The sequence below is a fragment of the Quercus suber genome, unplaced genomic scaffold (assembly GCF_002906115.3).
Source record: "Quercus suber isolate HL8 unplaced genomic scaffold, Cork oak 2.0 scaffold_129, whole genome shotgun sequence".
Lineage (NCBI taxonomy): Eukaryota > Viridiplantae > Streptophyta > Magnoliopsida > Fagales > Fagaceae > Quercus > Quercus suber.
The window spans coordinates 856,879-924,757 of record NW_027069592.1 but is presented as its reverse complement, the minus strand read 5'-3'; the positions used below and the strand labels follow the sequence as shown (position 1 = coordinate 924,757).

Sequence of the window (67,879 nt, the reverse complement as noted above, 5' to 3'; positions counted from 1 at the left end):
CAACTTCTCTTCGGACAGAGTACTCATATTAGTCCGAGAGCACATTAATTCAACTTCTCTCATTGGTGTTGCTGTTTAACACTGTAATTTTCATTATTTGCCTAGCCCTTTCGCCCACTCTCTACAAAATTTATTGTTTTGGGCTCAGAGGGTTCCAAATCCATACCTCCTTGGGCTTGGGCCGCAAAAACTGTCCCTACAATATATATATATATATAGATATATATATTTTCTTGTTATTTTGAAACTTTTGGACTTATTTTTAGAGATTTTATGTATGTTCTTCATTTGAATGTTTTAAGGGTATTTTGTCATTTGTAGGTTTTAAAAGGTTCTATTCTATTATCTTAAGAGAGAAAAGGCAATTATGGGTTCAATGGATAGAGTTGAGAAGATTCTATGCTCGAGGTTAAAAATATTTTACATCACTCAAGAGTCTATAACATTTTATATCCCAAAAAATTAAAATAAAATAAAGTTAATAATTTTAACTATATCAAGATTGTCAGCTCAAATGTTCAAAAATGAGAAAAGAAAATGTTTCAGACCCAAAACAAACATCAGCTAAAAGGCAAATTATTTTTCTTGATAAAGAGGACTTTACATTTTTTTTTCTTTGGATAAATTATCATTTTGATCTCTAATGCTTACACTGTTGTAGACACCCTATTTTGTTTTTCAATTATGATGCATACATTTTCGTGCATGCATCCTCCTAACGATGAACTAATTTAACTATCGCATAAATTATCTAATCTCTCTCTCATTTGTTGCATGTGAACTTTATTTTTAACTCTACTTTTATTCATTTTTTAACCAATAAGCTTTTTTTAAAAATACATTTGAAGCAACAATTGTTAATCCATGCGTGTTTGTCATTTTTCACCTATTCAAAAATATCCACTTCTCTCAAACTCCTATTAATTTAACTTAAAACAATTGCATTTTTCTATATTTCGATATGGAGACCAAATAAGGATTAGTTATCTCTTAAAATCTTCACTAGATTTCTTTGATTTCTAATTTTGCAAAGCCATCAAAAACACTGAGAGAGAGAGATTGAAATATATCCCAGTCCTGAGGGAAGACAAGCAAAACCCCAAATCCTAACCAAACCCAAAATCCCCATTCATACCCAAACTCAAACACCTTTCCTGCATAAGCCACATACCCAAAATACCCATCCAAACCCAAACTCAAACACCTTTCCTTCATAAGTAACAAACCCCAAATCTCCAAACACAAAATACCAACCAGCAAACGCCACCGTTCGGATCAATCAGAATTCCAAGCCGCCGCCGCAAATGACCAGCCATACCATCCATGGATGCCGCTCGACCCATTGCCAGATGCTTAGCGGAAAATGCTGTGTATATATCTCTCACCTCTCATTTATTTTGCTTGATTTTTTGCATGAATTTTGGCTTCTGAATGCCTGTAAGCTAGGACCATAAACATTGCCATAATGGACTTAAGCACTAACTTTCTAGACTATGGGCTCATTGTTGGGTTATACTACTTTCTTTGGTCCAGTTGTTTAGGTGATAGGTTAGTTAAAATAAATGGTCCACCATTTAGTTAATATGCCCACAGATTAGGTTCACCCATATATTAAACCATTCGTTCTAACTTCGTAATAATTAACTAGTGTATAACTCGGGAATATGTACAGGTACAATTAAAAAAGGCCGTAAAAAACTTAAGCACTAACTTTCTAGGTTGTGGGCTCATTGTTGGGTTATACTTTCTTTGGGCAAGCTGTTTAGGTGATAGGTTAGTTAAAATAAATGGTCTACCATTTAGTTAATAGGTTCACAGATTAGGCTCACCCATATATTAAACCATACTCTCTAGCTTCATAATAATTAATAGTGTAAGAGTTACACCTTACACTTTTTTTAAGCTATAAGTTTCTAAAATATGTTATAATTTAGGGCAATTGAGCATATAAAACTTCATATTTTGATGTATTTTGGATTTTAGAGTTAGAATTGACTCCAAAATGTTAATAACTTAATTTTTGAATGAAGTTAGTTAATAAATTGAAAAAACTAGATTGACCCAAGTTATCGAATTAATGAATAGTTGTTGTTTTTTTTTGGATAAGTAATAATTAATGAATAGTTGTTACAATCGGTTTATGCTTATAATAAATTAATAATTTTATAGATTAGACAGAATTGTAACTCCAGTGAACAACTTATTAGACTTATTTTGAGGGGACATATTTTGAGGGGACAAATTCAAATTAGATGGAATTCACATAAATTTAGTTAATTAGTAACGTTTAGAGTTAGTAAATTAATTTTTCTATTTCATTGTATTTTGTTGATCTTGAGGTGTCCTAACTTTGAAAGTGTGGTAAATTTGATAAAGCTATTGGAAGTAAGAGTTTTATTTTTATTTTTTTATTTTTTTTCTTTAACTAGTAATATTTTTACTTAAAACATATTGTTTAATTTAATGAAATAATTATTTGTTTCTCTATATAAAATTTAGGACAACGTTTGGTTACAAAATTAGTTGTAATCCAAGGCTACAACTTCAATCAATATCTTTTTATTGTATATGAATTTTGACAAATTCACTATTAAATTACAATTACTTCTTATATTCTCCATACTTGCAAAATTTTTTAAATATTAAAAATCAATACCTATATTATCAATCAATTGTTTAATTGCAAGTTTTTATAATCTAAAATTATGCATAAAAAATAAGTTTATGGATATAGCAAATAACATCCGATTGACACAAATTTTGACTTTTGTGTTAAGGACATACAGAATATACAATCTAACAGTTATATTTTCATAATATATAGTCATGTTAGTTATTTTAATGGAAATTGTAGTCTTAGGCTACAACTAAGTTTGTAGCCAAATTTTTCCAAAATGGACAAAGTTTAGCTACAAAATTGGTTGTAGTCTAAGGTTACAAACTTCCTCAATATCTTTTTATTGAAAGTGAATTTTGAGAAATCCACCATTGGATTACATCTTTTTCTTATATCCTTTATGCTTGCAAAATTTCTAAAAAATTAAAGATTAATAGTTATATCATCAATAAATTGTTTAAATTGCAAGTTTTTGTAGTTTAAAATTATGCATAATATATAAGCTTATAGATCATATAGTAAATAATATCGTATTAACACAAAATTTGGCATGTGCAATAAGAGCATGTAGAACTATTGTTTTTAAACCTGGATCGGACCGACCAGTCTAGTGGGGTTAATTGGGAACTGGTCCTTGGACCAGTTTTGTAAGACACGGTTCAGCCATGTCATTATATTGGTAAAAATTGATGAACATATGCTACTGGCAGGACTTGAACCTACTCTCAACAAGTGAAATAACATCTCTAGCATGCAAACCATTGGGCCACGCACATCTTGCTGGTCAGAAATGAAAAATTAATAAATATAAACCAATTTATGTATCAAATATATTAAAAAATTAAATGACACATCATGGGTTGAACTTGGTTGAACCTCGGTCTGACCTCAAAAATCTTAAATCTCTCCCTTTCCTAATTCATTAAATGGTCCAGGTTTCAAAACCATGTGTAGAACATACAATTCAATGGCTAGATTTTCAAAATATGTAGTAACATTAAGTATAGTTGTAGTTTTAGGCTACAACAAGTTTTGTTGCTAAACTTTATCCTTTAGATAATGTTTCACAATCAATCACAAACTTAGAATATTTTTCGTTGACCATAGTAAATATTTGAAAACAATGGCATCACTTTCCACGGTGAGATAATTAGAGAAAAAAAAAGTGATTACATTCTCAAACTGCATCATGAGTTGAGATTATTACATCTAAAAAATAATAGTCTTTTAAATTAGGAGTTTACGAATTTGGAGACAAATTCATCAATATTCTTGTCTGAATTGCCACCCTCATTAACAGCCTTTATAGCCAATTCCCTCCATTTCTTAGCATTCTTTTGGAAATCTTTCCCTCTCTCGCTCTCCATTACTTCCTGTGAGAGTGCTTTTTTTTTTAGCACACAGGCCCAAGTAGAGATAAGGATCCCGGGCCCAAATACTTGTTATTTTTGGTGGACTGGGCTTGATTCACCGCAGCTAAATGGGGCTGATTACGAACCAAGTTGTGCGCAAGTCATATAAAGCTCCTCAAGATGAAAAATGCAATTCCTCTTAGTACCCTGGGGCGTACTGTCGTGGGATCCCAGGCACTGTCGTGGGATCCCGGGGCGTACTAGGCCTGTAACAACCCAGTAGCTCTGGTTCTCTGAGCTATATGATCTTTTCCATGTTTATTATGTAATAGAGCTTTGTCCTTTCCTTTTATCTCTATGGGTGCTACATAAAAAAAACACACTATACAATACACATATCTCTAAATAATTGTTAGTTTCTTAGATTAGGATATACATTTTATACATATACATATATGTAAATGAGTTTCATGAGGATGATTCTGCCACGAGGATCCTGGCCCCAATTCTCACAGACTTGGTGCTTTTGCACAAGACTTGTGGGATTTGGAACTCAAGTCCGAATGGCTTTACTTGAGCTTTGCCTTCCAAGATAGTTAGATGAGAAGGATTTTAGCAAGAAACAGTAAAGGAAGACAATGCAATAAAGAAATGCACGAAATAATTGTTAGAGATCCTCAAATCAATATGGGGGGAATGCCCCCCCGATGCCCCAAAAATTCTCAAGTAATATATAGTACAAGGTCTTATTTGCATACACAAGGACAATCAGCTTTTTTACATACATATTGTACTTATACTGTGTATTAGTTCACTATAGGAAAACAATTTCACGTTGGGGCCACTGCAACTCTTTTCAAAAAAGTAATGGATCCCACCTTATAATAATATTACAATAAAATAAAACCACTTGTACAGCCTACTTCTTCACCACTATTTTGTTGAATAGAATTATGAAGAAGAACAAAAAAAAAAACTTACTCTCACTCACTAGTCATTATAGCACCTCAAAAAAAATGAAGGACCACAAAATTTTTCACAACTTTTTTATTACAACTGTTGGGTGGCATAGTGTGATTGTTGAAAAAAAAATTGTGAGTTTATGTGTTAGTATTTGTTAATCACTCATAGTTTGCCATATCAAAGTTTTGGCAAAAACATTGTGAAATAATTTATGGTTTAGAACTACTCATAACACCTCTGTTACATATAGCAATTTTTTCTTTCCTCACCAGCATTTTTCAGTCTCAAACCCAAGTTTTTTTTATAAACCCAAATTTAAATTGTATATGACAATTACATTTGCATATAGTTATTTTTTTATTAATATCAATTAATATTTTTTCGAATTAATTTTACTCTCTTTTGATCTTGCCCCCCCAACCTAAAATCCTGGCTCCACCACTGGGTTCAATGGATAGAGTTGAGAAGATTCTATGCTCGAGGTTAAAAATATTTTACATCACTCAAGGGTCTATAACATTTTATATCCCAAAAAATTAAAATAAAATAAAGTTAATAATTTTAACTATACCAAGATTGTCAGCCCAAATGTTCAAAAATGAGGAAAGAAAATGTTTCAGACCCAAAACAAACATCAGCTAAAAGGCAAATTATTTTTCTTGATAAAGAGGACTTTACATTTTTTTTTCTTTGGATAAATTATCATTTTGATCTCCAACGTTTACACTGTTGTAGACACCCTATTTTGTTTTTCAATTATGATGCATACATTTTCGTGCATGCATCCTCCTAATGATGAACTAATTTAACTATCGCATAAATTCTCTAATCTCTCTTTCATTTGTTGCATGTGAACTTTATTTTTAACTCTACTTTTATTCATTTTTTATCCATTAATCTTTTTTTAAAAATACATTTGAAGCAACAATTTTTAATCCATGCGTGCTTGTCATTTTTCACCTATTCAAAAATATCCACTTCTCTCAAACTCCTATTAATTTAACTTAAAACAATTGCATTTTTCTATATTTCGATATGGAGACCAAATAAGGATTAGTTATCTCTTAAAATCTTTACTAGATTTCTTTAATTTCTAATTTTGCAAAGCCATCAAAAACACTGAGAGAGAGAGATTGAAATATATCCCAGTCCTGAGGGAAGACAAGCAAAACCCCAAATCCTAACCAAACCCAAAATCCCCATTCAAACCCAAACTCAAACACCTTTCCTGCATAAGCCACATCCCCAAAATCCCCATCCAAACCCAAACCCAAACACCTTTCCTTCATAAGCAACAAACCCCAAATCTCCAAACACAAAATACCAACCAGCAAACGCCACCGTTCGGATCAATCAGAATTCCAAGCCGCCGCCGCAAATGACCAGCCATACCATCCATGGATGCCGCTCGACCCATTGCCAGATGCTTAGCGGAAAATGCTGTGTATATATATCTCTCACCTCTCATTTATTTTGCTTGATTTTTTGCATGAATTTTTGGCTTCTGAATGCCTGTAAGCTAGGACCATAAACATTGCCATAATGGACTTAAGCACTAACTTTCTAGACTATGGGCTCATTGTTGGGTTATACTACTTTCTTTGGTCCAGTTGTTTAGGTGATAGGTTAGTTAAAATAAATGGTCCACCATTTAGTTAATATGCCCACAGATTAGGTTCACCCATATATTAAACCATTCGTTCTAACTTCGTAATAATTAACTAGTGTATAACTCGGGAATATGTACAGGTACAATTAAAAAAAGGCCGTAAAAAACTTAAGCACTAACTTTCTAGGTTGTGGGCTCATTGTTGGGTTATACTTTCTTTGGGCAAGCTGTTTAGGTGATAGGTTAGTTAAAATAAATGGTCTACCATTTAGTTAATAGGTTCACAGATTAGGCTCACCCATATATTAAACCATACTCTCTAGCTTCATAATAATTAATAGTGTAAGAGTTACACCTTACACTTTTTTTAAGCTATAAGTTTCTAAAATATGTTATAATTTAGGGCAATTGAGCATATAAAACTTCATATTTTGATGTATTTTGGATTTTAGAGTTAGAATTGACTCCAAAATGTTAATAACTTAATTTTTGAATGAAGTTAGTTAATAAATTGAAAAAACTAGATTGACCCAAGTTATCGAATTAATGAATAGTTGTTGTTTTTTTTTGGATAAGTAATAATTAATGAATAGTTGTTACAATCGGTTTATGCTTATAATAAATTAATAATTTTATAGATTAGACAGAATTGTAACTCCAGTGAACAACTTATTAGACTTATTTTGAGGGGACATATTTTGAGGGGACAAATTCAAATTAGATGGAATTCACATAAATTTAGTTAATTAGTAACGTTTAGAGTTAGTAAATTAATTTTTCTATTTCATTGTATTTTGTTGATCTTGAGGTGTCCTAACTTTGAAAGTGTGGTAAATTTGATAAAGCTATTGGAAGTAAGAGTTTTATTTTTTATTTTTTTATTTTTTTTCTTTAACTAGTAATATTTTTACTTAAAACATATTGTTTAATTTAATGAAATAATTATTTGTTTCTCTATATAAAATTTAGGACAACGTTTGGTTACAAAATTAGTTGTAATCCAAGGCTACAACTTCAATCAATATCTTTTTGTTGTATATGAATTTTGACAAATTTACTATTAAATTACAATTACTTCTTATATTCTCCATACTTGCAAAATTTTTTAAATATTAAAAATCAATACCTATATTATCAATCAATTGTTTAATTGCAAGTTTTATAATCTAAAATTATGCATAAAAAATAAGTTTATGAATATAGCAAATAACATCCGATTGACACAAATTTTGACTTTTGTGTTAAGAGCATACTGAATATACAATCTAACAGTTATATTTTCATAATATATAGTCATTTTAGTTATTTTAATGGAAATTGTAGTCTTAGGCTACAACTAAGTTTGTAGCCAAATTTTTTTCAAAATGGACAAAGTTTAGCTACAAAATTAGTTGTAGTCTAAGGTTACAAACTTACTCAATATCTTTTTATTGAAAGTGAATTTTGAGAAATCCACTATTGGATTACATCTTCTTCTTATATCCTTTATACTTGCAAAATTTCTAAAAAATTAAAGATTAATAGTTATATCATCAATAAATTGTTTAAATTGCAAGTTTTTGTAGTTTAAAATTATGCATAATATATAAGCTTATAGATCATATAGTAAATAATATCGTATTAACACAAAATTTAGCATGTGCAATAAGAGCATGTAGAACTATTGTTTTTAAACCTGGATCGGACCGACCAGTCTAGTGGGGTTAATTGGGAACTGGTCCTTGGACCAGTTTTGTAAGACACGGTTCAGCCATGTCATTATATTGGTAAAAATTGATGAAAATATGCTACTGGCAGGACTTGAACCTACTCTCAACAAGTGAAATAACATCTCTAGCATGCAAACCATTGGGCCACACACATCTTGCTGGTCAGAAATGAAAAATTAATAAATATAAACCAATTTATGTATCAAATATATTAAAAAATTAAATGACACATCATGGGTTGAACTTGGTTGAACCTCGGTCTGACCTCAAAAATCTTAAATCTCTCCCTTTCCTAATTCATTAAATGGTCCAGGTTTCAAAACCATGTGTAGAACATACAATTCAATGGCTAGATTTTCAAAATATGTAGTAACATTAAGTACAGTTGTAGTTTTAGGCTACAACAAGTTTTGTAGCTAAACTTTATCCTTTAGATAATGTTTCACAACCAATCACAAACTTAGAATTTTTTCGTTGACCATAGTAAATATTTGAAAACAATGGCATCACTTTCCACGGTGAGATAATTAGAGAAAAAAAAGTGATTACATTCTCAAACTGCATCATGAGTTGAGATTATTACATCTAAAAAACAATAGTCTTTTAAATTAGGAGTTTACGAATTTGGAGACAAATTCATCAATATTCTTGTCTGAATTGCCACCCTCACTAACAGCCTTTATAGCCAATTCCCTCCATTTCTTAGCATTCTTTTGGAAATCTTTCCCTCTCTCGCTCTCCATTACTTCCTTAATGCAAAACTCAATCTCTTCTCTTTCAACAATGCCATTCTCACAAACCTTAGCCCTCACTCCCACCTTCCACACATCCTGAACATACTTGGCAGTTGTCGTTTGATCGGTCCATTGTGGCACCCCCACCATTGGCACTCCCAAGCTCAATGCCTCCAAGGTTGAATTCCAACCACAATGTGTTAAAAAGCATCCAATTGCCTTATTTGATAGCACTTCTAGTTGGGAGCACCATTGCACTACCAACCCTTTATTTCCTATCTCTTCCACAAACTTTTTAGGGAGCTTTGCTTCCTCAGAAGCCATAACAACCCACAAGAAATGGAATTTACTTCCTTTTAAAGCAAATGCCAATTCCTCCATTTGCTTGTTGCTTAAACTAGCCATGCTACCAAAGGACAAATAAATAACAGATCCTTCTGGCTTAGTGTTGAGCCAATTATTGCAAACAAATGAGTCTGATAACAAAAGGTTAAGCCCATAATCATTGTCATTTTCTAGACGTTTGTCTAAATAGAAAGATGGAATTGTTGGTCCAATTGGCAGTACTTGACATACTTTTGACATGGAGTCCACTGCCTGTTATGAAAAAGGACAATAATCAAATTACGATCGACACGAAAGGTTACAACCGCAACAATTATATAATTGAAAACCTGTTGATAATTACAACCTTAACAATAATGCTAGTATCATTGTCACACACTCCGTTAGATTTGTTCTAGTGTGGTAAATTATGATTGCTTGTTTGTTACTATCCCAAAAGTTCACTATTTTTTATTCATCACTCACAATATGTTGGGCAGTTGTAGCAAAATGTATGATACTAGTATTATTGCAATCTTAATTCTAACATGATCTTTATGGAAGTTTCAAGTTAATTATGTTAGGATGAGTATTCACATCCAATTATGCATAATAAATTGATCAAGTATTAGATGGAATCATTTATAGCAAAAGTGCATTGATTAGTATAACATTAATAGCCAAGAGTCTTGTAATTTAATAGACACTTCTTAATATTTTCAACCGAGACATCCATGATTCTTAAAAAAAAAATGTGCAACATTAATAATCTCAAACTCATTGTTTATGCTTTTGAGATAAAAGATATCTCAACATGCTGTTAGGAACCTATGGTTAGAATTCACCCTTTAAAACTAGTTTGCAAGGGAATGGTGCTCAAAAGCTTATAAAAATATGGTTAAACTTACACTTAATCCATGTGGAATACTATGATTATAACACATGCTATGTTAGTGGACTCGCAAAAAACAATTTGGAATTAAATTTATAACAAAGTGTGGTTGTATAAGAGCTCCTTAAGTGAGAATCAAATTTCTAAGTGATAAATATGAGAATTCCAATATGAGCAGTGTGTAAAAAAGGGGCTAGGGTTGAAATCAAAATAATAATAAATAATAAAGTTTTTTTTTATACAATATAGAAATTATAATCTAACTTAATTTTAGTGTATATGTGTGTGAAGTTTCCTTCTGGAGACTTAATCTCCAATCCTTGCCTTTACCCTACAAAAATTTTATACTTATAAAGTAACCATCACTCTAATAATACACAGTAATAATAATAAAGTTTTAAAAGAAAGAAAAAAAAATAATGAACTTATTTACTGGTTTAAAAAATGGCTACATATTTCATTAATGGAGTCACATAAAACAATATGGAGATTAAATTTCTAACAAATTTGAAATAAGAACTTCTAAGCGACCATCAATTTAACTAGTGAATCAAGTGATATTAGAGCTTCCCCTGTGAGCAAGATAATAATAATAATAATAATAATAATAATAAAAAAGGAAAAAGTGTTTGAAAAATCCAAATTAATAATTTAATAATTTAAAAAAATTGAAAAGAAAATAATGCATTTATTCGTCGGCTTAAAAAATGGTGTCCAAACATGTTCTATTAATGGGTAATTATGTCTGATTGAGATAGGTTGGTGTGAACATGCAACGTATTCAATTTGGATGGTTGTGCCCCCAACTAATTCCGGCGTACAACATATGGTCAATTTTTTTTAATAATAAATTACTAAAATATTTATTATGTGACTTAGATGAAAAATGTTGGTCAATTGGAAATTTTTATATAAAAGAAAAAGTTTAAACTATTTATGTACTTGAAAATCATATCAAGCTTTAAACTATTTATGTATCAAGCTATAATACTCAAAGTAAAATAATAATCAATAATAATAATAAAATAATGGCTCATTTACAGCCCTTTAACCAGGTGCCCGAACAGGTTGCTTTTTTTATTTATTTTTTTAACAAAGGAAATTCTGCATATTCTTCACTTCCACCAATTACTGTTTATTTCCATATTTTCTTTAGACATTCCACGTGCTCCCTGTACAAAAGAAACGGGATGCTTTATTATTTTCAGCTTGATATTATTTATAATGCATAGCAGTACAGTGATGTCCTGACTTTGCATTATAATATGAAAAATTTAGTTACAAATTAGTTGTAGCCTAAAGTTACAAACTTACTTAATAAAATAAATATTACTACATATTTTGAAAATCTAACCTTTGAATTATATGTTTTTTACATTTTATACACATGTCAAATTTACGTCAATCGAATTATTTACTATTTAATTTATAAGCTTATATTTTATGCATAATTTTAAACTACAAAACTTGTAATTTAAAAATTTTTTGATAACATAGTTATTGATCTTTAATTTTCTATAATTTTGCAAGTATAAAGAGGATATATAGAAAAAGATGTAATCCAACGGTGAATTTATTAAAATTCACTTCCAATAAAAAGATATTGGATAAGTTTGTAACCTTAAGCTACAATGAATTTTGTAACTAAACTTTGTCCTTATAAATATATATATATATATATATTATTATTAAGCTAAGAAATAATCAAACATCCCATTTCTTNCAATGGATTTATGTGGCCTTGGCTTGGATATGGTAAAGCTAAGACATGGCCTCTATATGCTTTGTTTTCCATCTCTCTCACTCGGGAGCTAGCTCAACAACTATTTAGTAGCTTTCTAACTTAGGGCTATCTTAGGAAGAGAACAATGTCTTGCTATTTGGTGAACCCTATTTGTAGGAGGAAGTATGTGATTCGACATTTCCAGATTCCAAAGTTCAAAAAGACTGGTAGGTTGTACGTGCCATCTTTTCAATTTCAGAAGTTATGGCATATTTCATTATCAATAATGTCTTTTTTTTTTTTTTTTCATTGTCAATAATGTTAGTACAGCACATAAACGTTCACACTTTGCCTCAATTATTTTGTCCGGCAAACTGTAATGGTTTGTCATCACTGTAATATGGACTTCGTATTTTTTTCCCTGTCACTTAATTTGTCATATAAGATAGTTGCAATAAAATGTATATTTATGTGTTACTAGCATTATTGTTTTACAGTGCCATATATATATATATATATATTTTTTTTTTACCTTACGCCAGGTGGCACATGTACGAAAGGTGAAAAATACTTGACAAATTTTAGAAATAAATGGCTTCTTTCCAAAAATAAATGCTTACTGTTTTAATGAAAAAAAAAATGCATTTTATTGACTGCATTTCTTTTTGGGGTTAAATTACCAAGTTATTTTCTTTTTATTTAAGGTTGTGTTTGGTTCAATAGAAATTGATTTAAAAAAAATATTTTTCATATTTAATTATAAGTGTTAGAGGTGATGAAAAATGTTGGTCAATTGGAAATTTTTATATAAAAGAACCAAGCTTAAACTATTTATGTACTTAAAATCAAATAACACTGGTATTAAGAATAATTGTTTATATGATCCAAGCTTAAACTTTTTATGTACAAGTAAGATATCTCAAAATAATAATAATAATAATAATAATAATAATTCGCTCATTTACAGCCCTTTAACCAGGTGCCCGAACAGGTTGCATGCTCTTCATTTTTTATTTATTTTTTTAACAAAGGAAATTCTGCATATTCTTACACTTCCACCAATTACTGTTTATTTCCATATTTTCTTTAGACATTCCACGTGCTCCCTGTACAAAAAGAAACGGGATGCTTGATTATTTCTCAGCTTGATATATATTTATAATGCATAGCAGTACAGTGATGTCCTGACTTTGCATTATAAATATGACAAAATTTAGTTACAAAATTAGTTGTAGCCTAAAGTTACAAACTTACTTAATAAAATAAATATTACTACATATTTTGAAAATCTAACCTTTGAATTATATGTTTTTTACATTTTTAATACACATGTCAAATTTTACGTCAATCGAATATTATTTACTATTTAATTTATAAGCTTATATTTTATGCATAATTTTAAACTACAAAAACTTGTAATTTAAAAAATTTATTGATAACATAGTTATTGATCTTTAATTTTCTATAAATTTTGCAAGTATAGAGGATATATGAAAAAGATGTAATCCAACGGTGAATTTATTAAAATTCACTTCCAATAAAAAGATATTGGATAAGTTTGTAACCTTAAGCTACAATGAATTTTGTAACTAAACTTTGTCCTTATAAATATATATATATATATATATATATTATTAAGCTAAGAAATAATCAAACATCCCATTTCTTTTTGTACAGGGAGCACGTGGAATGTCTAAAGAAAATTTGGAAATAAACAGTAATTGATGGATCTGCAAGAATGTGCAGAATTTCCTTTGTAAAAGAAAAAAAGGGAGCAACCTGTTTGGGCACCTCTAAATGAACCAATTATCTTTTTTTGAGATATCTTACTTGTACATAAATAGTTTAAGCTTGGATTGATATAAGCAATTATTCTTAATTACTTGTACATAAATTGTTTATATACTTGTTCATTCATTTAGTATTTAATTACAAGTGTTATTAGAGGTGACGGAAAATCTTGTTTGTATATATAAAAATTATTCTTAATTTGATACAGATATATAATATATCATATAAATTAAATAATGTTATTTGATTATATTTTTTATACATTTAATGATTTTTTGTTTAAATTCTGCAATCTTTAACCTTTTAGTTATTTTTTAATCTTAATTATTTTACTTAATAGGTTTTTGATAATTAGATAGTTACAACAAATAATAAGAGATTTGAACACTAGATGTCCACGTTGTAAACATCGAGAGAGATTGTAATTTATCTTCTAAAAAAAAGTAGTAATTTAATTTGAAAATCTAGGTACACAAGCAAATTAAAAACTATTGAGTTATAAAATAGTATTAAACTTAAAACCTGTATTGCATATTGAATTGTGCTTATTAAGACTAGTCTACGTAGTATATATGGATAAAGTGCATAGTATATTCGGCCCTCCTAAAAACAAATTCTTGGCTCAGTTACTGTCACCACCCCCACTAACATTCTCAGCCTTCAATGGCCAAACACTGCCATCAGTGGTCAGTACCGGCCCCTAATCATGATTTTTTTGTGTGTGTGTGTGTTTGGGAGATGAGTAATCATGAGAAAGTTATAGAAAATTTTTTTTCTGTAGTATTTTAAAAAATGTAACCAAATATTTAAAAATAGTTTTTTTTTTTTCAAATAAGAAATATTTTTCATCAAACCAAACAAAGGTGTAAGTAATATATAGAATATATAGCAAACAAAGCGTTGATGCATTGGCACCTCACGTGTTTGTCGCTTTGTGCACGGTTGCAGTCAGCGCTAAGTAGTGTCCGCAAACTCATCAGTCTGGAGCATTGAATAAAGTGATAACTGATAATGTCTTTTTTTTTTTTTTTTCGTCAAGTTAACGCCAGCCTGACTTTGATTAGGAAACTTTTCTTTTTGACTTTGGATTAAAGACTCGTCCGTTTGGATTGTTGGGATGAAAAATTTTTGTATTTGCTAAAAAAGTGGTGGGTCTCACGGTTTTATGCACTTTTTAGTATTATTTATAGGTTTTATTACAATTTTTTATATTATTTATGGTCCTTATTATGCTATTTCAACTAACTTTCACATACTTTTTTATCCACACATATTTCTACAAAAACTTAAATAATATTATTAGAAATCTTTTATCAAATGGGCCATAAGTTTTGCTAGATAATGCTACTTTTTAATTATCTTTTTTGAAATAGAGCTACTTTTTAATTAAATGGTAACAATGGTTTACCTTCCCTAAAAAAATTAAAAAAAAAAAAAAAAAAAGTGTTTCACGTTCCCTAAAAACAATACAATTGAATGGTTCACGTCCCCTANATACAATTGAATGGTTCACGTCCCCTAAAAGAAAAAATTGAATGGTTCATATTTTTTGTTTAAACTGATCGATTTAATAGTTTTTTTTTTTTTTGATAGGGATCGATTAATAGTTAAATACTTTGCATTGCAACACCTTTGTAGTTCAGACTATGTATCTATCAAATGGTTGGTAAAGAATAAAAGTTCCAATCCTGTCAAGAAATGATAATCTCAGATTCTCATGTGCCAAAGCCAGCCCTCAAAGACAAAGTCTAAACATCAAAATAAATGTTGACAGAGAAGAAAAATCTGTGTGGCATGTCATTTTCTACAATCTAATCATCCTTCCAATGACCATATCACCAATACAAAATGCAAATTAAAAAAGCCCAATCTTTGTCGCAAATTTGATGCATATATAAGATTTATGCACTTATTTTTATTAATGAACAAAAAGAATGGATAGAGGGGTGATTTGAGTTGGATGGCTCTTTTCTAATGATTTTTTTTTTTTTTGGAGAAAAACTCTTTCTAATGATCATAATTTTAAAAATCGAACCGGCTGGTCAAATCAGGTTAATCAAAAACCGGTTACCAGTTCAGTTTTTTAAACTCAAAAACTGGAAATTTATTTTTGTTGTGACTTGTCCAAACTGCCGACGTCAATCTCGTTTATCATCACCATAAGTTCCATCATCACTGGATCTCATCATTTAATTTATGTTGGAAGGGTATGATCAGTTGTTTGGGGATGAAAGACTGAGAGAGGGGAGGGAGAGAAAGAGAAGTGAGAGTGAGACGGAGAGCAACACAGTGAACAAAGTAACAGGTGGAGCGAACGAAAAAGACTAGCACTTGCACTAGACAATGAAAAATAAAAAAAAAATAAAAAAGCGAAAAGTCACTTTTAGTCCCTATATTTTCAAGTGATTCCTATTTTAATTCCTACATTTTATTTTACCACTTTTAGTCCCTATCTTGAAAAACGCTTCCCATTTTAGTCCCTGCTGTTCATCAGAAATGGAGAAAGCTAACGTGACAAATGACAGAATAAATAATACTAATTTAATGTCCACGTGACCTAAATTAATAATAATATAATATTTTTTGGCATTAAAAAATGCCACGTCAACATATAAATTAAAAAAATTAATTAATTTATTTTAACTAAATAAAAAAATTAAAAATAGAATTAAAAACTAAAAGTCATATGAATTGAGATCTAAGTGTGTCTTGACAAGAACAACAAGAATACAAACTCAAATTCAAGTACACAAAAAAAAAAAAAAAAAAAAAAAAAAAAAAAAAACCCTGAGATCAAAGTATATCTTGAAGAAGACCAAAAAGAGCAGAATTCCAGATCCAAGAACAAAGAAAGAAAAAACACCCAACACACACACACACTCTTATTGACCATTTAAGGACTAGATTTTAGTCATTTTACTGCACTTCTTATTGACCATACTACCAACTCTTATTGTGGGTTGAGGCCAAGTAAAGCTGAAATGAGTTACAAGGCTTTGTGAAGCCCAACGCATCTCATGAAGCTTTTGTTGCTCAAAATGTGGCAATGGGTCAACATGCTGAGTCTACGAGGGAGGTCGACATCACATGTTGTTGTGGACTTCACGCCGAGGAGTCACCGGCGCTGATGGCTGAGGCCGATACAGAGCGAAACACTCCTCGACGAAGGGGATGAGCTCAGTTGTTTGTGAGACCTTGGCTGGTCACACTGAGAAGATGGTTGACCTGCGAGTCATCGACGGTGACCTAGTGCCTTGTTCTGATGGGTATCAGGTCGAGGACTCATCAACAACACTAGATAGTGCCGATGCAGCTCTAACCCACTCTACGAGGATGGAGATGATGCCTGTTCCTCAACGAGAACATGGTTGCCTGGCAAAGACATAGTTGTGGGTGTATGTGGGTGTTTTTTTTATTATTAATTTAGGGCATGTGGACATTAAATTAGTATTATTTATTCTTGCGTTTACTACGTCAGTTTTCTCTATTTCTGATGTAATGAAAGGGACCAAAATGGGAAGCGTTTTTCAGGATAGAGACTAAAAGCGGCAAAAATAAAATGTAGGAACTCAAATGGAAATCGTCTGAAAATGTAGGACTAAAAGTGGCTTTTCGCCAAAAAAAAATGTTCAATTTTACACATTTTTACTCAAAAACTATCACATCAGTTCATCTATAACATTGTACATATACATTATTGCTATTTATATTGTTATTGTAACTTTCTATTTTATTATTAATTCTCTCTCTCTCTCTCTCTCTCTCTCTCTCTCTCTCTCTCTCTCTCTCTCTCTCTCTCTCTAAAAGGAAGAGAGAGATAGTGTGTTGGATAGTGAAAATATAAAATTAAAAATAAAAATATTATTAAAATAAATAGAGTGTATATTAATAATTTGACCTTGGTATTTTACAAATGTCTGTGTAAAATGAAATAAAAATAATTTTATGTTAAAATAGAAAAAATATTTTAACAAACTAATGTGAATACTCTTAAAAGTTAAAACATAGGTACTAATTCTAATCTGGTGGTGTTGGAATTGGATTTTATTTTAATAAAATTTTGAACTTCAACTTATGAAGTCTTTTTTTCTTTTCTTTTTTTTGGTTAAAGAAAAAATAGTAGGGAGTGACCAATGTAGTTTCCCTACCTAGGCGTGACTATAATAGTACCCTAACCGCTCCTAGGTGAGACCTCATACTCTCGGTCTATGAAAAACACACTTATTATTTTTTTGGACCGTTTGAAATGAAGATGGAATATAAAGAGTACCAATACACAGCTAGTTGTTAAGGCTTGAACTTACAAAGTCACACTTCTTAATGCCTCTTAAGTTTCATTAAAAAAGAATTCTCTCTTGAGTCCCTAATGCTTTTTTTACTTTTTCTTTTTGAGAAGGATTATACATAGTACCTCGACTTGCCTGTTCTTTTTTTTTTTTTGGCATATATATATTTTTTATAATCTTTTAAGGATAAATTTGAATGGCCTTTTCTCATGCTAGTGTGTTAAAATATTTAAAATAATAAGAGAATATTTGTCTAATCTTTGTAATAAATTATGAAAAATATCATCTTATCTTTAATCAAAATATATTTTAACCTCTTTTTTTTTTTTATTAAAAAATAGAAATATTTAACCTCTTTAAATATTATTTTAAATTTCTAATTTTTGTACTTATATATGTTTATTTATATTTTAATATTATTAAATTAATTATGATGTCATCACGGTTCAATTCGATCCAACTTAAAATCTTTGAATCTCTAATTTTTTGGTTCTTTGAATGGTCCAGGTTTCAAAATCATGCTAATGTTATGTATGTTAGGTACATCCTTTTTTACAACTATGAGCTACCAACCCTACGCATATGACTATTTACGATTCTATTTTCTCATTGTTTATAGTTGAGACCCATTAAAACTTATTGCTTTATGAGTTCAAGTACATTTTTTTTTCTTTATTTTTTTCCATGAATTGTTCTAATGAAGGTAACCTATTTTTCTCTTTTATATATAATTATATATATTTTTTTTTTTATATAAGATATTTTTCTCTTATATTAATTTCTCTATTTTGTAGTCATTTAATTTTATTTGTTTTCAATAATTTATAGGAAGTGAATTTTCGGATTTTTAATATTTTTTGGCATTTCAAAGTTTTAAATATATGAAATTTTGAGTCTTTTTTTTTTCTTTTTTCTTTTTGCAATATTTGAACAACATTTGACAAATTTTTCATAAGTCATTACACGTTCAAATAACAACTTTTCATCAAATTGTAACATAAATTAAAGTCAGACATGAGCAATTCATGGAATAGTGTAGATTCATAATCAATTTAAGATTTTATAAAATTATTGTAGTCTACCACACATACAGGTAGGTTCTCATGCGTAGCACAGTTGGCAACTATTGCTTTAAGATTTCTAAGATTCTCTAACATTTTCACTTTTGGTCGTTGCAAATCACACAAATGCTTGTGTGGCTAAGAAATTAAATAATTATTTTTTGTATTATACATGTCATTCAAAATGTTAAACTATAAATTATATTTTGTAACTTTTGTTTCTTGTTATATATTTGGTGGAAGATTTAAAGAATAAATAAAATAAAAAGACTTGATATTGTGTCTACAAAATCTAAGGATATTTTTTTAGAGAAAAAGAAAAAGAAAAAGAAAAAAGATATTTCTTATAAGATTCTCATGAATAAATCAATATAAGAATCTCGTATCCCCAAAAGTCTTATAGATTTTTCAACAAACCAAATATAAAAATAATTACATTTCCAAGCATTAAGATTGCTAGGTATCTCCCTCAAAAATAAATAAAAAAAGATTGCTACGTATCATATTCTTCTAGGAATTTGATGCGGGCCTGGTTAATGTGAATTCCCCCATATCCTAGAGCGGTAGAGCCCCCAATGTTAAAAGGACCCTAAAATAATTAATAATAATAATTTTTTTTTTTTATAATTTAAAAACGTAGGTCAGCTCCCACATTCCAATAAGACCTCCAAAATTATGTGAGTGTACTACAGACTCATCATTGACAATTAATTCCTCTAACTCGAGATTGACGAATCCAAAAGGTCCAGATATCACAGATTAATAAGTTCCAAAGGTCATTTTTGCAACTTCAACTCTTTAATTGAGCTGGACAATTCCAAGATCATACCTGAAGTCTTGAACTAGGATGCAAGGTTCGTACGTATTTCAATGTATGAAAACGGTATACCTGTCAAGGGCCCAACTATAAAGCAAGTGAAAGCCCATATTCCCAAAAATCAACAACAAAAACGTTAACTGATGTCCTAACAGCATTTATGTATATTTTTATTTTAAAAAAAATTTTATAGAAAAGAAAAGAAAAAGTAACTGATTTTTTCTCATAAAAATGATTTATAACTTTCTTAAAATAATCTATTAAATAAAATGCCTTAAGAGCCCTATTAACCGGATCCATATAACAATTAAAAAAATATTTTAAAACATCTGGAACAAATGAAAAACTTTCTCTAAAACTTTTAAATTTATTTAATATCTCTATTGATTTTAAAAAAATGACAATGATGTCAATGTAAAAATCATTCCTTTTTTTGGATATTGAGTCATAGGATCAAGGTAATATAATTGTACAAGTAAGATATTTCACAAATAGAAATATGATGTTTTATTCTTATCGTACAACTAAATGTATGAATAGATCTACTACAATTTTTACAGCATAAAATTGATGTGGTAATGAATCAGGGCACGCCTTGATGCATTTGTGGGTCAAAGATGAAAAATTGTTTATCTTGTTTAATATGCAAATTACTACTAATTAACATGAATCATGTAAAAATTTTTTTTTTAGAAATTTATGAACACAAAAAATTGACAAAACTTTTTTACATTTGTTGATGTGGCAGATTGATAGTGATAAGTGTAAAGTTGTAATTTACAACTATTTTGTATTGACTTTAATTCCGTGCCAAATTTGATTGTAATTTTATTTTAATCATATTTTCTTGTATATATGTGGGTTTTTAATTGTAAAGGATGAGTGTGAAACCCAGATTACAAGAACACAAAGCCAACAACCAAGAACTCAAACCCAGATAAAAAAAAAAAAAAAAAAAAAATCAGATACCAAACTCAAATAGAGACCTAAATCACAAAGAGAGACCAAACACAAACAGAGACCCAAATCACAAATAGAGATCAAACACAAAAGAAACCCAAATCACAACCCAAGCCAAAATCATCAATGGACCCAACCACCGATCCGAGTTCACAGCACCCACATTTAAGACTCCAAATTTTTCCCATTGTTTTCACGGCATCAAGACCCCATGGCCTCCATGATCAAAACCTTGAAGATTAGCCTCTTTATTTACTTGTTGTTGGTTAATATCGGGTGTAAGGTTTTGAGCGGAGATGAGATTTTGAGATTACAGAGTTTGGGTCAGATCGGTGGTGCGCGGTGGATAAGAATCCAATTGGACACCAAATTGTCCACAAACCCAATCTCCCCCGCCGACCCCAGCAAGTTCACAAAAACCACCGTAGCAACAGCGCTCTTGTTCACTGGAAAAGGCAACCTCAACGCTTGAGCTAGATCAGCACAGTTGAGATTAACACGAACTAACCCAAAGAGTGGGGTTGGTTCGTCTTGGATTGCTGTGGTTTGATCGTGGGATGAGTTTTGTGGATCATAAAGGGTTAGGGTTTGTGGGATTAAGGATCATGAGATTGTGGGTTTTCTTGATCTCGATTTTAAGTGGTCATGCTATTTGACTCTTAAGATCGAGAGATGTGTTCTTGTTGGGAATGAATGGGAGAGCTCAGGTTTAGCGCGTGTGAGAGAGTGAGAGATGAGAACATGATGAGAGCTTGAGCTTCAATCTTTACAACTTAAAAAAGGTAAATTTTTTTGTTTTTGTTTTTTTAATTTTTTTAATTAAAATTAAAATTGAGAAATCCAGTTTTTATATTTTATATTTTTATTTTTTCAATTAAATGCTGACATGGTATTTAAAAATGCCAAATCATTTTTTTAATAATATTTTAATGGCCATGTCAGTGCCATGTTAGCAAGTAGGGCACTCTGTTTGCTACGTAGGAGGTTTTTGTTAGTGGGTTGATGGCAAGGACCAAAATAGAATCGATTTTCCTTTTTTAGGGACTATATTAGTAGGAAAATCAATTTAAGGACCAAAATGGGAATTGGCCCAAAATGTAGAGGTCAAAAGTGTATTTTTGCCTCAAAATTAAAGTGTTTCTTTAAATATCATTTATTTTTTACTTATTTGAACTCTTAAGTCATTCCAATTTCCAATTGGAAAAGCTAAGTAATACTAAAATAATAAAAGATAGGGTTTTTAAAAAGTTATTCTTAAAAACTTTTGTTGTAAACCGTCATTTCATACAGTCACCTCATATTACCGTAAAATCAATAGATTTTATGGATGTACAAATAAACTAGATGTGAGAAGAAAAATATAGTAAAAGAATTTAAGAGTTGTCCATCTTTTTCGTACAACTTATTTGTTTGGGATATGAAAGTTGGGACCCTGAGTATGCCCATCTGGAAATGTCATCCTATCCTATTTTACCATCCCAAACAGCTACTTTATTAATTATACAATACCATTTTACAATACACCCAACATCCCAACTTTTATTTTCTTATACAACACATTAAAATAATATATTTTCACAATAAAATATTTTTTTTCTCTCTATTTTTATAACACACCCAAAACTTTCCCATCATTATCCACTAATCCACCACCACGGCACCACCCTGATCCACCATCAACAACACAACTACCACCCTGATCTGCCACATCAAACCCATGAGCTCCACCAACCCATGAGACTTATGGAGTCTTGATTCAAGGGATAGAGAAAGATAGAAAAAAGGTGAGAGAGATAGAAAATGAGCTCCACCAACCCTTGAGACCCAAGCTGTGTAACCAACTGCCCAAGCTGCTGCACCCCCAGACCCCATTGCTGCACCACCAGACCCACGCCACTACACCCAGTAACCAGCCGTTGCCCACCAAAATCGTACTTGTTGAAATCAACCCACACCACAACACGACCTATAACCTTCACCACACAGCCCATAACCTCCACAACCCACCGCCACAACCCACATAGCCCATAACCCCTACCACATGACCCACCACGTAGACACTGCCTAACCCACGGCATCCAAACCCACCATCTAACCCACACACGACCCACACAACCATAACAAACCCCAAAACCCCATTAAAAATCCCATAGAACTAGAGAGGGAACAAAGAGTTTCTGCCAAGATAGTTCTGGCCACCTCGGCACTGCCTTGATCTGCCACACCTTACCACATTTAATAACATCTTAATAAACTCTCAATTTGGTTGGATTTATATATGGGTATTAAAATTGATTGGATATGGTTATGCTTATTCTTAAATATATGATTAAATGATGTGGCATGTTGGGATTAAAGGAATAAAACATAAATTTTACATTATATTCTTACAAAAATTAATCTCATATAAAAAAGCCCTGTGTAACAAATACACAGATATTAATTATTTATTTATTTGGAATTACACCAATACAAATTACATATTGAATATAGAATGTATAGCAATAAAATTTATTGCCAAATATTAAATTCAACAAACATTAATTTAAGAAACAGAAATTGAATTTAAACCAATTTTCGAGAATGAAAGTAAATTTAAATCCAACAACATTTATTATTGAACCCTAAATTGAGAATCGGCTGTTGTTCAACCATCAAATAGCTTAGAATGCTTTGCTTTGATCACGTTCCAACTTCTAACCCGAGTTTATAACCAATCTTGCCACTTTGCTGCAATTCATAAAATTCTCTATACGTCGACATTTCATTGTATGGTGGTGTTGGTTGAGTTTCATTGTCAACCAACTCTGGTGCTGCGCTAACAATTGTGTCAAGTGATGGTCCATGTGACACGGCCATGGAAATCCTTGTGGCTTTGTCATTGGCCTGGTCCGGTTTTTGAGGTTCGGACGGTTCCCTTTTCTTGGCAAAGTTTTGGCCAATACTTCAGCAGTTCTTTGGGTTTTTTCAGATCTGGAACCAAATGAAAGGGAGAAAAATAAATATAAAAAAACAGAGAAGAAGAAGAAGCAGAGGAAGAAGAAGACAACGAAGAAGAAGGAAAAAAGAAAAAAAATGAAGAAATCAACCCTCACAGCAAGCAGCCTTCATCATGTGAACCCAAGCATATGACTAACTTCCAAATGACTAACCCAAGCATCTTACTCTTATTCTTTATTTCGTCATGACCTCCAGATGCTAACTTTTCATTTGTTTTATTTTTTTGGCTTTCTTTTGTACTTGATATAAGTATTCAATCCATCTCAATACTACGAGAGCCAGTGCTTTCTTTTGTACTGACTTTTAGTTTTATGAACCCAAGCATGTGACTACGTTGGAAATGACAAAGGATGGTGGAAATTGAATGGTGGAGTTGAGAGTGTCAGAATCTTTACAACCACGTACCATAAATATAGTCAAGTAAAGTATGTAGGCTTGAATAGGCTTTGAAGATGATTGACAGCTTGTTTTTTGTCAACCACTCTTTTTAAAATTTCGTTGGGCTCCTTATTGAATCAATTTTGTAAAGCTTTAAGTTTTATCCCGCCCCCCCTCTAGCTTTTGTTTATTTTTTTATTTTAAAATTTTTTATAAAGAGTTAAATATTCAAATGGGCTTGGGCATAAAACAATTGATTGAATGATCTAATGGGCTTGACCATAACTTGAGATAATTTAGATATAAATTCTTATAAAAAGTAAAATATTGAGTTTTATCAAACAATATTTATTTATTTAGAAAGTTGTGATATAAAAAAGACATTTGAAAATTAAATCTTTATATTTATTTAGACTATTTTAGTTTTTTTTTTTTTTTTGAAAGGATTTTAGTTCATTTTTCTATTTATATTAATTTAATATATTAATTCATATTTTAAATAANATATATCTATATAAATCTTTTATTTGTTTGATTTTAAGTGTTCTTATTAATGTTACGGTTATTGCATGATTCTATTGTTAAAATTTTTATTAGTAATACACAAACTATAAAAAATAATAAATAAATAAATAAATAAATAAAGGAGTAAAGCGCAAATAAACACGAAAAGGTCTTCAAATAAAATTATCACCTTAGATCGAAAATTTTTCAAACCAACATTACTTAAATTTAGTTGGCATAGTTGCTTATAAGAAAACAACATGAGAGAAAAAAAAAAAAAAAAAACTGAAATGAGAAAAAAAAAAAAAAAATGAGGAGATGAATAATACATGAGAAAGTAAAAATGTACCTCCAAGTGATCAGCAATGTGAGCAAAGAGTACACAGGGAGGTATATTGACATTAACCCACTTTCCACGATTTTAATCAAATAGTACATTTATCAGAATTAATATGCCATGCATCTTGTTCATATGGGAATTAATATATGTTACGTTCACAATATTACTACTAGCATTCAATTGTGGATTAATTATCATTATATTTTATTAATTTGTTTTTACTTATTGAATAATGAGAGAAATTATCCTCACCAGTTAGGAAGTCTTTCAATAGGAGTAGATAAGCATTGTGCTTACACTTATCTGTTACTTAGGTTGTTTAATTTTTTCTTTCAATTTGGAGTTTGTAAGTCTATAAATGACTGAACGCTTTGCACAATAATATCAATGAGAGGGTTATAACAGACGTTAGTCTTTTGGAAGGTCTGGTTTTTCCTCGAATTAAAACCAAAACACCTTGCTTTGGCCAAGAAAGTTATTGGACGTAAGAATATACCGTGCATTTCAAGGGCCATGTGCGTTGGCAGCAAGTGAAGGGAGTTGCTGGTAGCACGCACGGCATGGCCGTCTCTAATATCTTCAATGTGCAGAGTACCTCACTCCTTATCATGATCCTAATGCAGACATGAGCACTTAAGGCCAAGTGTTTCTTGAGACGTGGAGGCTGATCATGCTGGAGCACCTTGAATCAACTAACATCTACAGCCTTCATTCAAGTGGATGCAAGCAAGGACAGCCTTGTTGCAAGACGGATATAGCTTGCAGCATGTACCATTGTGACCAGTCGTGCTATCTCCAATCTTGGGTGCAACGAACTATATATGTGATGCTTTAGAGTCACATACATTACAACATTGGTGGATGGTCTTTGTAAGGATGGTAGAGCTGATGAAGCGGTGGGTTTGTTGGAGGAGATGAAGAAGAAAGGTTTGGATGCAGATGTTGTTTTGTATAGTGCACTTATAAGTGGCCTTTGTAATGAAGGGAGTTTTGATAGAGGAAAAGAGCTTTTTGATGAGATGTTGGCGAAGGGAATTTTTCCCAATGTAATTACCTATACTTGTTTGATGCATTGCCTTTGTAAGATGGGGCGATGGAAAGAAGCCATTGCAATGCTGAATGACATGACAGAACATGGAATTCGCCCAGATGTTGTTACTTATACAGGGTTAATTGATGGGCTTTGCAAAGATGGGAGAGCTACACAAGCCATGGGCTTGTTGGATTTGATGCTTAAGAAGGGTGTAGAGCCTAATACTGTAACATGTAATGTTATAATTAATGGACTATGCAAGGAGGGCAGGGTTGGAGATGCTTTTAAGATACTGGAAATGATGACTAAGAAGGGGAAGAAGCCAGATGTGGTTACTTACAATACATTGCTGGTAGGTTTTTGTGCTGATGGGCAGATTGATGAGGCAATGAAACTTTTGAAGTTAATGTTGAAGGATGAGAACTTTGTTGAACCAGATGTTACGATATTTAACTCATTAATCCAAAGATTAAGGAAGGCTTCCTTGATGAGGCTGTGGAGGTATATCATATGATGGTTGAAAGGGGGATCTCATGTAGCTTGGTAACTTATAATTTCTTGATTGTGGGGTATCTGAAGGCAGGAATAATTGACAATGCCTTGGAACTCTGGAAACATGTACTGAACTTGGGATTTGCTCCAAACTCGACTACCTGTAGTATTATGATTAATGGGTTCTGCAAAATGCATATGCTTAGTTTTGCTAAAGGACTTTTTAGTAAAATGAAAGCTTGTGGGCTTAGTCCTATGGTGATTGATTACAATACACTGATGGCATCCTTGTGCAAGGAAGGTAGTTTGGGGCAAGCTAGGGGGCTGTTTCAAGAACTGAGAAATGCTACTCATGGACCAGATGTTGTATCATTTACTACAATAATTGATGGAATGCTTGGAATGGGTTTAGCCCCTGATTATATGACCTTTTCCTCATTGATAAGTAGATTGTCAAAACTTGGCCAATTGGATGAGGCTAAAAATGTTTTTGAGAAAATTATGGCTAGTGGTTTTACACCAGACACCTTTGTATATGATTCTTTACTAAAGGGCTTTGCCTCAATGGGAAAAACCAAGGAAATCATTGACTTCGACAAATGGCAGATAAAGGTGTTGTTCTTGACTCAAATCATTTCCACCATCTTGACATGCCTTTGTGATATGTCAGAAGATCTTGATGTTATGGAGATTCTGCCGAATTTTTCCTTAGAAGCATCAAAAGAAGCAAGCATTTCATGTGATAAGCTTTTATCAAAACTGAATGAGTCTCACCCAGAACTTAAGTTATGTGCTACATGATATTCTCCATCTCAAGAAAGATTTGCTGATGCCAATATAGATCTTCAAAAATGCTTTATTAAGTAAGTCTTTATGCAAGCTTTTCCTTTAAAGCACTTTTTTTTTTTTTTTTTTTGGTTTAATTATGGTGAAGGATTGCACTAGATGTCATGGTTATGTATGTGATGTGGTCAAAATGGGATGAGAAATGTGAATTAAATAATAAATTGATATCCTTGTATATTTCTTCGATTTATTTTAATGTTCTGAAGAGCTGTCTACCAAAATAGGGGAAGAATTGTCAACATTTTATTTATTATTATGATTATTATTTAATTTCAATGGTTTTGAGTAATTGAATCTATATATGCACTCATATGGTATGGTTCTTGTAACTTACTGTGAACTGTAATAATCTTCCAGTTTTGCTCACAAAGAACAGTACATCTTCTGCTGTTACTCTCATAGTTCTGCCTGGCATTCCATCCCATGGAGGGCCTCCAATAATTTGGCTTTGGTAGTGCATATTATCTGTCTATAAATATTTTGCTAGCCATGTGTTTGTGTTTTCACTGCTCTGACTCCTCTCTTTGACAGTGCCCGAGCTTCTTTGCCGGGTTTTCAGGTTTTACCTCTCCAACAATTTGGAATCTGGGGACCCGAGATAACTACCAAGTTGGATCCTCAAAAGGATACTTATGGTATGTAGACATTTTCAAATGCAAAAAGTTACGGTATCTTGACAATGTAGTTTGGATTATTTACAAATAGTCACCGTAGTTCAGATGTGAGGAGTCATGTAGGACATAATAATTCGATAGTTACAACGAGAAAGTAGAATTAATGATCAAGAAGTATCAGCTCGTTGAGCTACATGATTCTTGGCTTGAGGTGGGATTAGATTTAGATAATGTTTCACAATCAATCACAAACTTAGAATTTTTTCATCGATCACATTTAATATTTAAAAACAATGGCATCACTTTCTGAGGCAAGACAATTAGAGGAAAAAGAAAAAAAGTGATTATGTTCTCAAACTACATCCTGAGTTGAGATTATTACATCTAAAAAACAATATATAGTCTATTAAATTAGGAGTTTATGAATCTGGATACAAATTCATCAATGTTCTTGTCCGAACTGCCACCCTTACTACCAGCCTTTATTGCCAAATCCCTCCACTTCTTAGCATTCTCTAGGAAATGTTTCCCTCTCTCACCCTCCATTACTTCCTTAATGCAAAACTCAATCTCCTTTCTTTCAACAATACCATTCTCACAAACCTTAGCCCTCACCCCCACCTTCCACACATCCTGAATATACTTGGCATTCATAGTTTGATCAGTCCATTGTGGCACCCCCACCATTGGCACTCCCAAGCTCAATGCCTCCAAGGTTGAATTCCAACCACAATGTGTTAAAAAGCAACCAATTGCCTTGTTTGATAGCACTTCTAGTTGGGAGCACCATTGCACTACCAACCCTTTATTACCTATCTCTTCCACAAACTTTTCAAGGAGCTTTGCTTCCTCAAAAGCCTTAACAACCCACAAAAAATGGAATTTACTTCCTTTTAAAGCAAATGCCAATTCCTCCATTTGCTTGTTGCTTAAACTAGCCATGCTACCAAAGGATGCATAAATAACAGACCCTTCTGGCTTAGTGTTGAGCCAATTATTGCAAACAGATGAGTCTGATACGAAAAGGTTAAGCCCATAATCACTGTCATTTTCTAGACGTTTGTCTAAATAGAAAGATGGAATTGTTGGTCCAATTGGCAGTAATCGACAGACTTTAGACATGGAGTCCACCGCCTAATATGAAAAAGGACAATAATCAAATTTAGATCAGGATGAAAAGTTACAATAGCAACAATTATATAATTGAAAACTTCTTGATGGTTACAACCTTAACGATAATGCTAGTATCATTGTCACAAACTTTGTCAGAATTGTTCTATGTGGCAAATTATGATTGGTTGTTTGTTACTATCACAAAAGTTCACTATTTTTTCTTCATTACTCACAATATGTCGAACAGTTTTAGCAAAGTATATGATACTAGTATAACTGTAACTTCAATTCTAACATGATCTTTATGGAAGTTTCAGGTTAATTATGTTAGGATGTGCATTCGCATCCAGTTATGCATAATAAATTAATCAAGTATTAGATGGAATAACTATAGAATAAGTAATTGATTAGTGTAACATTAATGGCTAAAAACCTTATATCTCAAGTGACAACTCTTGATATTTTCAACCGGGACATCCATGATTTAAAAAAAAAAAAGTATGACATTAATAAGCTCAAACTCATTGTTTATGCTTTTGAGATAAAAAGATATCTCAACATGCTATGTTAATGGACTCACAAAAAACAAATTGGATATTAAATTTATAAAAAAGTGTGGTTGTATAAGACTACCTTAAGTGAGAATCAAATTTCTAAGTGATATATATATATATATATATATTTGAGAATTTTCAATATGAGCATCATGTAAAAAAGGGGGTAGGGTAGAAATTGAAAAATAATAACGTTTATATATATATATATATATATATGTGTGTGTGTGTGTTTACAGGATAAAAATTTTACTTTAATTTAATCTAAATATATATATGTGTAAGGTTTTTTCTTGGAAACTTGAACCCTGATTTTTATTTCCATACCACAAGAACTTTGTATTTATAAAATGACCATTAGTAAGCAGTGGTAATAATAAATTTTTAAAAAGAAAAGAAAACAAAATAATTAACTTATTAAGCGGCTTAAAATATGGCTTTCCAACATGTTACATCAATAGAGTCACATATAACAATTTGGAGATTAAATTTCTAACAAATTTGAAATAAGAGCTTCTCAGCGACCATCAAATTTCTAACCAGTGAATCAAGTGATATTAAAACTCCTCCATGAGCAAGGTAAACAAAAGGAAAAAAAAGTGTTTGAAAAATATAAATTAATAATTTTAAAAAAAATTGAAGAAAACAACGCATTTATTCGTTGGCTTAAAAAATGGTATCCAAACATGTTCTATTAATGGGTAATTATTTCCGATTCAGACAGGTTGGTGTGAGCACGCAACATATATAATTGGGATGGTAGGAGACCCTAACTAATTAGGGCGTACGGCATGATTAATTTTTTTAATAAAAAAAAAATACTGAAGTTATTACAAAATTTTCATCATAACATTACAAATTGGTGGGGCATCTAAATTACCTTCTTTTTTTTTTTTAAAGGGAGATACCTCAATTTGTAAATATTATATTTTAAACATGATAAAAAATAGGCAGTACGACACGTTCATTAAAAAAAAAAAAAAGGCACTCCGACCCACACATAAAACAATTTCTAAAATGAAATTATTGTATATCATAATTACCCACCTCAGGCTCTAGCTCATAGAAAGTGTTGACAAGAACTGCATCGGCTTTATCGGTGCTCGAAAATTGATTGAGCACCATCTCAAAGTAAGCTGGGTACGATCCAGGTACACTGATGAAAGATGGCATATCATCAAGCTCAAGCACAGGTAGACCAGGAATTGAGATGGGTGTGGACGTAATTGGTAGCTTCAATAGTCCATGATGCACATGATGGTATATGAAATTCACAGTACAAGTTTGAGTGAAGAAAGCAGCTCCAAATATACCAAACTTTTTAGCTACTTCCAAAGCCCAAGGCAAAAAAGGGTCATAGATTATGCAATCAATTGGGTTTGCTGTGTTTTTGTTCTTTATAATAAGGTCAGCCAGTGTTTTTGAGCCTATAGTTTCCATACGATTGAGAGATGCATGGATACTTTCTGCTTGGGCGAACCCACCTTCATCATAGCCATCTGATATTGTGTCAAATTGGAGAGAGCTTGATGATTGGGGTTGCATGGTGTTGTGGATGAAACGGGTTGTGGCTAGTGTAGCTTTAAGCCCTTTGGAGACCAAATGTTTAGAGAATTGGAGCAATGGATTTATGTGGCCTTGGATTGGAAATGGTAAAGCTAATACGTGACCTCTATATGCTTTGTTTTCCATTTCTCTCTCACTCGGGAGCTAGCTCAACAACTATTGAGTTTAGTAGCTTTCTAACTTAGAGCTATCTTAGGGAGAGAGTTGCATGTCTTGCTATTTGGTGAACCCTATTTGTAGGACTGTAGGAGGAAGTATGCGACTCGACATTTCCAAAGAAAAAAATATATATTATATTAAATTAAATGTAATAAAGAAACTTATCAAAGAAATAATGTTATAAAGAAAAAAAAATACTGGTAGGTACTAGGTTGTGTGTGCCATCTGTTCAATTTCAAAAGTTATGGCATATTTTTATTATCAATAATATTAGTACCACACATAAATATACAATTTGTCTCAATTATTTCATGTGTTGACAAATTGCAATTGTTTGCCTGTTACTATCAAATGCGATCACTAGTTTTTCTCTACAATTTAATTTGCCATGTAAAATAGTTACAATAAAGTGTGTTTTTGTGTGTTACTAGCATTGTTATCTTACTATGCCATATTTGTTTGTTTGTTTTCTTTTTTTCTTTTTTTCCTTTTTTCTTTTTTACCTTACGCCGAGTGGGACATGTATGAAAAGCGAAAACAACGTGACATGTTTTCGAAATAAATCGCTTTTTTCCAAAAATAAATGTCAGGGTGGTGTTGTTGATGAACCTTGTATGGATGAACGTGAAAGAGTATTTGGTTATTGGTTTATGGGTCTATTTCTTAGATTTATGGGTTTGATTTACAGGTTTCAATGTTGAATGTGTTAGAATTTTCTGTACTGTTGAGATTGATTATGAATGTTGGCCGGTTGGGTTTGTCTTGATTTGGTGAAGAACATGAAGTTCATGTTCTGAAGAAAAAGAAGAACTTGAAGATTATTAATAGTCATGTTTTTTTTTTAATATTTGTTTTTAATTTAATTAATTAATGTGTGTGATTATATTATTTTTTTATTTCACTATCAGCGATGTCAGTTTTTGCTTTTAGTTAGGTGACGGAAATGACCTAAATGTTAGGTGTTAATTAGTTTAAGAACTAAAAGTAATAAAAATAAAATGTAAGGACCAAAATGAAAAAAGTGCAAAATATAAGAACTAAAAGTAAATTTAGGCCTAATATTTAATTTGTACCAAATTCGATACGCTTACAAAAACATTAAATAAATAAATAAAAAGAAAAAAAAAACATAAAAACATGCCATCCAACTGTTAATTTTTCAAAACTCAGGAGATTGAATTCTCTCTCCAAAACCTTGTCTCGAGTGTGCCCCTGGTCTGTACCATTTTGTCACTGTTTTCACTTTTCACTGCATTTTTCCAGCGGTTCAGTGGGATGAAAGCAAACAAAACAGCCAGTGGAGCAGGTTTTGAATTTGAAACATGGAGACGTGTTTCAAATTCAAAAAACACTTTTTTATTTCCGTTTGATTTCACAACTAAGATTAATTACCTGATATTTTTCATCTCTTAAAATCTTCACTACATTTCTTTGTTTTCTAATTTTCCAAAGCCATCAAAAACATTGAGAGAGAGATTCAAATATCTTGGTAGAAAATCCCAGTCCTGATGGAAGACAAGCAAAACCTCAAATCCTAACCAAACCCAAAACCCCCATTCAAACCCAAACTCAAAAACCTTTCCTTCATAAGCCACAAACCCCAAATCTCCAAACACAAAATTCCAACCAGCAAACGCCACCGTACGGATCGATCAGAATTCCAAGCCGCCGCCGCAAATGACCCAGCCATACCGTCCATGGATGCCGCTCGACCCATTGCCAGATGCGTAGCAGAAAATGCTGCGTGTATATCTCTCACCTCTAATTTATTTTGCTTGTTTTGTTGCATGAATTTTTGGCTTCTGAATGACTGTAACCTAGGACCAGAAACATTGCCATTATGGACTTAAGCACTAACTTTCTAGACTATGGGCTCATTGTTGGGTTATACTACTTTCTTTGGTCCAGTTGCTTAGGCAATAGGTTAGTTAAAATAAATGGTCCACGGTTTAGTTAATAGGCCCACAGATTAGGCTCACCCATATATTAAACCATACGCTCTAACTTCGTAATAATTAACTTGTGTATAACTTGAGAATATGTACGGATACAATTAAAAAAAACCATAATAGACTTTAGCACTAACTTTCTAGGCTATGGTTTCATTGTTGGGTTATACTACTTTCTTTGGTCTAGTTGTTTAGGTGATAGGTTAGTTAAAATAAATGGTCCATCGTTTAGTTAATAGGCTCACAGATTAGGCTCACCCATATATTAAACCATATGCTCTAGCTTCATAATAATTAACTAGTGTATAACTCGGAAATATGTACAAGTACAATTAAAAAAATCTAGGACTATAAACATTGCCATAATAGACTTAAGCACTAACTTTCTAGGCTATGGGCTCATTGTTGGGATATACTTTCTGATGGTGTATCACTACGCACGAACTCTAAACTCATCCATTGAGATCATCCAAGGGAAGAAGGATGATCATAAAAGATGGATTACATTATTGTGCGAATCCGCAATGAGGTCGTCCATGGATGGAAACACTTGGACGACCTCCATACATTCAAGACGCCTCTTTGTCTGTTTGCTTAGGACGAGCTTCTCATTAAGCGCCAGGGTCAAGATTCATTACCATAGCTAGTTTCCAATGGTGGTTATGGGAAACAAGCTCAAAGAATGTAACTTCTATGACAGTTATGGAAGTTACCTTTGACTCTCCCGAATTCCTCAATGATAGGAGCAGTTAATAAGTGAGTAATTGTCCCAAGGTATGGGCTATATAAGCATTCATTGGTGAAAAGGTAATTCATTTTGACACTTCCACACAAATTGGAATTCCAAAAATACTGACTTTATCATCGGAGGATCCTTGGCTGGTCTTCCCCAGTCTCCTTTGATCTTGTGTTTATCTTTTAGGACATTCCAGTTAATTTTGAGATTAACGCCCGAGACATTCAACCTATTAATTTCCTTGTGTTCATCACTTTCTTTGGTCTACTTGTTTAGGTGATAGGTTAGTTAAAATAAATGGTCTACCATTTAGTTAATAGGCCCACAGATTAGGCTCACCCATATACTAATCCATACGCTCTAGTTTCGTAATAATTAACTAGTGTATAACTCGGGAATATGTACGGGTAAAATTAAAAACAATTACAATTGTGTGTGTGTCTATATATATACGAGTTCAAATTATACTTAATGTAAGAGTTACACCTTACACCTTTTTTAAGCCATAAATTTCTAAAATATGTAATGATTTAAGGCAATTGAGCATAGAAAACTTAATACTCCAAAAATGTTAATAACTTAATTTTTGAATGAAGTTAGTTAATAAATTAAAAAAACTAGATTGACCCAAGCTATCGAATTAATGAGTTGTTGTTACAATCAGTATATGCTTATAATAAGTTTATAGACTAGACAGCATTGTAACTCCAGTGAACAACTTATTAGACTTTTGCCTTGGAGGCTTCAAAACTCTGCCCTTTTTTCATAGATCTTCATCCACAAATGAACTTGTCCGTGTCCACATCAATAACACCAATAATCTTGTACGAGGTTTTAACAAAATTTTCTAGCTTACAGTATTTAGTCTTTCTTGAGGAACATGAGATGTTTGCCTTCTCTCCAAAATTGTGCATGATATATAATATATATATATATATATAGGTGAAGGTTTAGGTTCAACGGGTGTTTAAGATTGTTCAAAACTCAAAAGGCCATCTCTCACAAACTCGCATGAGCGAGAGTTCATGAAAGCGTATTCTTAACCTAACAAATTTATTATGTATACAAAATTTTCCAACTTATACTTATATCCTAACACAAATTATCCCTAAATGTGATCTTAGAATTATAATTTCATATAAATAAATGTGATCTTACAATTATAATTTCAAATTAATAATTGCATATTTGAATTATACTCTAAAAAATAGAGTGGGAGCTTGATCTACTTTTTTTTTTTTTAATTGAATTGAAAATTAGAAAAATCTAAATGTTAAAACTTTTTTTTTTAAAGAGTTTCAACTTATGGCAACTAATCTTGATGATAGCTCTTTATCATCAAATCAACACACCAATCAATTTCTGGTGTAGGAGGTAATTGAATTACATATCTCTTATTTAACTATCAAAGACTTAAAAAGTCCTAACAATGCTCACTTGTGAGCCACATGGTTTGAGACCTTAGAACACCCCCTTAAATAAAAAAAAAAAAAAAAAAAAAAAAAAAAAAAAAAAAAACTAATAGCCCCACTTTAATGGGCTTATGATTGTTCAAACTTCTAAAAAGACTAATGGGTCTATTAAGCATGTACTCAAAAGTCAAAACATTAAAAACTTAAGCGGTGGTTTCATATAGGCACTCTCAAAATTATTAGATGGTATTTTTGGGTTAACCTGGCCTAAATTCTAGAATAAACATTATTTTGGTACTCCCTTAGTTGACATATTTTGAGGAGACAAATTCAAATTAGATGGAATTCACATAAATTTAGTTAATTAGTAACGTTTAGAGTTAGTAAATTAATTTTTCTATTTCATTGTATTTTGTTGATCTTGATGTGTCCTAACTTTGAAAGTGTGGTAAATTTGATAAAGCTATTTGAAGTGAGAGTTCCTCCCTCCCCCCCCCCCCCCCCCCCCTAACTAGTAATATTTTTACTTAGAATATATTGTTTAATTTAATGAAATAATTATTTGTTTCTCTATATAAAATTTAAGACAACGTTTGGTTACAAAATTAGTTGTAACCTAAAACTACAACTTCAATCATATCTTTTTATTGGATATGAATTTTGACAAATTCACCATTAAATTACATTTTCTTCTTATATTCTCCACACTTGCAAAATTTTTAAAAGATTAGAAATCAATATCTATATTATCAATCAATCGTTTAATTGCAAGTTTTTGTAGTCTAAAAATATGCATAAAAAATAAGTTTATGGATATAGCAAATAACATCCAATTGACACAAATTTTGACTTGTGTGTTAAGAGCATACAGAATATACAATCTAATAGTTATATTTTCATAATATATAGTCATGTTAGTTATTTTAATGGAAATTGTAGTCTTAGGCTATGTAGTCTAAGGTTACAAATTTACTCAATATCTTTTTATTAAAAGTGAATTTTGAAAAATCTACCATTGGATTACATCTTTTTCTTATATCCTCTATGCTTGCAAAATTTCTAAAAAATTAAAGATTAATAGTTATATCATCAATAAATTTTTTTTTTGATAGGATATCATCAATAAATTGTTTACATTGCAAATTTTTGTAGTTTAAAATTATGCATAATATATAAGCTTATAGATCATATAGTAAATAATATTGGATTGACACAAAATTTGGCATGTGTAATAAAAGCATGTAGAACTATTGTTTTTAAACCTAGACCGGACCGGCCAATCCAACGGGGTTAATTGGAACTAGTCCTTGGACTGATTTTTTAAGACACGGTTCAGCCATGTCATTATATTGGTAAAAATTGAAGAAAATATGCTACTGGCAGGACTTGAACCTGCTCTCAACAAGTGAAATAACACCTCTAACATGCAAACCATTGGGCCACGGACATCTTGCTAGTCAGGAATGAAAAATTAATAAATATAAACCAATTTATGTATCAAATATATTAAAAAATTAAATGACACATCGTGGGTTGACCTTGGTCCGACCTCAAAAATCTTAAATCTCTCCGTTTCCCGATTCATTAAACGGTCCGAGTTTCAAAACCATGTATAAAACATGCAATTCAACGGTTAGATTTTCAAAATATGTGGTAAAATTAAGTAAAATTGTAGTTTTAAGCTACAACAAGTTGTATAACTAAACTTTGTTTTTTAGATAATGTCTCACAACCAATCACAAACTTAGAATTTTTTTCATTGACCATAGTGAATATTTAAAAACAATGGCATCACTTTCCGCAGCGAGACAATTAGAGAAAAAAAAAAGTAATTGCGTTCTTAATCTACATCATGAGTTGAGATAATTACATCTAAATAACAATAGTTTTTTAAATTTGGAGTTTTTGAATTTGGAGACAAATTCATCAATATTCTTGTCTGAATTGCCACCTTTACTAATAGCCTTTATAGCCAATTCCCTCCATTTCTTAGCATTCTTTTCGAAATCTTTCCCTCTCTCGCCCTTCAGTACTTCCTTAATGCAAAACCCAATCTCTTCTCTTTCAACAATGCCATTCTCACAAACCTTAACCCTCACTCCCACCTTCCACGCATCCAGAAGATACTTGGCATTTGTAGTTTGATCGGTCCATTGTGGCACCCCCACCATTGGCACTCCCAAGCTCAATGCCTCCAAGGTTGAATTCCAACCACAATGTGTTAAAAAGCACCCAATTTGATGTCGCGGAAGCCTGAAGAGAGCACACACGATGCTCTCTTGATGAAACAGAAACTAAACTGTTAGTTCCTGGATAGTAAACCTCGAATCCACGAGGGGTTTCCTGAATCCACAAGGTGATAGGTCTGGAATCCACCAGAGAACACAAAAAACACAAGTCTGAATTTTTATTGATAATAAACTATGAAAAACGTTTACAACTTAAAGGCCTATTTAAGGGCTCCTTAAAACTTGACTGATAGTAAAATATAATCTAAAATAACTCCTAATTGATACCTAACCATAACAGGAATCAAATTTGACCTAAAAAGCATTAAATGCACCTAAAAACAAGGAAATAAATCACCTAAACCTAAAATAACGTTTTTTACATAAAAATACTAAAAATAATAAATTACAATAATTAAATAGTAAATTGTGTCCTACATCAGACCCCTCCACTTGAAACAAACTCGTCCTCGAGTTCATCTTTGAAATCTGAAATCTCCCATGCCAAGAGAACAAATACTTTGAATACTTCATCTTCTTTGTCTTCTTGCCAAACTTGAAAGTCATTAATTGGGCAACTTGAACTTCTTCTCCCTTGATCTTCATGTAATTGAAAATATTCACCAAATAAGAGTCAATAATCAAATCAAATCTTTCCACCCCAATAAAATCAATAAACTTTGTTTCGATGTCTCCCAATAAAATAATAGGAGTTTGAATGTTGCAATCATCTAATTTGATTTCATCGAGATTGTTGACAACTTCCTCTATAATTTCTTCTTTAATGGTCTCTACTATCTCAACCTTAAGATCTTTCTCTATAATAGGGTCTTCATTAATCTCCTCCACAATCTTGATNCTTCTTTGTCTTCTTGCCAAACTTGAAAGTCATTAATTGGGCAACTTGAACTTCTTCTCCCTTGATCTTCATGTAATTGAAAATATTCACCAAATAAGAGTCAATAATCAAATCAAATCTTTCCACCCCAATAAAATCAATAAACTTTGTTTCGATGTCTCCCAATAAAATAATAGGAGTTTGAATGTTGCAATCATCTAATTTGATTTCATCGAGATTGTTGACAACTTCCTCTATAATTTCTTCTTTAATGGTCTCTACTATCTCAACCTTAAGATCTTTCTCTATAATAGGGTCTTCATTAATCTCCTCCACAATCTTGATTTTAGGTTCTTTTTCTATAACAAGGCCTTCATTAATTTCCTCAAAAATCTCGATATTCTCTTCTTTGTCGTCTCCATATTCTTCAAGAACAATATTTTCTTTAACATGTAATTCTTCCTTTAATGGTGGAATATTTGGCTCTTCAACATAATTCAAGTATGAACTCCTTGGCCAATAATAATCTTGTATTGTATACGACAAGATTTCTTCACAATCTAAAGGATAAAATTTGATAGCAAGCATCTTTTTCATCCTTGGCCATGATCGAATTTTGTCTTTACCTTGTTGAATTCTATCAGATTGTACTCGTTCCCACCAACATAAGGCATACTTACTAAGTTTATACAAAGCAAGTCCAACTTTTCTCTCATAACAAATATTCTCATAGTCAAATAAATCCTCTAGATCAAGTAACCAATCAAGAAAATCTTCTTTTAAAAAATAACCATTAAAACTTGCAATTCTCTTATAAGGTCTATATGAAATTTGCTTACCAATAGGTTGCCCGTGAGTTATGTCTCCACTGCAGTTATCCCTATTATTTTCATTCTTCAACGGCGCCATCCTAGCATAGATATTTGTGAGTGCTTGTTGTACGTCACGTAATACTCGCTAAGTTATTCGTCGTTGTTATGGTGGTGGTTACCGTCTCGTCGGTTAGCAATCAAATCAAGGTAAGTCAAGGCTCTGATACCAACTGATGTCGCGGAAGCCTGAAGAAGAGCACACACGATGCTCTCTTGATGAAACAGAAACTAAACTGTTAGTTCCTGGATAGTAAACCTCGAATCCACGAGGGGTTTCCCTGAATCCACAAGGTGATAGGTCTGGAATCCACCAGAGAACACAAAAAACACAAGTCTGAATTTTTATTGATAATAAACTATGAAAACGTTTACAAATTTAAAGGCCTATTTAAGGGCTCCTTAAAACTTGACTGATAGTAAAATATAATCTAAAATAACTCCTAATTGATACCTAACCATAACAGGAATCAAATTTGACCTAAAAAGCATTAAATGCACCTAAAAACAAGGAAATAAATCACCTAAACCTAAAATAACGTTTTTTACATAAAAATACTAAAAATAATAAATTACAATAATTAAATAGTAAATTGTGTCCTACATCACAATTGCCTTATTTGATAGCACTTCTAGTTGGGAGCACCATTGCACTACCAAACCTTTATTTCCTATCTCTTCCACAAACTTTTCAGGGAGCTTTGCTTCCTCAGAAGCCTTAACAACCCACAAGAAATGGAATTTACTTCCTTTTAAAGCAAATGCCAATTCCTCCATTTGCTTGTTGCTTAAACTAGCCAGGCTACCAAAGGACAAATAAATAACAGATCCTTCTAGCTTAGTGTTGAGCTAAATATTGCAAACAGATGAGTCTGATACAAAAAGGTTAAGCCCATAATCATTGTCATTTTCTAGATGTTTGTCTAAATAGAAAGATGGAATTGTTGGTCCAATTGGCAGTAATTGATAGACTTTTGACATGGACTCCACTGCCTAATATGAAAAAGGACAATAATCAAATTTCGATTGGCACAAAAGGTAACAATTGGAACAATTATATAATTGAAACCTTGTTGATAATTACAACCTTAACAATAATGCTAGTATCATTGTCACACAATCTGTTAGATTTGTTCTAGTGTGGTAAATTATGATTGGTTGTTTGTTACTATCACAAAAGTTCACTATTTTTTCTTCATCACTCACAATATGTTAGACAATTGTAGCAAAGTGTATAATAGTATTATTGCAACCGTAATTCTAACATGATCTTTGTGGAAGTTTCAAGTTAATTATGTTAGGATGAGCATTCACATCTAATTATAGCAAAAAGTGCATTGATTAGTATAACATTAATAGCCAAGAGTCTTGTAATTTAATTGAAACTTCTTGATATATTCAACCGAGACATCCATGATTCTAAAAAAAAAAAAAAAAAGTATAACATTAATAAGCTAAACTCATTGTTTATGCTTTTGAGATAAAAGATATCTCAACATGCTATTAGGAACCTATAGTTAGAATTCACCCTTTAAAACTAGCTTGCAAGGGAATGATGCTTAAAAACTTATAAAAATATAGTTAAGCTTACACTTAATCCATGTGGAACACTGAGATTATAACACATGCTATGTTACTGGACTCGCAAAAAACAATTTGGGAATTAAATTTATGACAAAGTGTGGTTGTATAAGAGCTCCTTCAATGAGAATCAAATTTCTAAGTGATATATAGGAGAATTCCAATATAAGTGGTTTGTAAAAAAGGGGGTAGGGTTGGAATAAAAAAATAATAAATAATAAAGTTTTTTTTTTAATACAATATAAAAATTCTAATCTAGCTTAATTTTAGTGTATATGTGTGTAAAACTTCATTCTTAAGACTTAATTTCCAGTCCTTACCCCATACCTTACAAAAACTTTGTACTTGTGGAGTAACCATCACTCCAATGATGCACAGTGATAATAAGTTAAAAAAAAAACAAAAAAAATAATAATGAACTTATTTATTGGTTTAAAAAATGGCAACATGTTTCATTAATGGAGTCACATAAAACAATATGGAGATTAAATTTCTAACAAATTTGAAATAAGAGCTTCTAAGCGACCATCAATTTAACTAGTGAATCAAGTGATGTTAGAACTTCCCCTATGAGCAAGATATAAATAAATAAATAAATAAAATAAAATAAAAAAGTTTTTGAAAAATCCAAATTAATAATTTTAAAAAAATTGAAAAGAAAATAATGCATTTATTCATTGGCTTAAAAAATGGTATCCAAACTTGTTCTATTAATGAGTAATTATGTCTGATTCAGATAAGTTGGTGTGAACATGCAACATTTTCAATTTGGATAGTTGTACCCCAACTAATTCAGCCATATGGCATATGGTCAATTTTTTTAATAAAAAAAATACTAAAATTATTACAAATTTTTCTTATAAACTGATGTGACATAATTTGTTAATTTTGACGAAGTTCTTTCCTCATATTTTTGACTCTTTTCTGACTCTTCACCTTTTTTCTTACAATTTAAGTTTGAATAATTAACATACTGACGATTGTGAGTATTATTAAATTTAAACATCAATATAAATAAATATCTGAATTTCATATTTTTTTAATGGGATACCTCAATTTGTAAATATTATATTTTAAAATTTGTATTTCCTTTATAATCACTTTCTTCTCCCATATTGTTTGCACAAAAGAAGAATGAAATGATAAAATTAAAAAAGGCAGTCCGACACTCACATAAAACAATTTCTAAAACAAAAATTATAAAAATGAAATTGTATAAACATATATAATTACCCACCTCAGGCTCTAGCTCGTAGAAAGTGTTGACAAGAACTGCATCGGCTTTATCTAAGCTAGAAAATTGATTGAGCACCATCTCAAAGTAGGCTGGGTACGATCCAGCACATTGATGAAAGATGGCATATCTTCAAGCTCAAGCACAGGTAAACCAGGAATTGAGATGGGTGTGGAAGTAATTGGTAGCTTCAATAGTCCATGATGCACATGATAGTATATAAAATTCACAGCACATGTTTGAGTGAAGAAAGCAACCCCAGATATACCAAACTTTTTAGCTACTTCCAAAGCCCAAGGCAAAAAAGGGTCATAGATTATGCAATCAATTGGGTTTGCTGTGTTTTTGTTCTTTATAATAAGGTTAGCCAGTGTTTTTGAGCCTATTGTTTCCATACGATTGAGATATGCATGGATACTTTCTGCTTGGGTGAACCCACCTTCATCATAGCCATCTGATATTGTGTCAAATTGGAGAGAGCTTGATGATGGGGGTTGCATGGTGTTGTGGATGAAAAGGGTTGTGGCTAGTGTAGCTTTAAGCCCTTTGGAGACCAAACGTTTAGAGAATTGGAGCGATGGATTTATGTGGCCTTGGCTTGGATATGGTAAAGCTAAGACATGGCCTCTATATGCTTTGTTTTCCATTTCTCCCTCACTCGGGAGCTAGCTCAACAACTATTTAGTAGCTTTCTAACTTAGAGCTATCTTAGGAAGAGAACATGTCTTGCTATCTGGTGAACCCTATTTGTAGGAGGAAGTATGCGATTCGACATTTCCAAATTCCAAAGTTCAAAAAGACTGGTAGGTTGTACGTACCATCTTTTCAATTTCAGAAGTTATGGCATATTTCATTATCAATAATGTTTTTTTTTTTTTCATTGTCAATAATGTTAGTACAGCACATAAACGTTCACACTTTGCCTCAATTATTTTGTGCGGCAAACTGTAATTGTTTGTCATCACTATAATATGGGCTTAGTATTTTTTTTCCTACCACTTAATTTGTCACATAAGACAGTTGCAATAAAGTGTGTATTTATGTGTTACTAGCATTATTATTTTACAGTGCCATACTTTTTTTTTTACCTTACACCAGGTGGCACATGTACTAAAGGTGAAAAATACTAGACAAATTTTAGAAATAAATGGCTTCTTCCCAAAAATAAATGCTTACTGTTTTAATGAAAAAAAAATGCATTTTATTGAATGCATTTCTTTTTGGGGTTAAATTACTAAGTTATTTTCTTTTTATTTAAGGTTGTGTTTGGTTTGATAGAAATTGATTTAAAAAAATATTTTCCATATTTAATTATAAGTGTTAGAGGTGATGAAAAATGTTGGTCAATTGGAAATTTTGATATAAAAGAACCAAGCTTAAACTATTTATGTACTTAAAACAAATAACACTGGTATTAAGAATAATTGTTTATATGATCCAAGCTTAAACTATTTATGTACAAGTAAGATATCTCAAAATAATAATAATAATAATAATAATAATAATAATAATTGGCTCATTTACAGCCCTTTAACCAGGTGCCCGAACAGGTTGCATGCTCTTCATTTTTTATTTATTTTTTTAACAAAGGAAATTCTGCATATTCTTGCACTTCCACCAATTACTGTTTATTTCCATATTTTCTTTAGACATTCCACGTGCTCCCTGTACAAAGAGAAATGGGATGCTTGATTATTTCTCAGCTTGATATATATTTATAATGCACAACATTACAATGATGTCCTGACTTTGCATTATAAATAGGACAAAATTTAGTTACAAAATTAGTTGTAACCTAAGGTTACAAATTTACTTAATAAAATAAATATTACTACATATTTTGAAAATCCAACTATTGAATTATATGTTCTTTACACTCTTAATACACGTGTCAAATTTTGTGTCAATCGAATATTATTTACTATTTGATCTATAAGCTTATATTTTATGCATAATTTTAAACTACAAAAACTTGTAATTTAAAAAATTTATTGATAACATAGCTATTGATCTTTAATTTTCTATAAATTTTGCAAGTATAGAGGATATATGAAAAAGATGTAATTTAATGGTAAATTTATCAAAATTCACTTCCAATAAAAAAATATTGGATAAGTTTGTAGCCTTAAGGCATAACTAATTTTATAACTAAACTTTGTCCTTATAAATATATATTATTAAGCTAAGAAATAATCAAACATCCCATTTCTTTTTGTACAGGGAGCACGTGGAATGTCTAAAGAAAATTTGGAAATAAACAGTAATTGATGGATCTGCAAGAATGTGCAGAATTTCCTTTGTAAAAGAAAAAAAGGGAGCAACCTGTTTGGGCACCTCTAAATGAACCAATTATCTTTTTTTGAGATATCTTACTTGTACATAAATAGTTTAAGCTTGGATTGATATAAACAATTATTCTTAATTACTTGTACATAAATTGTTTATATACTTGTTCATTCATTTAGTATTTAATTACAAGTGTTATTAGAGGTGACGGAAAATCTTGTTTGTATATATAAAAATTATTCTTAATTTGATACAGATATATAATATATCATATAAATTAAATAATGTTATTTGATTATATTTTTTATACATTCAATGATTTTTTGTTTAAATTCTGCAATCTTTAACCTTTTAGTTATTTTTTAATCTTAATTATTTTACTTAATAGGTTTTTGATAATTAGATAGTTACAACAAATAATAAGAGATTTGAACACTAGATGTCCATTTTTTTTGAGATATCTTACTTGTACATAAATAGTTTAAGCTTGGATTGATATAAACAATTATTCTTAATTACTTGTACATAAATTGTTTATATACTTGTTCATTCATTTAGTATTTAATTACAAGTGTTATTAGAGGTGACGGAAAATCTTGTTTGTATATATAAAAATTATTCTTAATTTGATACAGATATATAATATATCATATAAATTAAATAATGTTATTTGATTATATTTTTTATACATTCAATGATTTTTTGTTTAAATTCTGCAATCTTTAACCTTTTAGTTATTTTTTAATCTTAATTATTTTACTTAATAGGTTTTTGATAATTAGATAGTTACAACAAATAATAAGAGATTTGAACACTAGATGTCCATGTTGTAAACATCGAGAGAGATTGTAATTTATCTTCTAAAAAAAAGTAGTAATTTAATTTGAAAATCTAGGTACACAAGCAAATTAAAAACTATTGAGTTATAAAATAGTATTAAACTTAAAACCCGTATTGCATATTGAATTGTGCTTATTAAGACTAGTCTACGTGGTATATACGGATAAAGTACATAGTATATTCGGCCCTCCTAAAAACAAATTCTTGACTCTGTTACTGTCACCACCCCCACTAACATCCTCAGCCTTCAATGGCCAAACACCGCCATTGGCGGTCAGTGCCAGCCCCTAATCATGATTTTTTTTTTTTGTGTGTTTGGGAGATGAGTAATTATGAGAAAGTTATAGAAATTTTTTTTTCCTGTAGTATTTTCAAAAATGTAATCAAATATTTAAAAATAATTTTTTTTCAAAAAAGAAATATTTTTCATCAAACCAATCAAACCAAACAAAGATGTAAGTAATATATAGAATATATAGCAAACAAAGCGTGGATGCATTGGCACCTCATGTGTTGTGGCTTTGTGCACGGTTGCAATCAGCGTTAAGTTGTGTCCGCAAACTCATCAGTCTGGAGCCACTACAAAACGCGGCCCCAGACAGACTAAAGCCTCGTTTTAAAAACGAGGCCATAGCATGGGTCTAAAGCCGCGTTTTAAACGCGGCCCAAGCTCCTTAGCTATGGCCCCGTTTAAAATCGCGGCTATAGGACCTGCGTTTTTTTTTTTTTTAATCTTAAGTAAGGCTGGGTTTAAGTTTTTTCTGTAGCCGCGTGTATAAAACGCGGCTTCAGTTTAGGATTTGGCCTCGTTTATTAAACGCGGCCTGATCTGGCCCCTAAAGCCGCAGTTTAAAACCGCGGCTTCAGGGTTTATATAAATACTAAAAACCTTGCTTCTCCTATCACACACAGCAGCCTCCATCGATCTGAAGCCCGATATCTCAACCCATCACACTCAGCAGTCTTCCTTCGCTTCCGTCGTCTCCTCCACCACCATCTATGCCGACCTCCACCAGATCCCTCCCTCCGACACTCTCTTCCAAACCACCGGCGTCATTTCGATTCTTTCGATCCCTTCGCAATCATCGAACGCCACCGTGAGTCTCTCTCTCTCTCTCTCTCAGTATATTTGGTTTCATTTTGTGTGTGTACGTCTGTGTTTTTGGCTTTTTAGTTCATCATCCTGTTTAGGTATTTCCCCCAAAGTTTATTCATCCCGATCGAAACCCATCTGAAATTTTGTTCTTGCGGCGGAGAGTTGTTGATGGTTTTGATTGAGTTTGTTCTGGCGGCGGAGACGTCCATGGTTTTGAGTAAATTGTAGAGAGATTTTCACAGACAGAGAGAGGGAGTTTGAGTTTTGTTGTGGCGAGATATTTTATAATGGGTCGGTGTTGTGGTTAGGCTTTTTTTTTTTTTTTTTGGCTCCGATGGCTACCTATTTTGCTATTTTGCAATAATGGTCTCATGGGCATTTCCATGATGTTGTGGCCAAAAGCTAGGCATCTGATGCTGTTAAATTAACTCGGGTGCCGCATTAACCACGGCACTTTAGCAAGATTTTTCTGCTCCAATTATATATAGGGAAGTCCAATAAGAAACAACCATGAAAAAATTGTTTCCCATTCTTCATTGTCGTTTGTTATGAAACTTTCCTAGGCAATTACACTCGAGACTATGTTATCACACACTTTTACTTTATAAAATTAAAATACTGAAAATTTCCATATTCTCAAAACATGGCTCTACTTGTTAGAACAATTTCCATTGAGTCTCTGCACTTATCATTTTTTTATTCTCGCTTTCTTCTGAATTCTTATTTGTTTTTGTAAAATAGGATTTGGCTCAAGATTGCCTATTTTTAATTCTAGAGTTTCTCTAATTTAAAAGTTATCGTTTAGTAAGTTTTCATATCAACTTTTCAAAAAAAAAAAAAAAAAAGTTTCCATATCAAGGCTCAATCCAATTAAGTCAGTACCTCTCTATGGATATGGAATGGAAGGCCTAGAAATCCATAATCTCCCTCACCCAACTTCAAAGTTTTTTTTTTTTTTTTATTTTTTTTTATTTTTATTATTATTTTTTTTAAGAACTTCAAAGTTTTTAGTCCACATAAAGTCATCAGCCACTATCCACTACAAAACGCGGGCCCATTAGGTAATCCTTATCTTTAGAAATTTAGCAAAATATTGTGGATTTTTGGGTTTGGAATCTACTCCCTTTTGTGTGTTGTGGACTGTTTCGTGAGAGACGAATGGTAGAAATTTTGATGGTGTTGAAAGGCCTATTTGTGTAATTAAGTAATTTTTTTCCAGTCTTGATATGAGTGGTTGACTGTTTTAGGCAGCATCCTTTGGACAATCATGTGTTTCTCAAGTAAAATCATGTGTTTTTTTGTACTTCCTGGGCTTAATTATAAAATAAATAAATTTGAATGTTACTGCATTATGATGGTACTTTCATTTCTGCAGTTACTTATGTCTTTTTATTTATAACTTCTTGTTGTTCTGGTATGGTTCTTATGTGCACATATTCATTTCAGGGTTGCTGAAAGACCTTCAGACAGCAGAACTTCAGCTCAGAGAGCCAATAGTCAAGTTGGTTCTCGACAAGGTAAGCTCTGGTGCCTCTTTTTTTGGGTCATCTATGTATAGTGGATTTGCATATGTGTACCCCTATAACCATAAAAAACAGTGTGGCTTTAGATATTAGCAAGTTATATGAATTCCATATTAATTTAATGGTCTCATTATTCAGTGATTATAGCTATAGAGTGGTGCTAATCTTAGCAATCATCAAGCCATGGTGCATGGTTTTTTGATTACTTTACCATATTTGCTCCAGCTGAGTTTAAGCTTGCTGCTTGGGCATCTTACTCATTGGGGATTTCTTGCATGGCATATGGATAGCTTGCAAAGCTTCTTTTCGAGCTGTCCAACTAGTGTGTCAATCGGGCAAGCCAATACCTTCACAAGGAATCTATCATCAGAGTGTTCATAGTGATTGGTATTAGATAATAGTATACTATATTAACATTGCTACTTTATTAATCAGGATAGGTTTTGTTAGATACTCTTTTAGTATTCTGTTGTCGTAATTAAGGAAAAAAGGCTCAAAAAATTTTGGAATTGATAAAGTAGTTTTTCCTATATTATATATTTTAATTTTTTACTTGATTAGCTATGTGTGATTACTAAAATCTGGTCATTAATTTAAGAAAGTAGATTAGAGCTCTGTTTCTCACCAAAAATTAAAAATAAAATTGAGTGCTTTTAGTGATATTTGAAGTTGATGAGTGTTTTTAGTGCTTAAAGTTTAAAAAATAAACAATATTAGTCTTTCCATCTACCTCCATTAATTTTCTAGTATATGTGTCTAATGAAATAATAATGTGACATTTTTCTAATGATGTATAAAAAAAAATTTATTAAAATAAACAAGTTAAGCATCCACCTCATCCAAATCCTCCATAGCACATTTTTTACTTGATTAGCTATATGTGAGGATTGTCAAAAACTAAAAATATTTTCCAAACCAACTGCCAAATTAATATAAGCTTATACAAATATATTCCTTATTTTAGCTTGGTTTGTAAATACCTTAGTGAATTTATGAGAATACAAAAAGATTAGGTCATATAGATGTATCATTGATGACTAACTACATTAAACACACATATGACAATTAATATATAGACTCAATTACCAAGGAGAGAGTACCTGATGATTCAGTTTCATTTTCATTACCAAGGACAGTGCAATTTTTTTTTTAAAAAAATTGATGGTGGGAGGAGGGGGGATCGAACCCTTAACGTTACCATTGGAAACACTAAAAAGTATTAACTTGAGCTACAAGTGACTTGGCCTAATACAATGCCACATTAACTGTGAAACTTAAGCAAAATCTATGTACAATCTAGGTAGAAAATAGGAAGCTAACTATCCTTCATTTGCTTAATGCCCCTAATCTTTTTTTGCTGTTATTCACCTTTTGAGTTACTTTGTATCATTTCAAGTTTCTCTATTTCTGCTTAAGTTTGTCTTTGGGTTATGTATTCACACCGTCATGTTAGATATATTCTTTTAGTTTTGTATTGAGTCATACTTCACATTGCATTGACTTATGTATAAAATTTAGTTCAAGTTAACATAAAACTGTCTTAAAAGAATACTTTAAGGTGGCTTTACATGAATTGGTAGCTCATCTCTAATAAAAGTTCTTAAAAACTTCACTTTTAATGAATAATTAAAAACAAGTATCTTGTTCTCTAATTTTTCTTCTGTGTTTAAAATTGGACGAAGAAAATTAGAGAACAAGATACTTGTTTTTAACATAAGCATGAAATGACTAATGAGGGAGGACCACTGGTCCACTTGTACTGCTTGTTGTGGGTTCAAGAAGATCTTACAATTTTATGTGGTACCTAATTATTTTTTTTCTATTTTTATTTCCTAAAATATTATTTTAGACCCTAAACTTTATCAAAAATTTGTTTTTCATCTCTAAATATTAAGATTTGTTGTTCGTCCCTAAACTATTGAAAAGATAGAAGTGAGTGAGGAAAAAAGAGACGGTGGTGTTGGGAATAACAAATTAATATTTGTGTTTAAAAATTTGATTGTTACTTGGACATTTTTTTCCTTTTGTTTAATACATTATACTTTTGTTTTCTACAAGTTTCAGCTTTAAAGTGGCTGCGAAGAAAGTGGTGGAACCTTTTTGTAAAGCACTTGCTCACATACAGAGGTTTGGTTTCTCCTTTGTTTTTCAATTTTTCAAATTTGTTTGTGTATTGTTGTTTGGTTGCTGAAAAAGTGTGGCGAATGTACTTTATTTTTTGTTTGTTGCTGATGAAGTGTGGACAATTTTACTTATTGAGCTTCAGGAAATTCATACATTTGCTAATTGCTTATGGATGGCAATTTACTTGTATATTTTCTTTACTGTTTAGTTGTTTCTTGCATCTATGTAGTATGTGATTATTGACTCATAACGTATGTTTGCATTTGTCAAGGTATTCAGTCTAGTACCAAAAGTGAGAGGGTTAGAAGGTGCTAAAAAGAAAACTGAAAGGCTGGCAAAGGAAGAGCTTTCTGCAGTAAAGAAGGCAGACAGATTTGGATAGGCTTACTAATCTTTATGGAAAAAAGCATGCAAGATATTTGGTAAGCCCCCCTCCACTTCTCCCCTTAGGATTTTAATTGGCATTCTATGAAACTCATCTCTTACTTATTGAAACTCATATCTTACTTACTGTAACTCATATCTTATAAAGCCATCGTATTTAATCATTTGGTTACTTCTTGTAAGTCCACACGCTTATAAAACTCATATCCTATTAGAGAATGATTACATGTAGGTGATACCACTTCCTTCTTTGTGACATTGAACAAGAAAAACACAAACTTTTGTAGCCACAAGTAAAGGTTTAGTTGTGTTGAACCTTCAAAAGGGGATGTGCACCTTCGTTATAATAAATTTAAAGGTTAGGCTTTTTACATCAGAAAATAGTCTTTTAGTTGAAGCAGGTTGAGTCTCAACTATGACTGGCTAGGATTGTAGGAAACTAGATGGCCGACCAAATCAATTCTAAAAAAGGAGACTTTGAGATATTTGGCAAAACTTTTCTATTATAAATAAATAAAATAAAAAAGATACCAACAGAGCTTATTCACCTTAGTACGTTGAAGCTCTCTTGAAATTACATTTTAAAATAACCAAAAAAATCTTAGAAGGAAAATTGTATGGGAAGAAGTTAATATACAGTAACCTTTTGGTCAGAAGAAATTTTTATATTGGTTCATAACTTAGTGTTGTTTTGAGCTATAAAATCACTCTCCTAACTCTTCACTTTATAAAATGCTATAGATTGTGTAATATTGTGGGTCTAAAACATCAAAGACCAAACAATCTGATCCACCAGTACTACATATACGTCTCGGATGTGGTTGAGGACATTCATCACATCCCATCCCATAATCTAATAGGGGTTTTTTAGATTCCCAAAAATATTTGTTTTTTTAAATATTCCGATATTATTAGTTTGTATAAGTAATTCTGATTTAGAAAAAAAAAAGATGGAAATGACTTACTTTTGGATAGATTTGTGTGTTATTATTATCATTGTGTAATATACTAGCCCCATCATGATCTTCTTCTTCTTTTTTTTCTTTTTTTTTTTTTTTTAAGTCTAATGTCATATAGGTCATTAAAGTGAGATAGATATAATGTCATAATATAAATGATCTTTACTTGATAAAAGTTTCAAAATATGACTTTAACTTGGTTACTAGGATATCTTTAGGTCTTTAGTTTTTTCATTCTTTAGGCTGCATAGTTAGTTTATGGTCTGAATTTATAAATCTTTTTTTGCAGATACAATTGTTGCACCATCGAGGAAATTCGAAAAGCAGTTAGTTTATGGTCAACTGCCCCCGCTATCTTAGAGGTTTGGTCTTATTCACTACTCACTTGGATTAAAGTCAGCACTGTATCTTCTTAATTAGCATGAGTTTAAACTTCACCTAGAACTTTTTGTTTCTACTTTCTTTCTAAAATGCACTTATGAAGATATTTTCCCAATTTATAACCATATTGTTGAACAAAAAATAAGGTGAAGAGTTTGGGTACTATGTGAATACAAAGAAAAAAGAAAAAAAAAAAAAAAAAAAAAAACCCTATAGCCGCGTTTTTAAACGCGGCTAAAATATAAGTGATACATGTCGGAAAGGGCCTTAGGCCGTAGTTTAAGCGCGGCCGTATGTCTTGTCCTACGGCCGCGTTTTAAATGCGGCCTAAAGATCAGATCTTAGGCCGGTTTAAACGCGGCGTACGTGTCATTCTACAGCCGCACTTTTAAACGCGGCCTAAGGGTGGAGCTTAGGCCGCGCTTAAAATCGCGGCTAAGGACTGGAGCTAAGGCTGCGGTTAAAAAACGCGGCCATACACCCTTGGAGGCCTATAGTCACGGGTTTTAGCTATGTTTAAAACCGCAGCCTAAAAAAACGCGGCTATAGGCCAAATGGGGCTATGGTCACGTTTTTTTGACCTATAGCGCGTTTTTTAACCGCGGCCATAGAAGCTTTTTTTTGTAGTGGTTAACGACTCTTTCTGTTCATAGTACTCGTAATATAAAAATTAAAAAAATTGTTTAAAAAAAAAAGGTTCGAGACAATAACATCATAACTCTATAGTGAAAATAGAGGTATTGTGAAAATGTTATGATATTTTGTTGTGTTCATAGACCTTTTTTTTTTTTTTTTTTTTTTTTTTTTTTTTTTTTTTTTTTTTTGGTTTAGTCAAATTTAGTAATCTATGTATAAAATGTGTGAATGGCAAAAGTTACAGTAGCTTCACTACAATAATTTCGGCTTGTTCAATTTTCACTGTGTCACTGGCCTTTTTTTTTTAATTATTTTTTTTTATGATTGCATAAAGCTACAATAGATTTGCTACATTATTTTTGGTTTGTCCAACTCACATTGTTTTGCATTATAATAAAATATTAACACAACAAACTCACACAATATTTTCATGATTGATGAGGGTTTAGGTCAAAATAAAATAATAAAATATTATACTGGAAGCAACCACAACTAAAAATAAAGGTATTGTGAAAAAAGAAGTGCAACATCCATAATATTTTTCACAATACTTTCATAACAAATCATAAGTGGTAAATTGTTATTGTTTCACATTTAAACTGACCAATGAATCTACTTTTTCGCCCACCAATAACAATTTATAACAACTTATTACTTATAATTTGCTGTGAAAATGTCATGGACATAACTTTTTTTTTTGTGTGAAAATATTAAGACATCTTGTTGTTGTAAAAATTGTTGAGCTGTCAATTCTTTATAAGTCAAATAAAATATAACAAAATTATAAAGGTATTATGAAAAAGTTGTGTCATTTTGTTGTGTTTTTAGAAAATTTTTGTTGGTTTAGTCAGCTTTGTTGAATCAAAATTCACTGTTTTATTACCTCGGTCTGACCTTAAAAACCTTGATCTCTCTATTTTTTTTTTTGTTCTTTTTTTTTTTTTTTTTAAGAATACTAAGTATTTTAATACATACACACACAAGGAAAGAAGGGAAAAGGTTTTAATGAAACCAACAATGGTATATATCCAAAATGGTCAAACTAAATGGTCTTAGTTTCAAAACCATGCTAATGATATATATGTTAGAATGAACAGACGTTGAAAATAACTCTTTTCTAATGTTATATAAATTAAGAGACCATCATTGCATTAAAATTAGGCGAAAATACACTTTTTGTCCCTACACTTTGGGCTGAATCTCATTTTAGTCTCTAAATTGATTTTGCTACTAATGTAGTCCCTAAAAAAAGAAAATCGATTTTATTTTGGCCCCTACTGTCAACTCACTAACGTAAACCTCCTACGTGGCAGACGGGGTCCTATGCTTGCTGACATATCACTGACATGACCATTAAAATATTATTAAAAATAATTATTTGGCATTTTTAAATGTCACGTCAATATTTTAATTTTTTTTTAACAACGCCATGTCAGAAAATTTATATGAAAAAAGAAATTAATTTAAAAAAGAAAACCTTAAATATAATTGATTTAAAAAAATTTGTTACTTTTCATTATTATTTCTCATAAGAACATTATAACTTGTTCTTCATGTTCTTCCTAGACCAAATCCAACAACCAAGAACCCAAACCCAAATTACAAGAAATCAAACCCAGCAACCAAGAAATCAAACCCAGATTACAAGAACACAAACCCAGTAACCAAGAACTCAAACCCAGATCAGAAGAACACAAATGGGAAAAAAAAAAAAAAAAATCAGATACGAAACACAGAAAGAGACCTAAATCACAGAGACCCAAATCACAAATAGAGATCAAACACAAACGAAACCCGGATCACAACCCAAGCCAAAATCATCAATGGACCCAACCACCGATCTGAGTTCACAACACCCACATGCAAGACTCCAAATTTTTCCAATTATTTTCATGGCATCAAGACTCCATGGCCTCCATGATCAAAACCTTGAAGATTAGCCTTTTGATCTACTTGTTGTTGGTCAATATCGGGTGTAAGGTTTTGAGCGGAGATGAGATTTTGAGATTACAGAGTTTGGGTCAGATCGATGGTGCGCGGTGGTAATCCAATTGGACACCAAATTGTCCACAAACCCAATCTCCCCCACAGACCCCAGCGAGTTCACGAAAACCACCGAAGCGGCAGCGCTCTTCTTCACCAGAAAAGGCAACCTCAACGCCCGAGCTAGATCAGCACGGTTGAGATTAACACGAATCGACCCAGAGAGTGGGGTTGGTTCGTCTTGGATTGCTATGGTTTGATCGTGGAATGAGTTTTGTGGGTCATAAAGGGTTCAGGTTTGTGGGATTAAGGATCATGAGATTGTGGGCTCTCTTGATCTCGATTTTGAGTGGTCATGTTGTTTGACTCTTAAGATTGAGAGATGTGTTCTTGTTGGGAAAGAATGGGAGAGCTCAGGTTTAGTGTGTGTGAGAGAGTGAGAGATGAGAACATGATGAGAGCTTGAGCTTCAATCTTTACAACTTAAAAAAGGTAAATTTTTTTTGTTTGTTTTTTTATTTTTTTAATTAAAATTAAAATTGAGAAATCTGGCTTTTATATTTTATATTTTATTTTTTCAATTAAATGTTGACATGGTATTTAAAAATGCCAAATCATTTTTTAATAATATTTTAATGGCCACGTCAGCGCCATGTTAGCAAGTAGGGCACTTCGTTTGCCACGTAGGAGGTTTTTGTTAGTGGGTTGATGGCAAGGACCAAAATAGAATCGATTTTCCTTTTTTAGGATTCTATTAGTAGCAAAGTCAATTTAGGGACAAAAATGGGAATCGGCCCAAAATGTAGGGATCAAAATTGTATTTTTGCCTTAAAATTAAAGTGTTTCTTTAAATATCATTTATTTTTTACTTATTTAAACTCTTAAGTCATTCCAATTTCCAATTGGAAAAGCTAAGTAATACTAAAATAATAAAAGATAGGGTTTTTAAAAAGTTATTCTTAAAAACTTTTGTTGTAAACTGTCATTTCACACAGTCACCTCATATTACCATAAAATCAATAGATTTTATGGATGTACAAATAAACTAGATGTGAGAAGACAAATATAGTAAAAGAATTTAAGAGTTGTCCATCTTTTTCGTACAACTTATTTGTTTGGGATATGAAAGTTGGGACCCTGAGTATTCCCATCTGGAAATGCCATCCTATTCTATTTTACCATCCTAAACAACTCATTTATTAATTATACAATACCATTTTACAATACACCTAACATCTCAACTTTTATTTTCTTATACAGCACATTAAAATAATATATTTTCACAATAAAATATATATTTTTTCTCTCTAGTTTTATAACACACCCAAAACTTTCCCATCATTATTCACTAATCCACCACCACGGCACCACCCTGATCCACCATCAACAACACAACTACCACCCTGATCCGCCACATCAAACCCATGAGCTCCACCAACCCATGAGACTCATGGAGTCTTGATTCAAGGGATAGAGAAAGATAGAAAAAAGGTGAGAGAGACAGAAAATGAGCTCCACCAACCCATGAGACCCAAGCCGTGCAACCAACTGCCCAAGCTGCTACACCCCCAGACCCCACCGCTGCACTACCAGACCCACGCGACTACACCCACTAACCACGCCACTACCGACCAAAATCGTACCTGTTGAAATCAACCCACACCACAACACAACCTATAACCTCCACCACACAGCCTATAACCTCCACAACCCGCCGCCACACAACCCACATAGCCCATAACCTCTACCACATGACCCACCACGTAGCCACTGCCTAACCCACGACATCCAAACCCATCATCTGACCCACGCACGACCCACACAACCATAACAAACCCCAAAACCCCATTAAAAATCCCATACAACTAGAGAGAGAAGAAAGAGTTTTTGCCAAGATAGTTCTGGCCACCTTAGCACCGCCTTGATCTGCCACATCCTACCACATTTAATAACATCTTAATAAACTCCCAATTTGGTTGGATTTATATATGGGTATGAAAATTTATTGGGTGTGGTTATGCTTATTCTTAAATATGTGATTAAATGATGTGGCATGTTGAGATTAAAGGGATAAAAACATGAGTTTTACATTATATTTTTACAAAAATTAATCTCATATAAAAAAGCCCTGTGTAACAAATACACAGATATGAATTATTCATTTATTTGGAATTACACCAATACAAATTACATATTGAATATAGAATGTATAGCAATAACATTTATTGCCAAATATTAAATTCAACAAACATTAATTTAAGAAACAGAAATTGAATTTAAACCAATTTTCGAGAATGAAAGTAAATTTAAATCCAACAACATTTATTATTGAACCCTAAATAGAGAATCGGCTGTTGTTTAGCCATCAAATAGCTTAGAATGCTTTGCTTTGATCACGTTCCAACTTCTAACCCAAGTTTATAACCAATCTTGCCACTTTGCTGCAATTCATAAAATTCTCCATACGTCGACATTTCATTGTATGGTGGTGTTGGTTGAGTTTCATTGTCAACCAACTCTGGTGCTGCGCTAACAATTGTGTCAAGTGATGGTCCATGTGACACGGCCATGGAAATCCTCGTGGCTTTGTCATTGACCACTGCTCGATGTAGACCACTCTGGTACTTGCCGTTACTCAAAACCTTGCAGGAAACAATATATTTAGACAGTTTTTTTTTAGATACAATCAAACCTATAGTGTTTGCTCTATATATAATAATTGTTTTTTTAATTATCAAGCCAAGACACTAAGTGGTTTTTGGTGTAGGCGAAAATTAAATCTCAGTTATCTTATTTGACTACAAAAGATTTTATCAGTTAAACTAATTAGAACTAACTATATTTAATAAACTTTGATTAATCCAAAATTGTGGTTAACAAATTGTTCATTTAATAAAATATTCCTTGGCTTCAATGTGAAGGGGAAAAAAAAAATAAAACTAAGCCAAAGATAGTTAGATTAAACAATTTATTCAATTCCAAATATTATATCTACATAAATCTGTTATTTGTTTGATTTTAAGTGTACTCATTAATGTTAAGGTTATTTCATGATTCTATTGTTAAAATTTTTATTAGGAATACACAAAATTAAAAAACAAAAATGTAAGTAAAGCACAAATAAACAAGAAAAGGTCTTCACATAAAATTATCACCATAGACCGAAAATTTTTCAAATCAACCTTACTAAAATTTAGTTAGCATAGTTGTTTATAAGAAAATAACATGAGAAGAAGAAAAAAAACAAAAAACAAAAAACCGAAATGACAAAGAAAATGAGGAGATGAATAATACACGAGAAAGTAAAACTGTACCTCCAAGTGATCAGCAACGTGAGCAAAGAGTACATTGGGAGGTATATTGACATCAACCCACTTTCCTTCATGTGTTGTCCAATGCAATCTCACTATGTCAATAAAAACAAAAATAAACCATTCATATTATGAATTTCATTGGTCGTGGTTTGATTCTTTTGTTGAGAAACCGGTAAGTTAATATTATTAAGGTAAATCAGATTGAAATATAACCTCCAACTCACTAGGTAGCTCTTCTACTCATATATCAAAATCTACGGATGAAACCGCTCTCTAAACTAGTGCATGTGCCAACTTATTACCATTCCAACGAACATGATGAAATTGGCAAAACTGTAAAGATAAACTTTGGTTGCGCACATCTTCAATTAAATTCCCATACAGAGTGTTACACCTCTCCTTGGCATTTAAGGCCTAAACCACCCTCAAGCAATCCCCTTCCATAAGCACCTTGAAAATACATAGTTCTTTAGCAAACACAACAGCTCGGAGTGCAACTAAGGCTTCAGTTGCTTCCACTAAATTGGGCAGCAGGATTTTGTGACTCAGAGCAGCTATAACGTGGCCATGACAATCCCTAATCACCACACCCAAACCTGCAGATCCCGAATTATCAAACATAGCTGCATCATAATTAGCTTTGTAGAACGTATCCTGAGGAGGAACCCAACATGCTGGTATGCTCCTAATTCTCGGCCTGACATCCTGCTTAGGTGCTTCCAAAAATTCAACCACCAAGGCTTTAGCTCGTGCCCCAATCTCATGGAGTGGCCAGACAGATTGGTTCTCTCTCAATCAGTTTTGCCTCTGCCACAAGCTCCACGCAATTGTAGAGAACAACGCCACATGATAGCTTGACCCATTACGCAACACCTCCTGCAGTAAATCAAAAAAAGTCCTAAAACCTTTTCTATAATAAGGAATGAAACTAAACTCAGACTTCCACACCGCTTGAGCATGCTCACACAACCAAATGCTATGCATGAGTTATTCTTGAAAATCTCCACACGGCGCACATGTCTCCTCAACAGGCTGATGTCGAGCCATCAAATTCTGTTTAGTAGGCAACAAATCTCTTGCAGGACACCATATAAAATGATGGATTTTATTCGGAGTCCTGATTTTCCATATACTCTTCCAAACCTGGTGGAAATTTTCCAAAGGGGATGGACCTGGTACTTGACTACTTTCTTCCGCTGATGGCATATGATAGGCACTTCGAACACTATAGTTCCCATCTGGAATTAAAGGCCAGATTAGCAAGTCTTCCACCCACCTCTCACTAACCGGGATAAGTTTAATCAGCTCTACTTCCCATGGCATAAAAGTCCTCTCCAACAGCCCCGGATCCCATATCCTCGTACCTGGATAGAACAAATCCTTAACATAAGTCACAGTGGAAATAAGTTTTGGTGAAATGACTCTACCGTTAGCTGGGTCAGGTAGCCATCTTTGTCCCCATATACCCCATCTCCAACTCTCCACATAGCATCTCTATGAATTACATCACGCGCCTGCAAGACACTCCACTATGCATAAGAGCATTTTGAATGAACCGAAGCCTCGAGTATATTCCTAGTTGGAAAATACTTTGCACTAAAGACCTTGTACAATAACGTATCCTTTTGGTGGATCAAACGCCATACTTGTTTAGCAAGCAAAGCATTATTAAATTTTTGAATATCTCTAAAACCCATACCTTCCACACTCTTTGAAGAACAAAGCGTACTCCACTTAACCCAGTGGATATTCTTAGAATCCCCTTGACCCCACCAAAGCTTCCGAATCATGGCTTCAATGTTTTTATACAACTTGACCAGTATTTTGAAAACACAAATGGAATATGTGAGAATAGATTGAACCACCACCTTAATCATAACTTCCTTTCCAGCTTGGGACAGTAATTTCTCCTTCCACCCTTGCATTCTCGCCCAAATCCTCTCCTTAAGATGGGTAAAGCACTCTTTCTTCGCTCTCCCTACAAAAGAAAGGAGCCTCAAATACTTCTCGTAATATTGAATGACTGGAACATTTAGAGATGATTTGATTGCCTCTTTCATCTGCTCATCAGTATTTCTACTAAAGAACAAAGTGGTCTTATTCTTATTAAGCATTTGGCTCGAAGCAGCTTCATAAAAGGATAAAAGCTCTTGAATTTCCTCACACTCCTCCAAAGTGGATCTACAAAACAAAAGGCAATCATCTGCAAAGAAAAGGTAAGTAATCTTAGGTCCATTACGACATAAAGAAAACCCTTGAATTTCCCCATTCAAAGCTGCTCTCCTAAGAATGGCATTCAACCCTTCTGCACAAAAGAGAAACAGAAATGGGGAAAGGGGTTCACCCTGTCTCAAGCCCCTAGAAGGTTTAATTAGACCCTTTGGCTCACCATTAACCAGAATGGAGTAAGAAACTGTTGTAATGCATTCTATAATCATAGCCACCCAAGACTCCTAGAAACCCATTTTCAAAAGAATTTGTTCAAGAAAAATCTATTCTATCCTGTTATAAACCTTGCTCATATCCAATTTAAAAGCCATAAAACCTATCTTCCTTGTACAAGTGGTTTTCATGTGGTGAAGGGACTCAAAAGCAATAAGAACATTATCAGTAATCAGTCGATTCGCAATAAAGGCACTTTGAAATTCTGAAACAATAGAATTTAGAAGAGGTTTCAAATGATTTGCAATCACCTTACTAACAATTTTATAAATCACATTACACAAGCTTATAGGTCTGAAATTTGTCACTCTTTCAAGGCTTGGAACTTTTGGAACTAAACTAATAAAAGTATGATTAATGGATTTCAACAAGGAGCCAGAATTGAAGCTAGACAAGATAACTTGGGAGACATCCATACCAACCTCAATCCAATATGTTTGGTAGAACAATGGAGGCATTCCGTAGGGGCCGGGGCTTTTAAATGAGCCATCTCTTTAATTGCAAACTCAACCTCATCCACCGTGTAGGGCCTAGCCAAATCAACTTGCATATCTTCATTCACCACACCTTGAACTCCATCCAATACTCTATCCAAATCACGTGGGTTTGAGGATTTAAACAAATCTGCATAGTAGGTAGTTAACCAACCCCAAAAATGATCCTCATCTTCACACCATATACCGTCTGCATCCTTAAGACCTTTTATGAAATTTCTTTGCTTTCTTTGAGTAGCCAAACCATGGAAAAACTTTGCGTTTCGATCTCCTTTTTTTTTTTTTTGGTCAGAAAAAAAAGGGCGTTTATGGTTGTATTAGACCTCCGGGCCTGGCGCCGCGCCGTGAGATATTCATTTATTTTTGCGCGTGTGAGAGTCACCTCATTTCTGAGTACACCCCTTACTAAGGATGCCTCCCAACAGAAGGCCGTTGGTAGGAGTCGAACCCAAGCTTGACATGCAGGGAAGCGAAGTCCTGACCAATTCAGCCAACCTCCCGTTGGCGTGTTTCGATTTCTACATTGCAGCCACTGAAGCCTAGACCTTTGCTGCCACATTCTTTCCTCTCTATCAAATAAAACATTCAGCTCTTTCTTCAACCGACTCACCTCTTCAATGCTCCCAGTTCTGACCGAGACCTCCTCTGCCTTCCATAACAGCTCCTTAGTCTTTTTAATTTTCTGCAAAACACTCCCAAATCGGTCTTTGTTCCAAGCCTTCAGCATCTTTTTGCATTTCTTAATTTTCTTAGTTGCCACAGCCATCGGTGTGCCTTCAGGATTACAAGCCCACGCGGTTGAAACGACCCCATTGCACTCAGAGTCGGACAACCACATTGCCTCGAATAGTACATTTATCAGAATTAATATGCCACGCATCTTGTTCATATGGTAATTAATATATGTTACGTTCACAATATTGCTACTTGCATTCAATTGTGGATTATCATTATATTTTATTAATTTGTTTTTATTCTTTGAATAATGAGAGAAATTATCCTTACCAGTTAGGAAGTCTTTCAATAGGAGTTTGATAAGCTATATTGTGCTTATACCTATCGGTTACTTAGGTTGTTTAGTTTTTTCTTCCAATTTGGAGTCTTTAAGTCTATAAATGACTGAACGCTTCGCACAATAATATCAATGAGAGTTATAACAGACGTTAGTCTTTTGGAAGTCCGGTTTTCCTTGAATTAAAACCAAAACACCTTGCTTTGGCCAAGAAAGTTATTGGACATAAGAATACACAGTGCATTTCATGGGCCATGTGTGTTGGCAGCAAGTGAAGGGAGCTGCTGGTACTACGCATGGCCATCTCTAATATCTTCAATGTGCAGAGCACCTCACTCCTTAACATGATCCTAATGCAGACACGAGCACTTAAAGCCAAGTGTTTCTTGAGACGTGGAGGCTGATCATGCAGGAGCACCTTGAATTAACTAACATGTACAGCCTTCATTCAAGTGGCTGCAAGCAAGGACAGCCTTGTTACAAGACGGATATAGCTTGCAGCATGTAGCATTGTGACCAGTCGTGCTAGCTCCAATCTTGGGTGCAACGAACTATATATTTGATGCTTTAGAGTCACATACACAACATTGGTGGATGATCTTTGTAAGGATGGTAGAGCTGATGAAGCGGTGGGTTTGGTGGAGGAGATGAAGAAGAAAGGTTTGGATGCACAGGAGATCAAAATGCTTCACTTCTAGGTTTCAGATTGCACCACTTGAATGTTAACACCTTTTAAAATCATTGTAGGACAAGGCTAAAAATTGCAGCCAATACAGAAGGTCCAAAAGAAGGGAGGGGAATAAAGAGTTCAATCAAACTCATTATGAATCTAAAATTCATATCAACAAAAAATTTTAAATACATTTTCTTACAATGCTATTTTTTATGATAATCAATGAACAATGTTGATTACTTCTACCTGTAAGGTAATGCTTGATATCTATAAGTTTGTAGCTCATTTTCAAGTTATTGTCTTTTTAATATATTAATATACTGGTTGGTGGTATTACATAACACAAAATTTATCCCTCAATTTTTAGTGAAAGGGATAGATCATTAGTCAAAAGGCCCAGAAAACTAAAATCTTCCCCTTGAATTTATAGAAGAAATTTATCAGTAAGTAAGAAGGACTCAAAAAATAAAATGTTGAGAAGTGCTGGCCAAAAGAGTCCACTATGGTCAAGATGGCCCAAGAGCGGCTTCGATTTTAAATGAGACAGTTTGCAGGGATCCTGTTTTCCTGTTTGCTTACCGTTACTGGACATAGTGGCTGTTTCTGCCAATAAAAGATGGTATTTGCAACTATGCCTTCCAGTTTAAACGCAGCTATAGGTCTATCGTTGTAGCCAGGTTTTTAAAAAACGGGGCTATAGGGTATCTATAGCTGCGTTTTTTGTAAATGCAGCTAAAAAAAAACACCCCTATAGCTAGCGTTTTTTGTAGTGGCTGGGAAATGACCATCAGAGAGGGATAGTGAGAAACAACCTTTTGGTTGTTGATATTTCTGGTCTGAACCTGGGAAAACCTCCAGATCCCACGTTCAGACTGGAACGTCCATATGGAATGTAAGGTATTATCCCTCTATATATAATACTGACAAATAGAAGTGCTAGTCAGATTGGGAATTTTCCTTGTTTTCAACTTGTCATGTATTGCAGTTAGTAGAAGTTTATAATGACCATTTCTAGAAAAATGTTTCATGCATTGAGGGTAACAAAATATCCCTTTTCACGTTTATCTGTATTGAGGGAAGAGACCCATACTTTTGCACAGTCAGCTCCTACTTCCAAGCCTGGAGGATTGTGTATTATTCCCTTTGGTTAACGAACGGCAAAGACTTCCATTTTCTTCATTTTACCTTTTTTTTTTTTTTTTTTTTTAATTATCAGCACTGGGTAATGACCTCTTTTAAAATTGCTTCATATGAGTTTCTTAACTTTCATCTTTTAAGGAATAATCCAGTGTGATCCATTCCAAGGATGAGTTTAAGTTTACATGTTCTTTTCGTTGTCCATGTTCATTGAATGTGAATCCTTGCTTGCTTCATAACAGCATCTGTTTATAGAGTACTAACAAACCATGCCTTGGACTGCGGTGTCACCATGGCATGGGATCATTACAGGCTGCCAAGTGGTTGCAGACACAGCTACAACCTTTTCTTTTGTAGTCATTTACTGTGAATGAAATTTTTTTTTTTCAGTTCTTTTGGCACCTCATAAAAATGGAATCGTGGTTTCAATTTCATTGCTTTATAGCACCTAATTTCTACTTGCATATTCAGGACACATTAGGACGTTACTTTAAGGTCATTAGCTTTTTTTTTTTTTAATTATTATATATGATTATGGTATGCTGCCTATAAAGTAGAAATAAACTATTTAAATGTACTATGCCCCTTCATTTATTTAGTTCCAATTTTTCAGGGTTTTAAAAGAATATACATGCATATGCTGTCAAGGCTGATCAGCCCATTCCTACTTATTGAGAATATACATTCGCCTTCCATCAAAGGAGTTGCCTTTTTCACCTTCATTGGTTCTCTCTCTCTCTCTCTCTCTCTCTCTCTCCCCCTCTTTTTCTCTTTCTACATTATGTATTCTAAACACATGTTCTGAAATTTTGTCAACATCCCTTATGAAGTAATAATTTATGCAATCACTCATTTCTTTTAATATTTGTATATACAGCAGTTATGATTTCTTTGTGCTCTTTTGGTTTTTCTTGGATTTTGATGGATCTAACCTGCACTCTAACTACCAATTGGCAATTATCTTGCTGGGATTTAATTTCTTAGTATTGGATTTGTTTGTCGAGTTTCTTGCTTGGTATTAAAGTAGGCGAGTGGATAGAATTTGTAAGTGTTAATCCCAAACAGTCCTTAAAACGAGTACTTAATCTTGATTATAAGAGTTCAAATCTTCTATCTCACTCTTCCTGCTTCACTATATACTCCACAAATAAAAACATGACACATGTCTATCTAATTTATTTTTCCCTAAATTTATACCTTCTATTATTTCAATTACCTAAATATGATGGATTATTTATTTATTTATTTTAGAAAATTAAAATAATAGAATGCATAAATTTAGGGAAAAATAAATTAGATGGACATGTGTCATGTTTTTATTTGTGAAGTATATAGTAAAGCAGGAAAAGTAGGACAGAAGATTTGGACTATGATTATAATGCCTATTTAGGAAGCCAAAAGAGAGGGAGGACAGGATCATGGAACATCAATTTTTTATTTTTTTTATTTATTTTTTAATATTGGGAAATGTAGTGGGTGGATTGGTTGTTTGATATTTGCTGAAAATTGACAATAATAAGTAGCAGGAAAAAAACTAAAACTAATTTGAACGTACTACAAGTTTGGTGTTCACTCTTAGAGCAATAACATCAATCCTTCTAAAATTTTTTTTGTCTATTTTATACTAAGAGTGTGTTTAAATACCGCTTATTTTGCTGAAAACTGAAAATTATAAACACTATAACAAAATAGTTTTTAAATGTGTAAATAGTATCGTGGGATCCATTTTTAATGAAAGTTTTGTTGGAAAAAAAAGTTTATGAGTCCCGCGAACAGTGCACGAGACCCACTAAAAAAGCATGAAACGCTCTTCTCAAAAAAAAAAAAAAAAATAAAAAAAAAACGCAGTTGTTGACTTTATCACCAATATCCAAACAGGTCCTAAGAACTTACTTTTTTTTTTATTTCGTACAACCACTTCCCATAAACATTTACATCAGGTTATTTATTATATAGCTTATTTTATTTAAATAATCAGTTTTATTCTTTTTTTATTAGTATTTTCATTTAATGTCTCTCTCTCTCTTTCCTCTCACAAACATGGTAAACGCATCTCATCTCTCACCCCTCTCTCATCCAAACCCACAATCTCTTTATTCTCTCTCAGCCACGGCCCTTATTTCTTTTCTTCTTCTTCTTTGTTCAAATCATCTCTCCCTCTCTCCCTCACTGTCAGATCGCCTCTCCCTCCGCTCAAATTCCAAACCGCCACAATCATCCATCTCCACAAGCAGTGTCAAGCCCAGAAACTCGTTCTGGTCAACCCACAAACATCGTCCTCCTTCACAAGCACCAAGACATGTTCCAATTGTCCTCCAAGCATCGACCCACAACCAAAAGTTCGAAACAATACTCTCTCTGTCTTTATTGGTGTGTTTGTGTGTAAGTGTGTTTGATTTTCCGTTGATTTTGAGGTCGGATTATTATGTATTGTAATGATGCGGTGGTGGTTATGGTGGTGTCGATGGTGGTTGGGTGGTGCTGGGTTGTGGCAGTGGGTGGACCGATTGATCGGTTGTAGAGACAGAGAGTGAGATGGAGAAGACGAATTGAAGAGAGAAAGCGTGGAGGATCTGAAGATGAGAGAAAAAACTAATAAATTATTAAAATGCAAAAATGCAAAAATGCAAAAATACAGTAAACGTGCAAGCACTCCCATGCAGACACACTTGTGTCCATTATACTCTCGGCAAAGTTGAGCAAGTTGATGCCTTACTGACTGGAGAATGTCGCAGACGCTGCCTCAGAGTTCGCATTAACATAAGTATCACCCACCCTCTCTGCCGAGGCTGTTACGTGGATCTGGGAGATTGGTCTAGTTGTTTAGGTGACAGGTTAGTTAAAATAAATGGTCTACCATTTAGTTAATAGACTCATAGATTAGGCTCACTCATATATAAAAATCATTCGCTCTAGCTTTGTAATAATTAACTAGTGTATAACTTGGGAATATGTTCAGGTACAATTAAAAAAAAAAAAACCCTAATAAACTTGAGCACTAACTTTCTAGGCTATGGGCTCATTGTTGGGTTATACTTTCTTTGGGCTAGTTGTTTAGGTGATAGGTTAGTTAAAATAAATGGTCCACTGTTTAGTTAATAGGCCCACAGATTGGGCTCACCCATATATTAAATCATACGCTTTAGCTTCATAATAATTAATAGTGTAAGCTACTAAAAAAAAAAAATAATAATAATAGTGTAAGAGTTGCATCATACACTTTTTTTAAGCTATAAATTTTTAAAATATGAAATGATTTAAAGCAATTGAGCATATAAAACTTCGTACTTTGATGTATTTTGGATTTTAGAGTTAGAATTGTCTCCAAAATGTTAATAACTTAATTTTTGAATGAAGTTAGTTAATAAATTGAAAAAACTATATTGACCCAAGTTATCGAATTAATGAATAGTTGTTACAATCAGTTTATGCTTATAATAAATTAATAATTTTGTGGATTAGACAGAATTGTAACTCCAGTGAACAACTTATTAGACTTTTGCCTTGGGGACTTCAAAACTCTGGCCTTTTTCATAGATCTTCATCCACAAATGAACTTGTCCACATCAACACCAATGAGCTCACTAGTAGTTGTAATTTGAGTGAAATAATCTTAACAAAATTTTCTTACAGTATTCAGTCTCTCTTGAGGAACATGAGATGTTTACCTTCTCTCCGAAAATTGTGCATGATATACATAGGTGAAGGTTTAGGTTCAACAGATGTTTAAGATTGTTCAAAACTCAAAAGACCGTCTCTCACAAACTCGCATGAGCGAGAGTTCAGTGATATTTTTCATGAAATCGTATTCTTAGCTTAACTATTTTATTATGTATACAAAATTTTCCAACTTATACTTATATCCTAACACAAAATATCCCTAAATGTTATCTTAGAATTATAATTTCATATAAATAAATGTAATCTTGTAATTATAATTTCATATTAGTAATTCCATATTTGAATTATACTCTAAAAATAGAGTGGGAGCTTGATCTTTTTTTTTTTTTTTTCCTAATTGAATTGAAAGTTAGAAAAATCTAAATGTTAAAACTTTTTTTTTTTTAATTAAATTTCAATTTATGGCGTCCGCTTCTAATGATAACTCTTTATCATCAGACCAAGACACCAATCAGTTTCTGGTAGAGATGGTGATTGAACCCCAGATTTCTTATTAACCATCAAAGACTTAAAAAGTCCTGGCAATGCTTGCTTGTGAGCCACATGGTCCGGGGCCCTAGCACGCCCCCTAAAAAATAAAAAATAAAATTAATAGCCCCACTTTGACGGGCTTATGATGGTTCGTTCTCC

The 67,879-nt window shown here is 32.5% G+C and overlaps 1 protein-coding gene and 2 pseudogenes across 3 annotated transcripts; 1 reads left to right on the top strand and 2 right to left on the bottom strand.

Annotated features, from left to right (window-relative positions):
- Positions 1-8,777: 8,777 nt before the first annotated feature.
- LOC112040018 (UDP-glycosyltransferase 74F2) lies at positions 8,778-31,475 on the bottom strand. 3 transcript variants are annotated; one of them, XM_065776179.1, is made up of 2 exons: positions 30,756-31,475; positions 8,778-9,577 (listed from the first exon to the last, which is right to left on the bottom strand). In XM_065776179.1, the coding sequence occupies exons 1-2, from the start codon at positions 31,402-31,404 to the stop codon at positions 8,859-8,861; spliced, it is 1,368 nt and encodes a 455-aa protein (XP_065632251.1). In that variant the 5' UTR covers positions 31,405-31,475; the 3' UTR covers positions 8,778-8,858. The 3 variants fall into 3 exon arrangements, with proteins under 3 accessions (XP_065632251.1, XP_065632252.1, XP_023928678.1); XM_065776180.1 differs by having other exon boundaries at positions 8,778-9,581; positions 30,760-31,475; XM_024072910.2 differs by lacking the exon at positions 8,778-9,577 and adding an exon at positions 28,407-29,179 and having other exon boundaries at positions 30,760-31,475.
- On the top strand, positions 25,064-27,386 carry LOC112040012 (pentatricopeptide repeat-containing protein At4g28010-like; annotated as a pseudogene).
- Positions 31,476-37,384: 5,909 nt separating the features above from the next.
- Positions 37,385-43,005, bottom strand: LOC112040011 (UDP-glycosyltransferase 74F2-like; annotated as a pseudogene).
- Between the last annotated feature and the right edge of the window lie 24,874 nt (positions 43,006-67,879).

What these genes read in the sequence shown, in the direction of transcription:
- LOC112040018 (XM_065776179.1), bottom strand. Translation starts at nt 31,404, where the DNA reads ATGGAAAACAAAGCATATAGAGGTCACGTATTAGCTTTACCATTTCCA. An exon ending in TGAGCTAGAGCCTGAGGTGG is followed by an intron (nt 9,578 to 30,755) that starts GTAATTATGATA and finishes CATAACAGGCAG; the next exon opens with TGGACTCCATGTCAAAAGTA.